The sequence below is a fragment of the Spea bombifrons genome, chromosome 4, assembly GCF_027358695.1.
Source record: "Spea bombifrons isolate aSpeBom1 chromosome 4, aSpeBom1.2.pri, whole genome shotgun sequence".
Taxonomy (NCBI): Eukaryota; Metazoa; Chordata; class Amphibia; order Anura; family Pelobatidae; genus Spea; species Spea bombifrons.
This window is the reverse complement of record NC_071090.1, coordinates 100,630,444-100,702,532: the sequence shown is the minus strand read 5'-3', so window position 1 is coordinate 100,702,532 and position 72,089 is coordinate 100,630,444. Positions and strand designations below refer to the sequence as shown.

Genomic DNA, 72,089 nt, shown 5'->3' with positions numbered 1-72,089 from the left:
CACTACATATATCTATTCTCTAGGTTACAACATTAAAAACATGCTGGGATAATTTCTCAGTCTAATCTATTTATCCTGCCTGGTAGTAGGTTACACTGAGAGATTGTGTATTACGGACATATGGCCAATTACATCAAAATAATGCAAGAACTGGTTAGATACAGTTTGCATGGGGTGACTTCTGCTGCATCCACAGGACTTTTTTCCAAGGCGGGGGGAATATCCCCCCCAACCTTTCCCCTCCCCTACACCAATACCTTCTTACTTCCTCCCCATCGCCTACCTTTGTTGGCTCAGTAGAGGGGTTTCCTGGTGGGAGGCAAATATTAGTTGCCCATTAAAAGGAACAATGATATGACCTTGGTAGTAGTAGCTAACTGTGTCTCTGCCCAAGCAGGGACTCTTCTGTCAATTCTGACAGCAGGGGGTGTACATAATTAAATTAAAGCTTTCTTGCTCCAATCCCCTAACTACCTGTTTTTTCTGCTCTCCATGCCCAGTTAACCTACTCAAAACAGCCTACTGTTTCTCCCTCTCTCCACTGCTGCTCCAGTAGACCCCTTTGAATTTCCAGGGGTGCATGTGCCCCTTCTTGCCCTCCCTGGATGTCCATGTGTCTATTCAATGTATTTATATATTTCTTTTTTGTAGATATTGTTTCATTTAGAGTTCTATGGGCAATAAAGATAAAAGGATTTGTATCTGGTATAAAATCCAGATGTTTTGCTTTCACAATGTGCTCTGCATAGAGAATAATAAAAGTCTGTTCCAAAACCACCCATTACTTTTCTTCTTATCATAGAATAGCCAAAAGTACAAGCAAATACATTCAGGCTCTCATGAAACCTGCCATTTGGATTGTGATTAAGAGAAATATGAATAACTCTACCAAAACACTAATTCTAAAAGCTAAGAGCTTTTTCTAACAGGCACAATATGACAAACAGTATGTGGACGCATGGCCATCATACCTATATGAGCTTGTTGGGCATCCCATTCCATAAATTATGGGTATTAATTTTGAGTTGGTCCACTCTTTGCCGCTAGAAGAGCCTCCACTCTTTTGAAAAGACTTTTCACAAGATTTTGGAATGTGTCTGTGGGACCTTGTGCCCATTGAGCCAAAAGAGCATTTGTGTGGTTTGGCACTGATGTTGGATGAAAAGGGCTGGCTCACTCCTGGCATTCAAAGACATCTCAAATGTGTCCAATGGAGTTAAGGTCAGGGATCTGCGGAGGCCACTTGTGTTCCTCCACAAAACATGTCTTTTAGGGCCTTGTGTTGTCCAGGAAAGGGCCTTCTCTAAATTGTTGCCACAAAGTTGGAAGCATGGTATTTCTTAGCTACCCCAAGCCTCAACTATTAAGCCAGTATCACAACCTCATGCTGACGAGTCCCATGAAGGACGAAACAGCTGTCCATGAGTGGTGATCTGGCTATTGTACCTCTTCCCGAGTATTGTCTAAAGGCTGTCTTGTACAGCGGGCAATTACTTTCAAGGGATCCATGTATAAAGTGGATATAGAGGCAAAGGTGATAATTGTTAACCTTATTTGCATGCACCTACCCAGAATGCCTTGTGGCAGCACCATGAGATTTCTGAGGGAAAAACAAGCCTTCTGGCTTGTCTGGTGTCTGTAGATGAGTGTTCAATAATACTTCTACTACCCCTTCAATTTAAGTGGAAGGGTTTCCATCACCTTTTACCCACCATAACTTATGTAATGGTATGCTGTAGTATTACCATTAGGCTTCACTGGAGCTAAAGGGCGTAGCCTAAACCCTGAAAAACAGCCCCAGACCATTATCCCTCCTCCACCAAACTTTACCATAAGCACTATGCCTTCTGGTAGATAGCGTTCTCTTGTCATCCACCAAACCCAGATTTGCCCATCAGACATACTTTTGGTTGTATAGTATAATTCTGATCTTATTTGACAAACTTGTCACCCAGCACAGCGTATATGGATGAAATTTGTTGATTAGACAGCATGGATCTGACCTAAAAATGAACAGATTTAATATCAGCTCATAGTGGAAAACAAAACAATTTCCTATGAAAAAAATACATTATCCTTAATAAACATGTCAGTACGTATATACTCTATCTTGTAAGGGCTACTGATTTTAGAAGGTCATCTTGTCTTTTCCTCTCATCCCCTTGCCCTTTGTGCTAATAAACTTATCACCTATAACTGTACACTCAGGTGTGCTGCATGACACCTGGTGCCGTATTTAATTTAAATAGAAACATATAATTTGACCACAGATTATAACAATTTGGTTAATCTTCTCTGACGATTTTTCCTGCTGTAAAGACTCAAACTCTTATCGGTCTTTAGTTTTATCTTATCGTACTGACGCATAAATTCTCATCCTGTGTTAGATTTATTTAGATACTTTTATATATAAAAATACTTTTGTGATAACCAACACCAAACACTACTGTTAAAATACATAAAGAAATTGCTTTTATATTTGACATCTACTAGTTTAACATGACGTTGGATCTATTATACAGTCTTGTAAGGCTTTGCCAGCTACATCATGATTTATGGCAGAGGTTCAGAAAAACCAAATGATTTAATGCTTCTAAAATTATTTGTCTAGCTGGAAAGAAAGACAAACAGTATTGAAAAAGAAAAATTACTATTTTATTTTTTGCAATAAATAACCTACAAATATGCCGTTATATTCTTGTAGATGTACAGTGTAACTCCAATCATATGTGAGTCTATTGATGTTGATGGTCCATGGTCAAGGGAAACATTGGCCCATCTAGGTCTGCTCATCTATCCCATTGGAATTTATGGGGAACTTTGCAAAGAGATTGATATTCCCTAAATTGGTCAGCACCAATGTCCTTCAATTTACTGCTCCAACAGAACAAAGACTCACAAAAATAGAGAGCAGCCTGGACTTTAGTGGTGGTCTAAAGGAAGAGGTGTGCATGGAGAGGGTTAAAAATAATCCCATGACACGTCTTTTAAAAACATACACAGTATTAAATGCAGGAAACTCGTTCAAATGTAATTTTGTTCTTATATGGTCCGAGGAAAACATTTTTTGTCGATATGTAGAAGGGAAAACGGCAAAGAGTCGTGTCAGCAGTGGCGTAATACACATTGCTGGGACCCCCTGCAAGCTGTATCTTGTTTTAAATCGGTATGGTTGCATCTTTGTACACATTATTGAATCTGTACAATTAGTGCTCACTAGAGCAAGAAAACATATCTTTGCTGAAATGTGATATAATGGTATGTTACCAAACACCTTGTGTATGCTCAGTAAAAAAAAAATAATAATAAAAATATATACAGATGTCATTATGAGCAGATTAGGAGAATAGGTCCAGTTTCAAAGGGTCCATTTCTGGACCAAGATGCCTTGTTATGCCACTGCCGGTCAGAGACAAGCCTAACGCTGAACCCCTTCTCTTCTGAAGATCCTTCCAGGATTCTGATTGAGTAATGCCGCCTGGGGCGAAGTTTAAAATGCCGCCCCCCCTCGCCGACGCCGGGGGGGCAGCATTTTAAACTTCGCCGACGCCATTATCTACCCTAACCCCCCCCCCTGTTTAAAGGTACTTACCTTTAAACAGTCCTGCGGCGAGTCTCCCTGCTCTGCCACGGTGCCGGCTTGTAATGCTGAGCGCCGGAAATTGACGTCACTTCCGGCGCTCGGCATTACAAACCGGCACCGGGACCGAACAGGGAGACTCGCCGCAGAGGAGAGAGAGAGAGGGGCGCCGAGCGGGTAAGCGAAAACCACTCGGCGCCCCTCTCTCTCCTCCGCTTAAAAAAAAAAACGATAAAGCGCTTGGGGCGGCAAAGTGCCGCCCCTTCAAAAGTGCCGCCTGGGGCAATTGCCCCAGTCGGCTCCATTGTAGGGCCGGCCCTGATTGCCGCATTCACTTACGTAATAACCACTGCCTTGATGCATTAAGACAACTCAAGTACTCTATTACTCTATATTTATATCAACTGTTTTTGCCTCTTAAACATATTTTGTTTAAATATCTCGTTTTTGTTTTAAAAATAGTTTGTTTTAGACATAAGTGATGGTCCATCTCACACATTTAAGCAATTTATCAATTTATACTTTTAAATCACTTGCTCTTAAAAGGCTACAAGAAATGTTTACCAACTATAAATGAAGACTTCTTCTTTCAGACCTCCCTCCTTTTGCTTTCTCTTGCTCTTTCGTTAACAGATTCCAGTGGTTGGAATTCACCATGGTAGATCCATTGTTGCTTTACATCTGGGTAGGTTTTCTCAGGGCAAGGACATTCTAAAAATGTACTTAGCTTTCAGTAACTTGGTTGCACACCCAATAGTAAATTCATCAAACCACCCCCATTCTGCTACTTGCCAGTTAAATGCAAGCATAGAAGAGACTAAACTCTGGGTTTAATGAACTGACCCCAGACAGTTCCAGCTTTTAATATCAAAGACATCTTTCTCAGAAACCAAAACCACGGCTTGTTTTCTTTTTAAACAATTAGTGTTCCTTGAAACTGGAAATGTAATCAGATGCTGCACTATGGAGCTAATTTTAAAGTACATCAAATAAAATAAAAAATGCAACAATGTGTTTCACCAAAAAGAATGATAATATCTGTGTCATTGGTCCCATATTTCTAGCAGACGCTCACTTGGTGGATGTTGTTAAATATATTTCCAATACAATCTATGAAAACTATAGCTTATTGCACCTGTTCTTAGACAGCTACATATGGAAATCTAATTCCTCTTACATTCGACTTACCCTGTTTATTTACGTTGTTTCTGTGTGACGTCTTTTTATACTCACTATTGTTAGGACTTGTCTTGTATGGAATTTACTGGACCATGACTTGGTGTTCACTGTTCTTACTTGTGGCCAGATATGCTGTTTTCTGTATTCCAAACCGTTTTATCTGACCTCGCTGGAATTCTCTTTTGCATTCATAGTCCAAAGTCCATCAAGTTCAGCAAGTTCACAAAGGTATGTTTACCAGCTTTAGGCCACTGTGTGATTTCCACCTATACCTGGGTTCATTTGAAAGATTACATCCAGGTGATCAGCATAACTTGGTGACTTAACCTCTGGGAGGGGGTAGTTCATATTCAAAGAAGACTTCTGTGTTCGCTCCGGCTGCTGGAATCTGCTTACACCTGTAAGGTAACTAATAGGTAAAGTGTCCATATGTGGTCAGCGATGTCTGTAAAAAGGAATCCTTGGTGTCATCCTTGGTGGCATGTCAGTCAGGCCCAGACTGGCCATCAGACGCACTGGATAAATGTGCCTGATTACTTTCCAAAACAAAATATCTTCACGTTATTGGGGATTCTTCCTCTAGTTTCTAATTTCCTTGTACCACTTTATATAAGAATAGTAAACCATACCACTACACTGTCTCATTTTGACTTGTGAAGCAGACACTGCTGACTTATTAAGATAAGTTGTGGTACATTTTTTATTTACTACTGAATCTTTGTGAACCAGATAGCTATTGTAGGTGAAGGTGAGCGTGATCAAACAATTACTCACTCAATGTGATATCTCAAATGTTGAGTGGTCTAGGGTCTACGTACCTACCTGACAAAGGGGATGCTGACAGTCAGCGAAGCTTGCATCGAATGCATCTAAGGGCCCACGTGGTATTTTGGACTGCTGTTTACCTGCATACTCATTTCTGAACTTCAATGAGACCCATCATCCCATCTTCCAGATTTAAACTGCGGTTGTATGTTGATCTCGGTTTTAACTAGTGGAAATTACTGCCAATGATAAATCCGAGTATATTAGGCATTAGAAATATCTATTTTTGCCACTAGCATTAGTTTCTAAGTTTTTAAATCCATTCTCTTGAAACTTTTTTCTAGTTTATTATTCCCCTACTATTATTCCCTTGATTTTTAACGCTTTTTTGCAACCATTTTGTATAGAAATTGTGTAAAAAAATGTGTCATTTTATAGAATTTTACTCCTCAATGATAAGGGAACGTCACTCGGTGGTTTTTATAACACAACTTGATGTACCAAAAAGAACTATTTCGTAAGATATTTTCACAATTTTGTCCACAGGTTTATTTGTATTAATTCCTTCCACTAAGCATACGCGTAGTTTTGGTGCTTTTTCCCAGAAAGAAAATTAACCAGAATTTTTATTGTGCTGATCAAAAAAAAGATTGTTTCCAAAACTTTCCAATAATAAAGTAAATTATTTAAATGTTTGCTTTTATCAGTCTTTGTTTTCAGATGCCATGTTTGGTCCACTGCCTCCTCAACGGCCTCAGTGATATGCTAATTTTCTTAAAAATGTGTACTGTATAACTGCATTAGCCTCAGTAAAAATAATTCATCATAATAGCTAAAAATAGAACATGTCATATTGTGAGCTTGTTACAAAACTGGAGAGTTCTCATTTATGGATTCGTGGTAATTGCTTTCCTTGCACTATATGGGGCATTCCTATTGTTCATTCTTGGGATATGCTCATTCTTGTCTAATATCCCTTTATCAGTCCTTATCTTATAAAATGCTGATTGAGAATCATACTAGTTGCTATTCAACAACGATTGAAATGCTACTTGTAACTTACCACTATTGTGATCACATCTTTCCCTTTTCTGCAGCCAGCAACGCAACATAAGGGAAACAAAGTACCATAAGTGGCCGAAACAAAGTACCATAAGTGGCCACCTATAACCCCCCAACTTGTTGTTCAATTCAAAATATCAACCTACATTACACATGGAGAAAATATTCTGGAAAAGGTACCAATGAGTTCTACTACTTTCTTACAAACAACCTCCTAACCTAAAGTAACTGTTATTAAGCGTAAGAAACTCTTACACTAAACAGAAATCTGCAACATGTGAGATGTGGAATTTAAGAACATTTGTGTGTGTTAGATTATTTAATTATCTCAATGAAAATAGTATAGCATATAAATACAGCGCCCTAATATGTGTCTGGACAAAGGGACACAGGCATTAACAGATAAGAAAAGATTAAAAAAACAATTAGCTAAAATATGTATTTTTAATTTGTGGGAGCTTGTTAATATTTCACTTGTGGTACCAACTGTCTGTAAAGCATATGGCTAAGCATAACAAAATGTTTATGTCACTGCAGAGTCTGTCTACCACTTAAGCTGAACATGCTTAATGAAAATGTTGGCCACAGCAGTTATAGTGACAGAGGCAGGCCTACAAATACCATCAAGCTCATTTTAAGCCTTATATTATTTGTAACCCACCATAGTCACCGTGGTCATAGTGTAAAACATACCATGGATTACCAACAACTCTAGCTGACGTAGTTTACAGCTTTAGCATGTTCTCCCAGCTCATCAGCTTATGGGTGGTAGAAGACAATGCATAAAAATATGTCCGATAAATGGCACCTCTTCCACAGTCAACAAAATCCTCTCCCTCCAATGTGTTTGCCTCACAGGAGAGGGCTCAATAACCCCTGTTTGTTTATAGAAGGAAATGGAGGTTGGGGTTGTGCACAGACATCCATATTACAGCTCCCATACAGTACACAGTCATGTGGGATGGTTGGAGGGAGACTTCTGTCTTCTATACTTTCTCTGCTCTGCTGCTCGCCACCTAGTGGCCCCTGGATGCAATGCACCCACTATGTGTGCTACCTGCTGATGTGGCACTTCTCCACTTTAATGCTGCTTTTTAATTTATTTCCAGCAGTGAGTGCTGAGAACAAGACTTGTACATGAGCTTCCATAGGGGGGGACAGACAATGTACACTGTCTGGGGGGGATGGCCCTGTGAGGTAATTTCCTGGAGGAAGCAACTGCCCCCTCTTGCTCCCTTCTGCGGATCCCCATTAGAGCATTTTTAGTCTCTTGTTTCCTAGTCCATGCTCCATTATTCCTGTTATGCATTCTATTTTACATGAATGTTTCACACATGTTGTTTCTTTGGAAGCTGTTTTGTCACAAAAATAATGATTTGTGTTAATTTTTCCTCAATCATATTCAAAGGAGCACTGAATGTTCTCTGCATCCTTCTTGAAGCCAGATGGTTAACTATGGCATTAGCATGCGCATGTCTTGGCTCTTGAAGCATTGATTTTATAAATTGGGTCTCTGTAGTAAAACAAACTCAATTCATGTTCAGCTTACCCATTACGCTTTGAATATGCTACTGTTTGTAGCTGTCATTGCTTGATGAGTCCTAAATCAGTAGGTTAAATAGCCAATTCACAACTTTTCAGAGGATACATTTTAGGGAATAGCGTAAAGAACTGACCACTTGTTCCTAAGGTCTTCAACCCCCCTCGGTGTATTTGTCTTAAGTTCAATTTTATAGGATAAGTGTATATATTTAGCGAGTGTCATACACAATATGCGCTGATTCCAATTCTTAAGTCTCTTCAAATTTGACAAATTCAGTTCATTTCAGTTAAATAAGCGGTAAAAAATGTGTAGAGGTCCTCAATCAATTAGTCTTCTTAGAACCACACTCCATAAAGCTGTGATCTATACTAAAAAATAACATACCATTTGTTAAACAGTAGACCAGGGTTGGACTGGATTTTATTTTAATAATTTAAATACACTTACACTAAAAGGGTTAACCTTGAAAATATATTTTACTGTTAATAACTCGGTAATTTATTTTTTCATCCCTTGATTCTGTTAACAAATAGAGTTTTGATACAAGTCTGGGCATGAAAATATATTTTTTCAACTAAAATAACATTATTTAATTGAACTGCTTGCTACACATATAGAAGTTTTAGAAGCTAATGCATATTTTATTTTTGTTTATCTATCTATCTATACAGTATATATATATATATATATATATATATATATCTTTTAAAGTTATAGAGAATTTCAGTAAATTAATTTAAGCTAAAAGCTGTAGAAGGTTAAGTTGCCCATTAATCTATGCATGCTGCTGAAAATAAAATAGTGTCTTAGTGCTGCCATACTTAGTGAGGGCAAAATGACAGGGCTTTAGGTGATGTCCTCTCCTCCGATTGGAGGATGGGGATGAGGACATGGGGAAGAGATGAGGAAGAAGATTAAAGGTAGAATATAGAAGTGACGAGAGAAGAGAAGGGAGATAGAAGACAGAAAATTATGAAGAAGCTGCGGAAGTGGTCAGCAGAAATGGTCGGCAGAGAAGGTAGGGAAGCACTCGTGAGAAAGAATGAATGAGAGTGTGAGTTAATGTATGCAAAGGGGCAACAAATTTCATCCCCAAATAAAAAAATGCCCCCAAATTTTTGGACTAACTGAATGGGCGGGGAATGAAATTCTTTCCCAGAAGACAAATGGACCAAAAACGAATGGAAAAATTTGCCCAAATTGTTTTTTGGCCCTTTTGCAAATGTCTATTAGTTAATCAGGTGGCGCTATATGAATAAATGCAATGTAATATTCCAGCTGTTGAGACCACATTTATCATGACTCTCAGTCAGTGCTCAACAACAGGAGTGCCATAGGTCATCATTATGGATTGGTACTGCGGCACCTGTGGGATGCACATCTCAGTCTTCAATAAAGAGAGGACATCACCTAAAGTGCTGTCGTTTTGCCCTCACTAAGTATGGCAGCACTTAGACACTATTTTATTTTCAGCAGCATGCCTCAAATTGGCTGAACATCATGAGAAATGTAATAACAGCACTTTGAATGCCAAATGTTTCCACAACTGCTCCATGTCCCTACATCCCTTTTTTGCTCCCTTCTAACTACCCTCTTATTTTAAATACCTCAGAATATTTGCTGTGCATCACAGAGCTACTCTCCACTACATAAAATTAACCTTTCTTGACCGCAACTCTCATGATGTGGAGCAACAACATTGCTAGTTGATTATTATGGGAATAGTAGCTAGTAATTGTAGATTGGGCTTCGTGGGGGGGGGGAGGGGGCTACACTAGGTCTACAGTACAAACACTAACTTTTGTTGACTGCATCAACCATTATTCAGCCAGCCATAATGTTAACCCAACTAGTTGGGAATTTTAGTTATAGATGATAATGTTTAGAATCCATGAACTGTTGGCCCCATAAAGGAACTGTTTTTTTACTGCGCATAATCTTTAGTTTGCGAAAATAAGAGTGACAGTGAAAACTTCTCCTGCTGCTAAATCAATACGTTTGATACCAAAACTTCTGTGAATACCTCCATTTGTTTGCCGTTCCCAAGCAATAAATCATCTATGTCAATCCATGTCATTTACAGGTGATCACCAATTTCCTCATTCTATTAAAAATTTACCACGTCATCTGCATTCCTTGAGAGTTTCTACCTATAATATTTAATAAAAAGGAGACTGACTCATATATATATATATATACCGTATTGGCTCGAATATAGGCCGCACTTTTTTTCCCCCACTTTAAGTCTTTAAATCGGGGGTGCGGCTATATTCGGGGTCTAGCGCCCGACACCCGGGACATGTAGTTCCGGGCAGGCAGCGGGGTTAGGATACAGATCCCCCGCAGCGGTGCAGGGGACCCGTATCCTACTCTCCGATACGCTCAGACAGCCTCCCCTGCCAGCACTTTCCACGGGGGGGGGTGCCAGCACGGGAGGTTCTCTAAGCGCATCGTGCGGACGGTCACCGGCTGCAGCGATGCGGGTAAACAACCTCCTCTGCCGGGACATCTGCACAATGTACTTTAACAATTGTTAAAGCACATCGTGCTGATGTCCCGGCAGCGGAGGTTGTTTACCCGCATCGCCGCAGCCGGTGACCGTCCGCACGATGCATTTTACCTCTGCCCCCAAGACTTACCAGAGCAGACTCCCGGGTGTCTTGCGGGGCCGGCGGGGGACATCTACGCAATACGCGTATACAACTTCCGGTGCCAGCACATCTATAATTGTATACGCGTATTGCGTATATGTCCCCCGCCGGCCCCGCAAGACACCCGGGAGTCTGCTCTGGTAAGTCGGGGGGGGGCAGAGTGGCAGCATATCTCGAGGGGGGGGACAGTGGCAGCATATCTCGGGGGGGGACAGTGGCAGCATGTTTTTTTGGTGCTTTTTTAAAGAAAAAAACTTTTTCTTTAAAAAAGCACCAAACTTTTAGGGTGCGGCCTATATACGGGGGCGGCCTATATCCGAGCCAATACGGTATATATATATATATATATATATATATATATATATATATATATATAAAAATACATTTTTATTTATTTTTTCATGGTTATAGTTAGTATGCAATGTTGAATTATGAGCCCCAAGAAAATCAGTTAATTCATAGGGATTTGAGAAATCATACAATTTTGGTAGGGTTTGTCTAGCTTGGGTATCATTAGTAGACACCAATAAGGATCCAGCCTCTAAATTCAGTTCCAGCTTCCCCCCATTTTGTAGTCCACGGCACTTTTAAACTGCAAATAATAGGGTGGCGTTAAGACAGCGCATGCGACAGTGCTTTGCTTGCTGATAACTCAATGCTTTAACATTGTTCAGATTTGATTGTTATTTCACACAGGAAATTCTAAGCCCTCTGTGAAACGGGCTAATTGCTTTCATGTTATGATAAAAATCTCCCAGGCTCTGTGATGGATCAAGATCCCGCTCTATAGCGACGGAAAACATGTTATTTTGGGTCACTTTCTCTAGACTTCTTGGTGACCATAACCACTCTTAGAAATGTCATCACCTATCATAAAAGCCATTCTATTCTCAGCACCAACAACACTCCAAATGTTCAGGCTATTTAAAGAATTCCAACCACCGCTTTAACATGCAAGCTTAACATTTGAGTTGCAAAGGGTACTACTAACGAACCTGTGTTGTGTTACTAATCTGAAAAAAAAATATTTGCCAGCATTTATGTTCAATCGAGTATACGGAATAACCAAAGATGTTCTCCAAGGTCTTCAAAATAAAATCAAATATGTAAGCTTGAGTTTGTTCTAAGACACATAATAATCAGCTTTTTGTGGACAGATGTCCAAGTGCCTCCTTAAATACCATCTGTTCCTACCCTGCAATGTTGTCATGAAGCCAGGTACTTGACCTTTCTTTTCAGTAGTCTAGCCAAATGAGACCAGTAATTTGGATACAAAAGCCAAAGGTAAGGACGCAACTCAACTACAACGCGGTGCCTACAGCCGCCTTTATTTAAAAATGTATGTTCAAATAGTAGAAGAGGCACTAGTAGGTTTTTACACCCAGGTTTGCTTGGAATATACATCCAACCCTGTTTTAAGTTCTCTTCGTAGGTTATAATGCTACCATTCTTCTTCTGACAATAATGAAATCTAGACACCTGACACTGGCCTCTAAGTATCTACTAACATCCATCCATCACCAATTACATTTAGAACCCTTGGAAAAGTATTTTAAATTGTTTTAATCCAGGAAATTTACCATGAATAAATTATGGCTTCATAAAGTACTGTTTCTTGACAAGGTTGTTATGTTCCGGGAAAAGTAAAAAAAAATACATTCATGTACATAAACTGCCGTTTTGATTGCCTTCTCAAGAAAACATGGTATTATTTGGGCGTTTGATCTGTGTTGTCCTTTGGTTCAGTTTTCCACTATAGCACTCATTTCAAAAATACCCCACTGCTTGTTTTATTGAAACAGATGTGCTGGAAAACAGATCATAACTATAAACCGGTCCAGAAATGATTTCAATAAAGGCACCTGAAAAAAACACCTGACTCCCCAGGGCCAAAAGGCTTATCAGCTTGGTACCTGCTGCACTTCTGTGATGCAGACCCCAGGGGCATCGATAGGTCTCCAAAAGACGTGGGGGTAGAGCCCACAGCAGATTTGATAGCAGTGGAGTCCACTTTGGGAGTGGTCTCTGTACACACTGCACAAATATACACGGATGCACACATACACACACATAAATATTAAAAACCTTTTACAAATTAACAAAATTCTGATTTCTTTATTTCCAGCAGCCTCCGTGAAATATGCAACCAAGTCTGCTTTAGACATCCCGTTTTAACTATATAATAATATGTACATAAAGTGCTTGCCCAGACACCCAGATTACACCCACAGGATTTGACCCACACCCAGATTGCACCCACAGTGATCTCCTCTAAGAATCCCAGGTCTCCTTTCAGTCAGGGATCTTCTTAGTCTAGCTCAGGTGCACACTGTATTCATTCCATACCCTCAAAAAGGAATAGACTGTCAAAATAGACAAATATACTTTCCTCTTACAAATCCCTGCCCATAAACACATACATACACATACATATTTACACTTGCCCTTGCCTCTTCTTTCTCTTTCATTTTTCTCTTTATAACTTCTCCTCGCATCTCATTACCTCTCCCTTTTCCCTTTAATCTCTCCTCCTTTCTTTGATTATTGAACCTACACAATGCTTAACTGGCCTGAAAATATACCAGCTTTTAATTATCTTCATATGACCAATCAATTTTTCCTGAAATTTTCAACTTTTCTTGGAATTCTGGTCACATTTTAACTGTCTATGGTTCTATTTGTGCATTTCCCTTTTAAGGAAGAGTTACGCACCTAGTCTTGAACTCCAGTCCAGAAGAACCTTCGTTATTATTGAAACCAACAACCTAGAGCTATCCTGATCTAGAACCTCTTCTCCAAATCCTATTTCTTAGTTCTTATGCCCACACAGGCCCAGGTGTTCTGTGATGCAGTTCCACTAACTTTTTGGACATGTCTAGTTTTAGGTATGTCCTGGCTAAGGCTTAATGACTGTAAGGTGGCTGAGCGTACTTTACAGAAGGATATAGAGAAAGCTAATCATAATGAGTCCCAATCTTTAATTTTCATATTAAGGTTTTAATACAATAAACTTCTCTCATCTTATTTCACTTAGCTCAAATACAAAGTGACTATTAGCGCAGCAAGGGCGGTGATACCTCTTTTCTGGAAGCAAAAGGACACGCCTTCTATACAAATATGGCTTAATAAGGTGCAATTTATTTCGCAAATGGAGGAATTGGTGTGGACCTCCCGTGGGAAGGAATTCCAATTCAATAGAAGGTGGTTTTGGTGGAGGGAATTTATTGCCTCTCCTCGGTTTCCGGAGATACTGCACCTTGCGGGTTAGTTTTCCTTTTAGCTCTACCTGCTGGGTCCCCTCTGAGTGTTCGACGCTGGGACCTGCGTCGGCGCTCCTGTTCAGGTCTCACTGTTCAGGTACTATTTCTGACACCGATTCACGCATCGTTTTATGTTTTTCGTTTCTGTTTCTTTTTGTTTTTATGTTCACGGGTTACATTGTGTTCTTTGCTCTAAGAAATGATTCTCCGGCTCCTACGTCTCGGCTGAGATGTGTGTTATCCCTGCGCATGTACATTCTGGGCACTCTGGGCGTCTCTTGCCCAATACGGGCCCTGGATTTCTGCCCGGTCCAGTACCTGGCCTTATGCATTTCGTTCTGTATTATTATGGCGCATACCTTTACCATTGTATTACGGCTCCAATGTCCTGGCCGATTTTACATGTTTTATCAGGCATGTTGTTTTTCGTGGATGGGCTTTGGGGTACCGTTCTAATCACAATTGTTTTTTTTGTTTTTTTCTGAATATGCTGTACCACTATGCATTATTGTATGCTGTCTTCCTACAATGTGCTGTACTGTGTTGTTTGCCTTTATACGCCTTGCAATAAACGGAGAATTTATAAAAAAAAAAAAAAAAAAAATACAAAGTGACAAGTAAATACTGAACCCAAATAAGTGCACATCTGGTTATTGTTATATAAAGAACATATCTGTCATTTTACAAGGCATTCCAGAAAAACAGTTACGGACCCAAATTATGGAAAAGAAACCTGGCATAAAAATGTTCCTGACCTCCAATTATTTTCCAGTGCTGCAGAATATAAAATTATTGGTTTTGTGTGAAGGAATTCATGGTTTTTGTGATAATATATGGGATGTGAAAAGATGATGAGTGTGAAATGCACAGACCAGACTCAAACTACAAAAGAGGAATGTTGCATCATTTTGGACATAAAAAAAAAGAACACAATATTTTTTATTTTGCCTAGGAGAGTAATCCACTTTGTGGAAAAATATAACAATTTAATCACCGTTTAACAATACTTCTACTACCTAAAAGGTTACTGTTCCAAGTATCACGTATATTCACAGCTCTTCCAAACTATTCTCATTCCTAGTGCAAGATGCATGATCAAGGCACTAGATACATTTGTGGGCCATGTTAAAAGTGTAATAATATAAATAACGACAGACACCGATTGGATTTTGAAAGGCCACAGTTTTATTTATGGTAAGTATTGTGACAGGTAAAACTTTATTTAAACTTTAAAACATACATTTGTTGAAACTTGTGTAACCTCCAATCTTAATGTATAAACCGCCAGATTTAACCCCTTTTAAAACCAAGGAGGTTACAACCACCGACCGTGCGACAACTACGTACATAACATCGATACCTCATCACAGGTAACTCACACTAACATGTTGCCGCGTACACCAACCACGAGCCGTAAAACCGCACTAGCTCGTGGTGTAAACACGAAGGCCCCCCTTTCCCATGGCACCCTGCCCGTGGAAAAAAGGCCCACCAGAGCTTCCAATACCCACAGATTCCATACCTTGGATGAAAAACGCGACAATTTTACCACGTACCATGGATAAACCAACCATAAACAACCTGACGGGAACCTCAGTTCCCCGCCACACCAAATACTGGCAGAAAAAACACAGGGAGGGTGGGAGGGAAAAAACTTATTTCTGCCTCTCCTTCTTGCTTTATAAAAAAAGGTAGAGGACCATAGAAAAACGTCCTTATTTAAGGACCTCTTAACCCCACCCCACCATGACCCTGACCTATAAGGAACTGGCCACAGGGTGATCATGCCCCACTAGCATGATCCAGGCCTGATCATGAGGCCCCTTCTTTTATTGTTGTGTATCCGGGGCCCACATTATGATGGACTCTTTTCTCCCATAAGACTTCTACTTTCATCCTACATTTTGTACTGTATCAGCACATCATTTCTGAAGTAGACCATGATAAGGATCTGTAAGGATCTGAGCATTTTTGACAAGGGCCAGATTGTGATGGCTAGATGACTTGGTCAGAGAATCTTCAAAACCGCAACTTTTGTGGGGTTCTGGTTGTGATAGAAAGGCGTCAGAACACACAGTGCATCGCAGTTTGTTGCATATGGGGCTGAGTAACCGCACGCCAGTCAGGATGCCCATGCTGACCCCTGTCCACTGCCGAAAGCACCTATCATGGGCACGTGAGCATAAGAACTGGATTTCCGTGTGTTGTTTATTTGATCTATACTAGGGAGGAAAGAGTAGTGTGGGACAGCGAAGGAGTCATGGAGAGGCATGCAAAGGGCACCTGAGCAGCTGAGGCCGACCCTGATTGCAACTTGCATGTCCATTTCGGGTCACTGGCCAGACCTGCACCATTTATTTACTGTGCGATCAGCATTTAGTAAGGACGTCTCCCAAGGGTCATAATGAGGGGGGTTTGCTCGGGGTCCAATCGACATAAAAGACAGCCATGTAGTAAACCGAGACATCTTGGAAATTACCGTATTTGCGCAATTATAAGACGAGGATTTTTTCAGAGCAAATGCTCTGAAAAATACCCCTCGTCTTCTAATCGGGGTCGTCTTATAATCAGACCTCAAATAGAGGTCCGACTATGAGACTAAGATCCAGATCCCCCGCAGCGCTGCAGGGGACCTGGATCCTCCTGTCTCCCCCCCATTTAACACTCCCCCCCACCCCACACACACCGGGAGGAGGTGCGGTTAGCAGCGGGGGTTGTCTGCCTCCATCGCACAGAGCTTCCCCGGCTGTCAGAGATCAGCACGGGGAACTCTGATCTCTGACAGCCGGGAAAGGTCTGCGCGATGGACGCAGACAAACCCCCGCTGCATTCAGATTCAGATTTTGGAGGGTCGTCTTATAATCAGGGTTGTCTTATAATCGAGCAAATACGGTACATATTCATGTTAAAGGCTAATACTGTGGATGTAAAGATGTTTAACCAATATAAAAGTGATAAAACTATTATCTATGCAGAATTCAAGACATTCCGCCTCTTACCAAAGTAACCAAAGTAAACAAACAAAGTACACAAGTAAAGTAGCAAAGAAACAAAATTATGACAGTGAACAACTGTTATTTGAGATCAATGGTTTGTTTAGCAGGGATGTTACAGTGAACTGAGCACATGTGGATGGTACACCCTGTTCTTATCTATCCACATGTCCTACATGTTGCATGAAATTGAATCTGTTTGTAATAAAACTCTGACTCTTTTACTGTATTATTTTCCCATTGCAGAATTTCTCATCTCGACGTGCATCCCATCACTCACTTGGATGCTATCTGTCCAGAATAAGCCATTAAAATGTAAGTCGAGCCAAGAAACCATTTGTAGGCTCAATCTTCTGATCTGACCTTCCTAAATGATACATTGCTAGGTTCACTGAGTTCATAGAACATTGACAATGTAAAGCAAAATGCAGCAATGTAGAAAGCAATGTCCACCCCAACAAAACGAGCAATAATATCCATGATGCTAAGCTACTTCAAAATGGTTTCAGCATCCTGGGAATTGTTGTCCATCCCAAACGATTTGACCCTGCTAGAAGTCAGCATTGCTATTAGCCATGGATAGCTGCTTTGCAGGTCAGCACTAATTAGGCAGGAGAGATTGTTTATTGTGGCATATTCCACCAGCTACATAGTAGTTAAATGGATCCTATATATATAGATTGACTTTTTAACTAACAACAGTTCATGTCCCTTTGGAAAACCAATAGAGATTATGGGTTTGAAACTCTAAAGTTTTCTGTAATCAACAGGAACTTCCTGGTTTGAGATTAGTACCCTAAAACATTCACAAGAGCAACAACTGTATTCAGATGAAACATTTTAACAACCAGCCTCACTGTGTATCATGCAGGGCCAACCATATGAGATTCTCCCGGAAGAAGAGATGAGATGGTCCTTCATAATTCATGGTTAAACATGTGTGATGTGTAACAATAAATAAAAATATAACATAGCAGAGGAAGGATGGCAAAATTTGCATGTGGGGAATTACTCCTTAACCCCTTAATGACAAAGTCTGTACATGTACGGGCTCAAAATGCATTGTTTTCAATGGGTTTTGGGACCGCCCATTGTCCTTAAGGGGTTAATCTACCCTAAAAATCAGTTCCACTAATGCTGCTTTCCAAAACAAATCCATCAGATATTATGCGGCGTTCAATCTTGCCCAAAGTGCTATTCTTCATTGAGATCTGTCTAGAGAGCACATGAAAGGACAACCGATGGATACAGCCACTGTACAGATGGCTAAAGCGCGTGTCATTCTAAACACTTCAGGGGCCATATTTGGAATTCCGAATAGAACACACCTAAAAAAAATTTAGTATTTAGTATCTAGTATTTTTGGATCTGGGAACCATTACCAGCCCTTCCTTGCTGTCATGGGAGTCGGTGTGGCCAAGTAGGTCTATGAAGCAAGATGTATAGCTTGGCATAGATTCCTGTCTGGTATCCTGAATATATCTGCGCGCTACTGTGCTGAATCACTCCTTGTCTGCATAATGCCCACGTGCAATGGAATCGGAACGATACGGAATCTGCTGGCGCTATATAAATAAATGTATCACGGTCCCGCTCCAAACTAAATCACCATAGGCAGCAACTATGAACTGTGATAGTAACCTGCCTTCCAATTTGAAACAGACTGTATAACGTATAGATTTATAAATAACATATGTTTCTTTCTTAGTATTAGTCACTTTTACTACATTTATTTTGCACTATATCATGAAATCTTAAAGTCTGTACAACATCCATGAAATATGTTCTCAGTGATTTGGATCATGTCCAGATGTAATGTGAGCCAAATGTTAACAAGTGGGACAAGTTCTGACTCAGCTTAACTGCTGTAAACAACATTCATTGACATTTAAGACATATATATTTTAATCATATACTGTTATTGATCCTAATAAAGTCATATTATTTTAAATACACTTTTATAATGTTTTTTTATCATGATACTTACAAACTTATAAGATTGCAGGAGGAGAGCCCTTGTCTTCATCCAGTATGACTTATATGTGTGCTTATTTTATTTTTATATTGTTCATTTTAATGTTATCATTAACTTTATAATATATATATATATATGAAATTGCATGGGATGTTAATGTATATAAAATAAAAATAAAACAATGAATGTATCCATTTTACTATTTACTTTTCTAAAGTGGGTTATAAATATACCTTAGTGGTGATGTAATTGGGTGATGTCATATTTCTACACCACCCAGGGGAGGGCTTTACTTTAAGGAAAAGCTTCTGAAACTGTCCAGCATTTGACAAATGATATTGTGCTGAGTGATCTATTATATTTATATGGTGATAAACATTCCAAAACCACAAAACTAGTATTTGTCTGTAGCAAAAAAAAAGTCCCATCTGCCACACAGGTGCCTCATTAATGGTGTTCCGAGAAGCCTTTAACTTGCTTGAGAGTCTGTTTTGGGTTAAAATGTGGTACTTTGGGTACTTTGACCTAGTGGGCGGCTAAGCAATATATATGGCCAAATAATACGATGGAGTCCCCAATATTTACGCCTTAGAATGGTGCTTTTTAAATATTATTCTCTGGGTATGCGTTGAATTATTGGTTTGCTTTCTGTATAGCCAGTCAAAGTATCCAACTGGTTTGACATTTTAAAGATGGTGGAGCTTCTGAGTGAAACCCACAGAGCTCTCAGGTAATTAAAAGGAATATGTGATGCAAATACCTATAGTATGTAGCATTTTTGGCCTATTAAATAAAATACATTCTATTGTTAATTTTATTGGCTTCAGTTGCATCTATACTCCTACCTTCTTCACACTAGCTATAAGTCAATAAGAACATTGAGCTATTGGAGTTATTCTTACATAAAAACGGAGAAGCATCAGCTGGGTTTACTACCTACCACACGGAGTTGGGTAAGTCATCCTATAATAAAGTTGCCATCAATCAAAAAATGTACCCCCACCTCACTGAAAAAAACAAAAAACAGATGAAGTTTTGGATTTCTGAAGAGGACCTTTTTCAAGTTGCTACGTTGTGTTAATGCCTATACACATATCTAGGATTCAAGATGTCTCTGCTGTTTGGTTTGGTTTTTAACCCCTTAATGACAAAATGCATTGTTTTCAATGGGTTTTGGGACTGCCCATTGTCCTTAAGGGGTTAAACATTGTTTAAAGGAACAAAAAAAACAAGAGAAACATGGAAAAAAAAGTGGTGTGTGGATGAGATTGATTGTTCCCTGATATTCCCCAGACAAAATCATCATGGTCCCCAGTTCATGATGGTTTGCCATCTGCCACGAAGCCTCAAAATAAATATTACAATGGATGTGATTTCAGAGATAAAATTAGGTATAAGAAATTGTTTCTTGGTATCTCAGGTATAGAGTTAGAGATGGAGGTATCTCCATGTACAAGGAGAAAGCAGATAACAACACATTCCAGTTTAGGCAATGGTTATTTTGACAAAGCTTTACCAACGTTCCACCTAATTCCCAATACATAAAACCATTTTTAAACCATGGGTGACACGTCATCTTTATGCCTGGATTGTAAATGTCGGTTTGTCTAGAATGAAGCATTACACCGGTTGTTAAACAAGCAAGATGTTCCCTATTACATTACCGGCCACCATAGCAAAATCACAATGAAATTTCATTCAAAAAATCTCAATGAGGAACAGTAAACCAGTGGATTTTATTATTGGTTATGTTGGATTTTTGTTCAGACCCAATTAGGCCAATTAGGCAAAGATTTCTATATAAGCAGCCACATATGTGCGTGATAACATCTGCTTTTCTGTGGCCGTCATATGTAGAGGAAGGGAACCATGCGGAATAGATTCTGACGTTGAGTGTTTCATAATTATCTTAAAAATCTGGGGCACAAGGTCATCCTCAGACTCAGTCACGAGTATTATTTTTGACCATCCCAGTTTGGTTGTATGAGTGTATGTATATTTTTATTTATATAGGTCAAACAGATATACTTTACAGTATAATAAAAGGGGTGCACTAAGTATAACTGTATACAAAATACAGTAATTATACAGACATTGTAATCGGTGCAGTAGATATTCATACATTTCTCTTCTCCACCTGTGCTATGCATTTTTACCTACCTGGCCGCCGTGATTCTTTTCGCAACCATTGCTGGGAAAATATGATGTTGAGTACGAGTTAATATTATGTATATGATAAATTAGAACGCTTTAACTTGTGTTCAATGTTGTTACGCATCACAGGCCAGTGGAATGATGGAAGGACCTTCTGAAAAGAGCACTGAGCATAGATAGAGAGGCAAATGCCAGGGGGCTAAGACATGTGTGTGGCGGGCTTTTGCTTGTTGTCCCTCATCCGTGTTATTTTTTGCCATGCTGGCAAATATGTGGGCATTGAAATATTATGTGCGCCACGCTCTCATACAAAGGTTTAACATTCACGGAATGAGACACGCTTTCCCTAGCTGCTGAACGTTTATCTGTAGAAAGTTTCTGTGTTTCGGCCTCGTCTGTTGCCTGATAAGATGAAACTTTTGGCAGCATTTGGATACAGACTAGTCAAGGCGATAAGGTATGACTGTATCCTCCAGGGCTATATATCAGCTGCCGACAGATACAAATGTCAGTACAAAGTGCTGCTGAGTAAGTGAACTGACGTAACCCTTCAAGGATTACGTCAGATAAACACCTTGTTTGTTTGTAAATAAATTTAGGTCCAAAAAACTAATAGAATAATATGTGTATAACATATCTCGTTTAAGAAGGAAATACAGACTAATCATTTAGAAACATTCTTGATCTCCAAAATTAATATTTTCTGACCCATTGCATTATCGGTACGATTTCTTTACTCCTTAGTAAATATATATATATTTTTTTACGCACAAGAATTTTGAATATGTCTTTCTCCAACAGTCATTTTTCTTTAGGGTATCTACCTACCATAAATATTTTTTTTCAGGGCTAGTATGGCTTTTTTTAAAAAAAAAAAAAACATACACGAATAGTTGCCACGGCTTTAAATTCCATTTTTTATTCAGGAACATCATCTGAATACAGTAATACCCCTCACGTGTACTGTTGATAAATGTTTTGGAAGGCAATAAAGGGCCAATATACTCCCTAATACATTAAATATTATATAAATATATATATATATATATATATCTACATATATATATATATATATATATATATATATATATATATATATATATATATATATATAGGATTAGTTTAGCTATAGGCAATTTTGCTGTCCATTTATAAGACATTGTTAAACCTTTAACTAATTAAATAACAATGGTCCTATTGCTTATTGTATCCCAGGGCCGTCCAACCTGTGGCCCTCCAGCTGCTGCAGGACTACATATCCCATAATGCTAAGGGGCTGGCTGAGGAGGATGGGAGATGTATGTAGCCCTGTAGCAGCCGGAGGGCAGCAGGTTGGACCCCCTGTTGTATCATAATAACCAGAGGACAAATTCCGAACTATAGTAAATGCCCACCATGTGTGTGAATGGCCTCTACACCATTTACTTGCTAAATGTCGCAAATAGTTTTGGAATGAACAAAATAATTGCTTGAATTCTGTAGAATTTTATCTTTATAAACAATCCAAAACATCTATATTCTGATTTGGAATACATCTCGGGGTTTGTGGTACCATTGCTTGAGTAAGGGAAAGTGTGTGTGTGTGGGGTGGTAAGGAGGTCATTTTAAGAGGCTAAGTGAGGTTGTTAAAGGTAAAGACGCAGTCCTTATAGTATTAGTGAGGCATTAGATCAATTTACTGTTTTCCGTTTTACCCCTTTTTTTGGCCTCTAAATATGTTAATCTTGCTGACACCTGGAAGTTATCACCAATCAGCTCTCAACGCACCTCAGCAGTATAGTATGATATGATAGACCGGCATGGACTACATGGCCAAATGGCCAAATGAGGCACTTTGATTTTAAGAGGTTGCGATCCGAAGTGTGGCAAGCTTTAGTCAGACTTTTAGTGTTATTTTGTAAATTGACTGGAGCAGAAATCTATAAGAACAATGACTGCGACATACCTTTCATGGACTTTAAAGCAAAATATCAATGTCAGTTTTAAATATACTTTGTGTTCAGGCTTAACAGGGATTAAAGGACACTTCGAAGGACAACCAGGAATTAGCTACAGAACTCTCAACGAGGATCAACTGTTGGTCACCCTACAGGCATTTTTGTTACTCAACCCCTCCAAACTCTTTAAGTTGATCCTCAGGTGGCTTTATCATCAAAGACTTCATATTAAAGAAAAACAACCCAAAAGCCACCTATCTGTTATGTTATACATTTCAACATAGCATGTTTTCAAGACATTTTTAATAAAGGACATCTAATACTTTTCATCTCTTCTGCTGAGAAGATAACGTAGCCCAACGTAGAACCGACCAAAATCACTATTTGACTGAATTCTTATTTAAGAGCTTTTTAAATCTTTGCGCAATGTTCTGTAACCGATGTAGGAAAACAGGAAACACAAGGAGGTTCAGCTAAATCCCCGCTGTGTCCAAAGGAAATTCATTTTCACAGCCATAGTTTGAAATTTGCTTCACACTGTTTATTATTTTGATGCTCCTCTTGAAACTGAAACTTACTTTTCGTGACATAATAATAATAATAATACACTAACTTATAACAGAATTAGAAGATATAATCTAATTTAACAATCTGTGTATCATTATAATGAGCTTTAGGAATTTACACATCTGAGGACGTCCCCATTATCCTCACAATATATTTACAATCACAAGCTTATGTGTCTGCCGGAAGGGGCAAGAGGGGGCACGCCTTCTCCAAGGAGTTTTACCCCCAAAAACCTGCAAGACAATTTGACAATGGAGAAGCATAGTAGGTAGGGATGTTTTTGCAATTGGCCGATCTGAACTGTAAGAAGAAGTGAACAAGGTTATAATGAGGGGAACTGGTGAAAATAACCAAGGGGGGGGGCAAAAAGACATAATATATTCCAAGGCCCCCCTCCGATACGTGCTATAGAAGCAGAGATATCGCTTCTAGACTGGCACGTACAGACAAAGGCATAATGCATATACATGCTTACACATGTATACACGGATGTGCAACCACATAACCCCATACATTTATACAGAGACATTCCCACACAAATGCATACAAACGTTCATTCATGCACACTGGCTTCCATGCACATGGATCCAAGCACAGATTATCTCTGCACCAGTGACTCTAGGCTGCTGGCTGGGTGATCCAGACACAGTAACTCTGTTACAAGCAGAGTCACCCACTCTTAATGACTGTAGTATGTGATATAAATGGAGATTGTTACTGATCCTGTCACACAACGCTCATGAAACTTACTCTGCCCCCACTGATCATAAGCCCACAATGGAGACTGTGTCTCGGCAAACCCCCCCCCGCTGCAGGGACTACATGGACTAAGTGAGACCTCACATGAGCCGGCACTGTTCCTCCTGTGAAGTGCAGGCACAAAGCAGAACAAGTGAGTTGGGGGCCTCTTGCCACCAGCAGCCTTGGGCCAAATGCCCCTTTTGCCCCATAGATAATTTGCCCTTGCATCTTGGGTTTGCCACCGCCAAGAATGTATGTACATGCTGATTTCTGCTAACTCTGCATCTACATAGTTCTATAATGATACAAAAATATATATATAGAAACAGCTGGGAAAAATGTTGAGAAATTATTTATAGTTTGTGTAAATATAAAACATTATTTACATTATACGTGTTGATCTTCTTAATTCTTCCTGGTCGATTTTTGATATGCTCACAAATTACCACCATAAATAGTATGGGATCGTACTACACTTTTGCCTTGATTTTTCAGAAAAAATATTATGTAATATTCTAGGAAATAGTTTAAGATCTAGATAAACTCTGTTATTCATTCTCACCAAATGCATTCTGTCAATGAGTGTATCGTCTACAATTACATTATATCTTTTCATAAGAGTGTCTCGTATTTCGTTTATCTGATTGTACCGCTTTTCCATTGATATCTGGAGTTTAAATCCTGTAGCAGGGTCTGATGGGAACAATATAATTTACACAGGCACCAGGAACACTGCTTATGATATTAGACGACACCATCTTTATCAAATTATTATTATTATCATCATTTTGTTATGCCAGAATTATATAGTCTGACGTTCTTACAATTCTAAATACACAGAGCTAGATGCAAATTTATAGGAGTGTTGAAAAAATAGACTTTCTGCAGCAAAAAGTGTTCATAGAGGTTCTCTGAGCATGCACAACCTGGCTGTGTCCGGTAATACCCTGCAGGCACACGGTAGCTTCACAAAAGAAGCATTTGGGGTTTTTCATGTTGCTGTACCTGGAAACTTCCCATAGTGGGCTACCTGGAGCTCTCTTTCTTCTGGAGAAGTGTCTTTGTGAAGGGTCTGTATTATCTGCACATGGCGGTGACTGTAGATAGACTTTAGTTGAAGGGATGTGGGTAGGTGGTAGGGTGGGGAGTGATCATGACCAAACACCTCTCCCCTGCCTTTAGAAAGAAGGAACCCACCTTGGGAGACCTGGGGAATCAGGACTTCACCCGAAGACTCTGGGTTAAACTGAGAGTTCCCAGATATGCATGTTAATGGTGCCTAACCTTCAGGACCTTGTTTCTAGATACATTAAAATGGTCAATAAAGACTCATGACGTGTTACCTTAAATAAATTAGACTATATTTCTGATATGTGAACAAAGTACAATTGGAAGCAAAATATTCTCCCACTCACATTTTTCAATAATTCTGAGGTCCAGAAGGCACCAATATGTAACATTTGGGTTTTTTCCCCCAATCCACTCAGGCAAGCATGAAAGCATTTGTAGTGAAGGATCTTCATGAAATAAGAAACAGACACAGATACCAGAGAAAATAACTTAAAATCCATGACAAGAGATTTAACCTTCGTACAAATTCATACATGTATTTTTTTCAAGACAGCCTGGACGTGTGCGGACGAGCCAATTCTAGGGGCCTTTTAAAGCAAAGTCAACTCATGCACCCCATGGCGGTCAACCCATCCCCACCAATGCCCTGACATTGTTTAAGCATTCAACAGCTGTTTTGGTTTATGACCTGTGCTCCATTACAAATCCTTTTAAATAATCTTTTGAAAATCTTTTTTTTCCTGAACTTAGAGGGGACAGGGATTTGTGTGCCTAAAACACCTGTAATGTAAACTCATGCTGCTGCTGATATGATGCACAAACATATACAGAGCCAGGGGAGTAACTAGAAACCACGGGGCCTGGTGTGAAAATTCCCCCCTGGGATCCCCAACTTCAACAGCTAGACTGTGCCATCATTGCCCACCAGAGAACTGGGCTGTGCCTTCTTTGCCCCTTGCATACAACATATGTAAACACACAAATTACACACACATTCATACTCACTAAAACACACTCCATCTCACCCCACTTACATATCCATGCTCACACGCACACAGAAACATCCATGCTCACGCACAAGTACACATCCAAGCTCACGCATACAAAAGTACACATCCATGCTCACATACAACACATGTACATACCTCTCACCGCTCCAGCTTGCTATCCGGCTGCTCACACACTGTGTGATACGCTCCTGCCTCCCTGTGCCGGTTCAAAATTGTTTAGAAAGGGCCCTTCCAACCAGGTACGAGGAGACAGGAAGAAGGGGTCACACTGCGACCACTGCAACCCCTGTAGTTACGCCAGTGTGTATGATGTGAGGGCAAAGCCATATCCCTCCCCTCCCGCCAGACCACATCAACCATTTTTTTCCAATGTACGTACATATACATTTCCCATGTTCCTCACGTGTAAAGTGCTGTCTCACAGTATATAGAATGTATAAACTCACACATAGGAACTAGTTAACCACTTATATACCCGTTGCAGCCTCTTACATGAGTTGTCAGCAACATGTGAACTGTATATTTGTCCTGGAAAAAATGGCTGATATAGTCACCCTAGCTGGACAGCATGATCTAGATGTTATGATACCCCCCCCCAAAGTCCAGAAGAGTAGTTCTGTCTCTAATGTCGTGGCTTAAGTAGGTTGAACAATTCTGTGGTCACTTAATAACCTCATTGCTCCCTTCCACGTCGCTACACCTGGTGGCAGCTGCATCCCCTGAAACCCCTGTACGCAGGTCACCGATTAATGAATTAATGAAGCTGGAATCCCCTTATCTGCGATACAACACTATGGAATATAATTGTTGCCAGATAAAGCAGTCTTTTCACATTGCCAATATGAGTCACTCTGAGGAATATTTCCTTAATTCAAAGGTTCTCCATCAAGCACTAGGGTCATTTAAGGCTACAACAGATCACTTACAGGGAATGTGTGTGAGGGAAGCTACTCAACATTTTCAGTTTCTTTTTTTCCATAGCATTACATTAAATAGAACAAGTTACAGAACTGTGTAACTGTGTTACATTGTCTAATAAGATATTACAGGGGGGAATAAAACAACTATGTGTTCTAAAGAGGTATGCAGAGTTAAGAATAAGGCTCACTGCTGACATCTAGAAATGCTAGATTGTTGGAGTAGGACAGAGAGAAAACTTTTTTTTTGTAAAGTGGGCAATGGGTTGGGTCCCTCGGGGCTGGCATCAGAAGAATATAACTACATATATCACCCACAGGCCCCTAGCACCAGCTCCACCAACCCCAACCCTCCGGAGATACTGCTAGGCCCAACAGAATATGATATCATTTCATGTGTGTAATTATATTGCTGTATGTGTGTATGTTAGTGTGAGTATGTGTAAGTAAGGATGTTAGTCTGTGTAAGTATGTTACTGTATATGGGTGTATGTTAGTATATGTGTGTAACTATGTTGCTGTGGGTGTGTAATATTGCTGGATAGGGTGCGCATGTATATAAGAGTGTGGTGTTAGTGTGTGTGTGCGTATGGAGTTGCGTGTGTTGCAGTATGGCAGCAGCATGTGTTTTTTTTCATAATAAAGAATAATAAAATGTTTCAAGCTTGTATATGTATTTGCAAGCTAGCCAACACCAATGCCAACTTATTGAAAAGAAGGAGTTGATATTCTTAAGGTTAATATGTTGGAGAGCCTTTACTCCAAAAGATGCACCACCATTTATATCAAGGGAAAAAAAGTTAAAAGTGAATCATAAATATATTTGGCCAGGCTTTGGTTTGAAAATACAGAACTGGCTTACTAGGAATCAAGTGCTTGGGTGGCCTTTGGCAAAACTGGCACTTGACATAGAGTTGACTTGGTCACCGTAAAAGAAACTATAGCTTTTATCATTTTACTGCACATCTCAATCATTTTGGCTCCAGGTGTAACTTTCTCATATTTGCATTCCATCTGAAAATGGTTTTGTGTTTTTTGTTGTCTTTTTTTTTACAGATATTAGTACTTTCATAAAATGCAGACATAACTTATCTCAGTATTGAATATGTACATTTTATTCAGACTATATTATTGTAATAAAATTTAACCAAAATAAGCCTTTAGAAAGGACCCATCAGAAAATTTCAATGGTGTAAAAAAAAAACATATAATCAGAAACATTACAGTTTCTCAAGATTCAAAACCACTGTGTGTTCTCTTATTTAATGTAAAACACGTGCAGTATGCGTGGAGTCATATCAGTAGTATGTAATTAGTCACTGACAAATGCACGGTTCTAATGCTATAACGATGCTTTTTAATCGGTATCCACAAGGTAAAGTTTGTACGTTTGTTGGATCTTTCTTGCACAAAAGCAAATAAATAATAATAAAACAATAAATAACAATAAAAAAGTGTTGTTCTCCTGAGACAATAATTAACTGATTCTATGCATCACAGAAGGAACTCCTAAGACTCCTTATGTCACCTTTTGTGAGCCAAGTGATAAACACAGAATAGTTAATCCAAACTTTTATTATTCAAATCCACAAAAGTAGCCGATGATATTCCGATGGAACGTAGCAAAGATCAGCAGCATCGGGTCGTGGTGTTTATATTTGAGAACTGTCTGAGCACTCAGTGGGATAAAGCCAAGGAAATCTAAACGCAAAGAACTTTTGTCATACTCTCTGTCATACATACAGTATGTGGCTCCATTGCCCATAGTCAACCAAGCAATCGCCAAGACAGTTTTCTTCATCTGGGGCTCCAAAGTGGATAGAGGAAAGAGCACAGACATCGCCTGGTGTTCTAGGACCTCTGTACCTACTGTGGCTTCTTCACTGTAAAATTCATGCTTGTCACTCCGCACACCACCTTCCTGGCTCACACACTCAAACACCATATACTGACACACACTCTAACACACCATACATTGTACACTAACACACACGCTAACACTGTACACTGATACCCTCTCCCACACATACTTAGTCTAGCCTTGTACACTGTCGCACATACACTTATTTAAACCCTGTACGCTGTGGGGATACCATGGTCAGTAAAATCACAGAATCACATAGAATACCTTTTAAGCCAAACCTCTGACCATATCTCCTAAAGAGTATCCCTTGTGACTTTAAATCGCTTTGTTTTTTTCAGAGGGAACTATATATGAGTTATGATTTGTCAGTCACCAATTCCCTTTGCTTCAATATTAGACTGACCTTTACTCTATTAAACATGTCATTGTCATTAAGTCACCTAGGTAAAAATAATCCTTTAACCAATTAAACACGTGACTGCCATTAGGTCTTTGTGTTGTTATGTAGATAGGACCTTTAACTCTTTAAACATAACACTTTAGCTCTGTTATGGTGTTATAACTATTTCACACAATTAACTCGCTGCTACCATTTTTAAAAGTGCTCTATCACAGCAATATGATTTCTTAACCCCTTAATCACTGCATTTCAAAAGCACACTTAAATTGTCACTAAACAAGAGAAAATTAATCAATGAGGGAGAATTCTATCACTCAGATTTATCACTGTAGTTGCGCACTGATGATACTTCATTTGCCTGTCAAATACGCAATATAAGTGTCTTCATGAAGAGCATTATTATCTTGCAAAGACGTGAAAATGTAATATAAATGCAAATGACTGTCTTCCTCATTGGACCCTGATTGGAAATGGCATGAGAGGATCAGATATTTGAAGAACCTTTAAACCGCTTATTAAGCCCCTGCAGCAAATGTATACACTGAGACGCACATCTCCCACACAGATACACACATGACAGTGTATTATTTGTATTATTGTTTTTATTATTATCATCTTTCTTACAGTACATATATTCAAAAGATATGACAAAACTAGAATTAAAAGTGAATTTTAGGGAATTCCAATAGTTCGTTTTTAGATTTAAATGCTCTGTACAGGTTAGTTGGTTACAAATTCTGTGTATATGTACCGTACACAGCCATTGTGACAATAGCCTTCTTCAGGACCTATTCAGTACAAAGCGAAGGATTATATGTGTTCAGGAATGGGTAGTCAAGCGCTTAGTTACTTTTGTGTTGCCCCACTTTCTGCTTTCTCCCCTATATCCATAGTTGTCCAAAATGGAATAGATAATCTAGTATCTAGATTTACAGCATATAGTAGTATAGTATAGTAGGTTCAAAAAAAGGACTTCAGTCCATCAAGTTCAACCTTTTACACATACCTACCACCAAAGTTCTAAAGTTCTAAAGAAAGTATCCGTGTCTCCAGATGAACATATCTTATTCCCTCTGTTCTCCGTCTCTGTGATCGAGTGCATAGAGATATGACATTGTTGTAAGACTAAGGGCTACTTTGCCTGCAGTGATGAATCTGAAGTCATCACATTTCCATCGGTAGGACAGGAGAATGAGCCCTTTGGGGCTTGGGACTGATGTCCTATCATTTCAATTCAATTAAAAATTGAAATTGCAAATTAAAGAAAATTACAAAAAAAAAATGTATTGCTGCCCACATTGCAGAGGGGACCTGCGGTAAATGTGAAAGTAGAATCAAGATTCCCCAATGTTTAAATACAATTTGTTTCATATCCTTGCATTTTGATTAACGTGAGTAATGAATAGAAATTGGAAGTGGTTTATGTGTGTGTGACATGGGTACTGCATCTGATCCGTAATCATGACATTTCTATCCAGCTTCCTGACTCTGTCTTTCTAAAAATTTTGATTTATAACCTTTATTTAAAAAACTGGGTCTCAAATATATCATCATCTATACAGTTTCTCTGGATTCTCCTGAACTGATCATACGGAATGTTATCAAACCTGGGAGAATGGTGATGGCTATTAACTGGTAAACAGCTGTTACAGTTTACGGCCTTAGTAAAAGTTTTTTTTTTTGGTTCAAAATCTAAAAGCAGCTAAAGGCTTGAAGGAATTATTTTAATTTGGAACGGCCTTCTTGATGTTCTGGACAAATTTATTCAATTCTTAAATCTGAACCCATTTAATTTGAAATTCTCTCATAAAAGATTTTGACAAAAGCTTAGAATTTTGTTCTGGTTGAAACGTTTACAGTGTGGGTTGAAAAAAGTATGCAAACTCTTAGGCTAAGGTTCCTTTTTAACCTCATTGAGTATTCTGCGTTGTACCCAGACTCATCTTTGCTCACTTCTAGGGAGAGTAGCCACAGTACGAAGTTGTCTTCATTTATAAACAATTTGTCTAACTGTGGACTTATGAATAAGTAAAGTCTTTGAGATTACATTGTAACCAGGCCCGGACTGGCCATCGGGCACACTGGGCATTTGCCCGGTGGGCCGGGCCACGGCAGGGCCGCATTGACTTAGGGGCTGATGGAGCTGCAGCTCCAGGCCCCTACCCTACCTACGACCGCATTAACGCAGGGCATAAGGGGCACCTGCCCCTTAAGCCCGCCGCAACTGCGACCGGCCCCGACTCTAAGGGGCCGGGAAGTCCCCATCAAGGCCGGCCTTACGGGTCTGCGGCCGCACAGGGTTTAAATTAAAACATCGGGGGTTTTTTTTTTTAACTTTATTTAACATCCTCCTTGTTAAATAAAGTTTTTTTTAACTTTATTTAACATCCTACTTGTTAAATAAAGTTTTTTAACTTTATTTAACATGGAGGATATTAAATAAAGTTGAAAAAAAAACCCCCGATGTTTTAATTTAAACCCTGTGCGGCCGCAGACCCCTAAGGCCGGCCCTGGTGGGGCTTCCCGGCCCCTTAGCACAGGGCGCCACACTCCAGGGGGCGGCGGCGGTCCGCACCGGGTGCCGCTCATCAGGGGGGTGCCAACTTGCGGCACCCGGCACCCCTCCAGAGACGGACAGTAATGTCCGCCGCTGGAGGAGCAGGCTCGCAAGGGAGCGGTATCGGAGGTCTTTAACAGACCTCCGGTTCCCTTGAGTGATTTTAAGCCGGGTTCAACCCGATTTAAAATCACTCAAGGGAGCCGGAGGTCTGTTAAAGACCTCCGATACCGCTCCCTTGTGATCCGCCCGGCAACAGCTGCTGTGCGCCGGGGTTTGTTGTCAGATCCCGGCGCACAGCACTGAAGCCGCGCCCACCGCTGTCCGTGCCCTCTGACCCGGAAGAAGACAGAAGAATTGAAGAAGCTGAAAGAAGAAAGGAAAGGTAGGAAAGCATTAAGTGAGAGTGGATTAGTATATATGTGTGTGGATTAGTATATATGTGTGTGGATTGGTATATATGTGTGTGGATTGGTATATATGTGTGTGGATTGGTATATATGTGTGTGGATTGGTATATATGTGTGTGGATTGGTATGTGTGTGGATTGGTATATATGTGTGTGGATTGGTATATATGTGTGTGGATTGGTATATATGTGTGGATTGGTATATATGTGTGGATTGGTATATGTGTGGATTAGTATATGTGTGTGGATTGGTATATATGTGTGGATTAGTATATATGTGTGGATTAGTATATATGTGTGGATTAGTATATATGTGTGGATTGGTATATATGTGTGTGGATTAGTATATATGTGTGGATTGGTATATATGTGTGGATTGGTATATATGTGGATTAGTATATATGTGTGGATTGGTATATGTGTGTGGATTGGTATATGTGTGGATTAGTATATATGTGTGGATTGGTATATATGTGGATTGGTATATATGTGTGGATTGGTATATATGTGTGGATTAGTATATATGTGTGGATTGGTATATGTGTGTGGATTGGTATATGTGTGTGGATTGGTATACGTGTGTGGATTGGTATACGTGTGGATTGGTATGCGTGTGGATTGGTATACGTGTGCTTCCCGGCCCCTTAGCACAGGGCGCCACACTCCAGGGGGCGGGGGCGGTCCGCACCGGGTGCCGCTCATCAGGGGGGTGCCAACTTGTGGCACCCGGCACCCCTCCAGAGACGGACAGTAATGTCCGCCGCTGGAGGAGCAGGCTCGCAAGGGAGCGGTATCGGAGGTCTTTAACAGACCTCCGGTTCCCTTGAGTGATTTTAAGCCGGGTTCAACCCGACTTAAAATCACTCAAGGGAGCCGGAGGTCTGTTAAAGACCTCCGATACCGCTCCCTTGTGATCCGCCCGGCAACAGCTGCTGTGCGCCGGGGTTTGTTGTCAGATCCCGGCGCACAGCACTGAAGCCGCGCCCACCGCTGTCCGTGCCCTCTGACCCGGAAGAAGACAGAAGAATTGAAGAAGCTGAAAGAAGAAAGGAAAGGTAGGAAAGCATTAAGTGAGAGTGGATTAGTATATATGTGTGTGGATTAGTATATAAGTGTGTGGATTGGTATATATGTGTGTGGATTGGTATATATGTGTGTGGATTGGTATGTGTGTGGATTGGTATATATGTGTGTGGATTGGTATATATGTGTGTGGATTGGTATATATGTGTGGATTGGTATATATGTGTGGATTGGTATATGTGTGGATTAGTATATGTGTGTGGATTGGTATATATGTGTGGATTAGTATATATGTGTGGATTAGTATATATGTGTGGATTAGTATATATGTGTGGATTGGTATATATGTGTGTGGATTAGTATATATGTGTGGATTGGTATATATGTGTGGATTGGTATATATGTGGATTAGTATATATGTGTGGATTGGTATATGTGTGTGGATTGGTATATGTGTGGATTAGTATATATGTGTGGATTGGTATATATGTGGATTGGTATATATGTGTGGATTGGTATATACGTGTGGATTGGTATATATGTGTGGATTAGTATATATGTGTGGATTGGTATATGTGTGTGGATTGGTATATGTGTGTGGATTGGTATACGTGTGTGGATTGGTATACGTGTGGATTGGTATGCGTGTGGATTGGTATACGTGTGGATTGGTAAGTGTGTGAGAGTGATGGGTGTTATGCTGTACCATTTCCAATGTCTTTTTCATGATCTAATTATGCTCTAAAAGTACATCATAACTCCCATCACTCTATACTGTTCCATACAGTGGCAGAGCTGGGAGGCAGAGGCCTTGAACCCCGACCGCAGGACTCCTGAAAGGTAAGTGAACTTCAAAGAGGGAGAGGGTAGATAGTTAGGAGGGGGTAGTTGCGGCGGGCTTAAGGGGCTCTGCGTTAATGCGGCCATATAGGACCAGTCAGTCCGGTCCTGACTGGGCCTATTTTAAGGTGGGGGCCTGGAGCTGCAGCTCCATCAGCCCCTAAGTCAATCCTGCCCTGCCACAGGCGCGGTCGCAGTTGCTTCTTGCTCCGGCAACAAGGTAAGTAGGGTGAGGGAAGGGGGTGCAGTGAGAAGGGGCAGAGGGGGGTTAGATAGTGAGAATTGGGGAGAGGGGATAGATAGAGGCGGTACATATTGAGAAGTGGGGAAGGGGGTTACATAGTGAAAAGGGGGAACATAGTGAGAAGGGGCAGATAAGATGAAGAGAGGGGGTAGTGTGAATGTGTATGAGAATGAATGAATGTGTGGATGAATTGTGTGAATGCGTATGACAATTAATGAATTCACGTGAGGATGAATTGCTTGAATGATTTGTGAGACTGCATTAATGAATGTGTTAATGATTTGTGTGAATGATTAAATGCAAAGATGGTACATGAAGGGTGGGCTTTAACAATAAATAAATAAATAAATAAGGGCTGCTCAGGCTTAAATGCCCGGGCCTATTTTTTGTCCCAGTCCGGGCCTGATTGTAACCCTTTCCAGCTTTATGCAAATCAACAATTGGTTCACATCAGTGGATGCTTCTTGAGAATAGCAAGCTCAAAATGTTTGATCATATCATATCTTAGGACAAATTTATATACAAATGCTGGTAATTACTTTTTCTTGCCATTATATATATATGTATATATATATATATATATATACGCATACAGGGTTGTAAGAAGGGTGAGGCGAGATCGCCTCGGGTGCAGCGGCAAGGGGGCACACAGCTGACCAGTCAACAACTACAGGACTGGTTGGGGGGATCACGGGCCCTGCATTCCAGTGGCCCCGTGGAGAATCACATTGCTGCCAGCAATATGTAAAGGCAGGTTGTGTGGGTAGTCGTGTGTAAGGGCAGTGTAAATAAAATAACCTATGTAAAAAAATAACTGGGGGGGCACAATTTTCCATTCTTGCCTCAAGTGCAAAAAGAGCTAGCTACGGCTCTGTATACAGTGCATACTGTATATATAAATATTCAGAACAAGAGTAACCTGTTCATAGGTATGTAGTTTAGCAAAGTGGTCCCCAGGAGCGAACCTTGTATCCTGTACATCGTGGCACTGAAGGGTTCCATCTCCGCAATCACTTGTAGTATTTCTGTAATGCAAAGATTGGCTCCTGGGGCAACCGGCAGGTCTCAGCAGACCCTCCATGTTTCCAGGTACAGTACCCTCAGCAAAGAACGGGTTAAAGGAGAACCATCAATTTTTATTACTAGTATCATATTAAAAACATGTTTTTTTCTTAAAAACCACTTCTAGTTTTTGCACAATGTAATGTTTTCATACATATCTTAGCCCAATCTCCTAGAAAAACATCCAGACAAACTCTCAACTTGGCGTATGTTGAAGTCAGTGAATTAAAACACTTCACCGAATGGCAGACGTCAGTCCTTATACCTGTTTGTGTGGGTGAGAGTCTGTGCATGTGTGGATAAACGGATGTCAGAAGTCAAACAGCAACAAAACAAGAAGACGTGTTTTTTTTTTTAATTTCTAGAAAAGAGGAAGTGTTTGACAAGACGGTGTTATAAAATTGATGGAGATAATATAGGGAATGAATATTACGGGCTATGCTTCAAACTAGCAGTTCTGGTACAAAGTACTAAATAGGACGCCACATTAGACAGTGTAGAGTGCACAGTTATGTAGAAGGACCTTTCCAAGGGGGCAAAAGAGTGCCAGACAAACCAGCTTTGCTGTGCAACTTTGTGCACGGGACCAGGATAAGGCAAAGTGTCTGTACAAGGACACCTGGCAAGGTTTGTGATGGTCCATAGAACATCATTAAATTGTTCTCCAGTGAACTGCAGGGAACTGCATGCCCAACTTTTTACAGTGGACTCATGAAGCAACATTACAGCAGAGCTGGTACATGTTAAAAACAGCCTGGACTGGACTGCAAATCAGAAACAATAAAACGCATATTCAGTAAATTATCCATCATGGATCACAGAAGGCAGTTTTTTTTGTTTATCTGTTTGTTTTTTTTTAGTTAGTTCAGTGGTGGGAATGGGGAATTGTTTTATTTTTCAGCTACATTATTATTATTATTATTATTATTAATTGTATTATATAGTAGTAATGAGTAATTTCTTCCAGATTTGTTACCTTTTTGCCATTACTATATTCCTAATTCTAAAATCTGGGTAAACAAATATTATAAATATATACAATCTAAATAATATATATAAATAAGGTAATTTAATATAATATTAAATAATATGAGCTATAACATATATATATATATATATATATATATATATATATATATATATATATATATATATATATATATATAAAGTAATGTGCGCAAAACCCTTGGATAAAAGAGGGTTAAAATGCAACTAACATATATTCTAGCCACTAGAATACTAATACTATATATATAATGTATTTATGTGCATATCTATTATATAAGGGTGTGTGTATGTTTGTATATACATACATGTGATAAATATTAGGATAATATGATAATGTACAATAATCTAATTTTAAGCATACGTAATTAACACTGTAGATTAACCCATACAGTGCTGACTGTACACAGATACAGTAGGAGGAACCCCTGTTGCTGGTTATGCATGCACTTTTTTTTATAAATCGCTGTCGTGTAACGGCATATGTATTAGCAGTAATGTTGCTCAGCTCCTATTAAGTGTTTCTTCCCCCTGCCCGGCGGGTTCTTCCAGTCTCCAGCGCAGCTCCGTGTAAAATTGGACTCTGTCTCTTTAAAAGGAGCGGCTCCTCCCAGAGAGTGAAGTGAGCAGCAGTCCGGGGCTCCGGCTTCTTCAGTGCTCTCCGCTCTGCGGGACATGGCACACGCTCCTTCCCTATCAATGGGGCTGAGGCTTCCACTCACCCCGAAGTCCACAACCCAGGACTGAGCTGGAAGCGATCTCCTTCACTATGGCTTCTTGCCAGTTTATTAACTCAAGTTTGACGGACAGTAACAGCAGCGACACTGGACTCAGCCTGTCCCAAAAATGGATGATGGGAGCAGGCTTGACCTTCATCATCCTGGTTATTGTATTTGGGAACATGCTGGTCATCATTGCCATAGCCAGGACCCCAAGATTACAAACCATGACCAATGTCTTTATTACCTCCTTGGCTTGTGCGGACTTGATAATGGGACTTCTGGTGGTGCCACCTGGTGCTACCATTCTGGTGAGTGGGGTCTGGATGTTTGAGACTACAGTATGTGAACTTTGGACCTCTGTGGATGTCCTTTGTGTGACAGCCAGCATAGAGACCTTGTGTGTGATAGCAGTAGACAGATACATTGCTATCACCTCACCTTTGAAGTATGAGATGCTGGTCACTAAGGTAAGAGCAAGGTTGGTGGTCTGTTTTGTATGGGCTATATCAGCTTTGATCTCTTTCCTACCAATTATGAACCACTGGTGGAGAGACACACAGAATGAAGAAGCCAGGAGATGCTATGACAACCCCCAGTGCTGTGATTTTGTCACTAACATGTCATATGCCATCATTTCTTCAACTATGTCCTTCTATGTTCCTCTGGTCATCATGATCTTTGTTTACGCTAAAGTATTTATAGTGGCCACCAGACAGGTCAACTTGATAGAAAAGGACAAAGTGAGGTTTAATGGAACGCCAGTGCCCTCATCTAAGAACGGGAGGACTTCCAAAAGAAGGCCATCAGGGCTACTAGCCATCAAGGAACATAAAGCACTCAAGACTCTGGGCATCATCATGGGCATCTTCACTCTTTGCTGGTTACCATTCTTTGTGGCCAATATCATCAAAGTGTTTTGTAGGGCGCTGATCAATGACAGTGTGTTCCTGTTTTTGAACTGGTTGGGTTATATCAACTCTGGACTTAACCCAATCATATATTGCAGGAGCCCAGATTTTAGGAAGGCCTTCAAAAAGCTTCTGTGCTGTCCTAGGACTGCAGACCACAGCAGGCTACACACCATAACGAAGGACCCAAAGAGGTGTCAGTATCCCTCCAGCAACCAGCTGGACTATGAGGGTATGAGACATGTGACAGATGGACAAGAGGGTAATGGAAGCCTCAGTAGCAGCAGTCGGTGTAGTAGCAGGACTGAGGAAACGGGTCTGAAGACCAGCAATGGGAACCACCACCACCATGATCGATCTGACATGTAAGCTGCATCCTGATGAAGTCCTAATTTCCAGTAGAGCTCCTGGTGTTGAATAGCAACCTAGGCAAATAGTGTTCATAATGTGATGACATGAGTTTCATTGAGTGATGTAGTGTGAGATTCAGCACATGATCTAAGAAAGGGACCAGGTGCTTCTTCTATAAATCAAGAAGCACCTTGTCTTTAAAAACATATATATATTTTTATATATGACTTATCATGTAGAAGAAAACAAGCCATAGTAGCATTCTATATGTTTACACGTTGATTGTTAAATGTCCATACAAACACATAATAGAAGCTGAAATCTCACATAAAATAAAAATGAAAATGTATTTACTAGCAAAATAACAGTCTACAAGACCCCTGAATGCGTTCTCCTGGATTTTAGTTAGCATTTTGCAGCCTTGCTATGGACATATGTAAATATTATTGTATATTTCAATAATTGTGCTTTAATAACTCATATTACTAAAATAATGTAAAATAATTACTGAATATATTGGAGCAGAAGATTACTTTTTTACCTATAGAAAAGTCCCTATAGAAAAACCACCTGGATAGTTTGACTCTTTAAATTGGGTGTACTATTTTTTAACTTACCTCATTGGAAATCAGAAATCGGTAAACAGCAGAGTTAACCCCTTCAACATTAGGGATGGGCACTATATAGCAACAGGCGTAGTTTTACATAGTGGGAACCTGTGGGAAGTTGGTATTGTTGTAGTTGAGTAGGGCTGACCCTATTTGTCAGAGGGTGTCAATATTAGTTTCTAAACTGATATTAAGCATACAATATACACTTAACTAATGCTTAAATCCAAAGTTTCAAAGTGAGCGGCTGGTGGCGGGTCATTATGAGAATTTCGGGGTGATATTGTGACTATTGCTTACTGTTCGTGATATAAAGTATTTTGGAACAGAGTCAAACATGTTTAATTAAACATACCAATTTATATACACGTTCCAAGACATTTCCAGCAGTGTATATTTCTGAACGTTATATTACGGAGTTAATTAAGCCTGCGTATGCAGGGCCACCTCTGCCAGCTGCTTCTTGGAGGTTGACACATAATTAAGACATAATGAAGTCGCGGAGTTAAAGCATATCAATTATCACAACTTACGCAGACAGTTATGGTTTCAGCTGCATCTTAGTCATTTTTATTGCTATTATATATGAAAACCAACATACACATCACACATGAATTAGTGCATACAAAGTGTAGACACCGGAGAAAGAGAGGATTTTGGTTCTAACAAGAAATTGTCCATTTAAAGCGACAGAGTGGCAGATATTTACAGTTTTTGCAAGGATAAACCTTACATAATATTTAATATAAAACAAAACAAAGATGTTTTAGACTATAATATATTACATATTACAGCGCTATGGAATTTGATGGCGCTATATAAAACAATAAATAATAATAGTAATAGTAATGGTAAATAGTAATAATAAACAATCTCATAAAATCATTTTATGCTACAATACGTTTTGTATTAACCTCCGCCACTTCTGCTGGGAAGCTGTTCCACTTATCTAACACCCTCTCAATTAAGTAAAACGTCCTTATGTTACATCTAAAGATATAGACTTTAGTTGTAGTTTATACCTTTTATTGGGTAAACAGAAAAAAGGTAAAAATAAAATCACTCAAAGTCAAAGTAATAGTATTTAAATTAAACTCCAGTTATTTCAATAGGCTATAGAAAATCATTTATACACCACATTTTTGAGTGCTTTAACAAGTAGGATTATTTTGGGCACAATTTTTTTTATACATTATTGTTATTATTATTATTATCTATATATTTTTTATTTTAATATGTGCTCCTATTTACAAACCATTCTTTATTTGTGTTAATATTACTATTTATTATTTTCTTATAAAAAAATATATGAAAATGTTGTGTCCCTGAAGCATTAATTAGTAATAATAATAATAAACGTTATAAACCTCTCACTTTACTGTGGTAGCTGGAGGGTGAACTTCAATAAGCTGCCGGTTCCCCATACAGGGTTAAACCTGTTTCTTATATCACTTTTGTCAAAAGTACCGCTTTTAATTGGCCAATGTAAACAAAAATGTAAAAGTTGAGGATGTTTTCATGACCTCAGAGGTCTCATCTTCAGGTGGCATTTCTTCATACATCTCTTCCCATGGTAGCCTAATAAAACTTAAAATATGGACTGTATCCATTTTTCTTATTATATCATCATGGACAGCATTATGCCCGGGCATCGAGGGCATCGGGTAATTATTCATAGTTATTCTTTAGAGCCTCCAGATCAGAAAACATTCATAAAGTTAACATATAGCTTCCTTTATTTAAGATTCTTTATTGTTTTTATTTTATATTTTTAGAAAAGTATACAGTGCAGTATGGGTTGTGCATGTCTTTATCAGCGACCAACTCCAATATGGTAATTAACCCCTTAATGACAGAGCCCGTACATGTACAGGCTCAAAATGCATTGTTTTCAATGGGTTTAGGGACCACCCATTGTCCTTAAGGGGTTAAAGTAGATACATTAAAAATATTTGTCTAAGATATATGAAGAATTAGTTAGATTGTGTACAGGGTTACATACACAGACGCGACATTTCAGTCCTAGCCTGGGAACTTGTAAGTAATACACTGCCGTTTAAAAGTTTGGGGTCACTCAGCTGTTTTGATGGAAAACAAGGACATTTCTAGCTGTAATATTTTTTTGCAAAAGTGTTTTCTAACGATCATTTAGCCTTTTAAACGTAAACTTGGATCAGCGAACACAACGTGCCATTGGAACACAAGAGTGATGGGAGTGATAAAGGAGTGATGGGAGTGATAAAAGCCCTTTTGTACGCCTATGAAGATATTCCATTGAAAATAGTTGTTTACAACATTAACACCGTCTGCGCTGGGTTTCTGTTCTGCATTTCATGTTATTTTAACGGACAAGATCTTTCAAAAAATATTTCTGAATGGCTTCAAACTTTTGAACGCTAGTATATATATATATATATATATATATATATATATATATATATATATGTATATATATATATATATATATATATATATATACTTAACTCTTCATAAATTTAAATCTCTCAGGGGTTAAATATATATCTGAAGTAATAAAAAACATCTGTGGAATGGTATATTTTAGATAAACCTCCCCTAACACTTCTTCCGCTGTCAGTATTTTAAAGTATTTTGGAAATTTTAAGAATTCCAAAGAATTTTTTTTTAAATATATATATATATGTATACATACAATAATTCTTTGGTAAAGTGTTAAGAGTTAAGAAAAAGTTCTGAAATGACACTGAGCAGGTGTGCAGATTTTCAATGCACTCCAGCTGCTCGGAGAAGACAGCTAATTTAGAACAAAAATAGTTTTCCATATCAATGTGGGATTATTTCCTGATCCTTTAAAGCCTTTACTGCAAAAGAAAAACATTCAGGGAAAGGTAATGAAAAAGCGGCAACAATAGCGACATAGGTTAGTATTTTATTTACGTGGTCTGTGAGATATGACGTGCCTGCATGAGGATGATTGAGACACAAAATATTTTTTACATATGCTCTAATATGTCTTAACGTATATTTCATGCCATGTCAGTACTTGGAAATAATGATTCATCGACAGGTAAGAGATGGATGGCTGGTTGACCTTAAATCGTATGTCATATACACTGTGTAGTATTAGATAGATAGATGATAGATAGATAGATAGATAGATAGATAGATAGATAGATAGATAGATAGATAGATAGATAGATAGATAGATAGATAGACAGACAGATAGATATGGATAGATAGATAGATAGATAGATAGATAGATAGATAGATAGATAGATAGATAGATAGATAGATAGATAGATAGATAGAGATAGATAGATAGATAGATAGATAGATAGATAGATAGATAGATAGATAGATAGATAGATAGATAGATAGATGGTAGATAGATAGAGATAGATAGATAGATAGATAGATAGATAGATAGATAGATAGATAGATAGATAGATAGATAGATAGATAGATAGATAGATGGTAGATAGATAGAGATAGATAGATAGATAGATAGATAGATAGATAGATAGATAGATAGATAGATAGATAAGTAGATAGATAGATAAGTAGATAGATGGATAGATAGATAATAGATAGATAGATATGGATAGATAGATAGATAGATAGATAGATAGATAAGTAGATAGATAGATAGATAGATAGATAAGTAGATAGATAAGTAGATAGATGGATAGATAGATAATAGATAGATAGATATGGATAGATAGATAGATGATATATTAGAATACAACAGCTGCAGTGTCTCCTATCAGAGCAGATATGCATCCATGACATGTGCCATTCTTCAGGAGGAACAGTCCCGCTTAGCAACTCAAGTCTTAAAATTTGCAGTGATACAGCTTCTCGTGACTCTGCAGCTCCTGCTGTTTTCGGAGAGAATGTGTTGAGCCCTGCAATATGGAAACTACAGAAAACGTTACATTGAAATGTGATAAATTGTTTAAATAATGTACATTATTATTCTTCTCCTAAATTTCAAGCTCAGTTTCATAAATCACTAAAAATGCCCCCTAGTGACTCCTATGACTCCCTCTCAAACAAGCGCCTGTCTTTGGCCGTTAGAGATGCTGGGAAGCAAGGTGTGGCAGACTTGGTTGAGTTCTATCCATCCTATGGCTCCCCAGTGTGCCTGTTTGAAATTGTGGTGTGTAGGTTAATAACAATTTATGAGACAGATATGGGTTTAAGATAGAAATCCGTAATCTAAATATATCGGCTCCAGCACTTATTTTCTACAGGCCGGAACCACTTTCTTCATGCGGTTTGTCCACCTGCACGTGTTCTTGTAGTTTGAGAAACTGCTTGTCACACGTCCGTGATTGAATTAAGTCGTCTTGGTCTTTGAAGCATGCCTTTTTAATAATATTTTATACAGGAGTACAGGTTGATACCAAAGTATTCTTATTCTGACACTTCATTGCCCAGTAACCACCTATTGTACCATGTTTGACCTTAATCATTTTTATATTTGATGTTTGTTACAACGCTTGTTTCCACTCACATAAAAATCATGGCCTTGTCATTTGTTTTAAGCGCTATTTAACTACCTACAATAATATTTTTTACATGTCACCCCAGATATCTATTAAAATACAGAATTCACTGGACCCGCACCTGTACCATTACCTTTTAAGCATATTCTATTACCTATTACCTCAGATTAGTTCTGTTGATAATTACATTGCTTATTTATGGAAGGAGCAGGATATGGCCAAATTTCATGGCATTTGTGCCAAAGAAAATGATAGATAGACGCTAGCCAAAAGCCCAGGATATTTAAAGTTTAAATATTTAACGAAAAAGAATGTCCTGCCCCCTGGTGTGTTTTAGAAACAAGATTGTTTCAATCGCCACAAAATGCCGCCTTATAAGTATATTATCGTTTACGTTAAATTGCTCTATTTGTTGATGTCTCCCTTGGTTACTGGCTTTTAATTGGCTGTCTCTTTAGGTCCAACCAATAGGAAGATACCACTTGATTTTTTGGGAGCAAAATCTGATAAAAGCATTATTTCACTATAATTGCTTTGAATATGGATTTGTATAGACATCCAAAAATACTATATATATAAAAACATAGTCAAGTATTGTAAGTACAAAGAAAATTGGTGGATTAGATGGGTCATATCTTGCTCAAATTCTTTGTATTAGTACAATGTTTTTGGCGTTTAAACCAATGTAACTTGTTGTTTTTTTTTTTTTTTTATAAAATTAGTACAAAAATGTAAATAATATATATATATGAGAGAGATAATTTTGTTTAAAAATGATTGCATCATTTTTATTATATTAAAATCATTTTTAAATGTAATGTTTTATTTCATTGTGAAATATTGCATTGCCAGAGAAGCGAAAGAATTAGAGCAATATTCATCTACTTTCTTGGAATTCTTTCTTTCTAAACCTTCAAAAAAGTTTGCGCATTCCCACATTCACAGTGTGTGTACCCAACACAACAAGTATTCTGGACCCTATTGTTCAATGTGTGAGCCATCTTTAGGCATGTTGGGTCATGTTGTTGAATAGTAAACGTGTGTGGCATGCCTTGCTGGCAAAAAAAATTCTCCGTCCCAAAGTGTGAACATTAAGTACAGTGTCGGAGTTGCACAAGCTGTTTGTGTTACATTTGTGTATTTTTAGAGATGATGTTAACTTTAATAGATGTGATGGTCTGTTTTGATGTTAGACATTAAATCTGGTCAGATAGCAGAGAGTGCTAATATTTTGATAAGGGGCTAAAACAATATGGATTTAGGGGGTTAAAAAGGAGCTTAACAAAATTTAAAAGGGTCTCTCGGGTTGGCCAAGTTAGATCATGAACTAGGATACAGGGAAAAAGCAGAATGAAGCCAAGAACCAGCGCTCATATAGAAGACGAGAGATTAGGAAATAAGGACTTTACAGTTTGTCTTGTGGGCACAGAGTAACATTGTTTGGGTTAGAGTCTCTTCTGCCCTCAAAAGTAGATTTCACATTCTATGTAACCAAGTAACATCCCCCACTCGTAATAAATGGGATTGCCTCTGATGTCAACCATTTAAATTGTCACCGTGTATCCCGTCTGCTCTTTATGTGCTCACACACAGCATCTCATTCAAGAGTAGCCAGCAAAACCCACCACGCGTGACCAAACTCTTTGCACCTAAAACAGCTAAAGAAAAGATCTGATCTGATTTGCAAACAAATCCCAATGTTTCAACAAGGTAATAAAACATTATATTGTCCTAAACAGAGAGGTTATATTTTATGTTGAAGTCTTTACATGTTTTAAAGAAGGAAACACTCATATAAAGGCTTTAAGCTTTATTGTTAATTTCTTGGCAGAGTTTTCTGCAAATTATCGCTTATTAACTTTACGTATTTGAGAAAACAATGGAAATGAGCAGTCCCCGTCCTCTAGCGCCACCAACAGGCCATATACTATAGCGGCATAGAATATTTTGATATCCTCACGTTTTGATTCTTTAGACGTGTGTTGGTTATAAGCGCTTCTTTGCGTTCTTTGTTTAGAAGAGCCAACAAATTGGTAGTCCTTCAACTTTAGACAATGGCCACTTAAATTCTGAACTCCATTGTTGAACTCCGTTGGTTCTTAACTACCATCAGACTCTGTTTCTATGTAATACGGCCAGCGACAGGGCACGTTTTGATATTGTTTGAGCTTCTGGAGGAGATGTTATGAACATGGTCTAATCTGATGGGTAGGAGCCGTGCCGGTCTGTAATTATCTCCTGCTAACAACTAAGCTGTTGACTTGTAGGCTTTGGGCAATGTGACAGCAGACAGACAACGAGGGTTGCGTGACTGAAGATAGCCGATAACAGTAAGAAATCCACTTTTTCTGTTTCCTATGGAGAGGAAACACGTGTATCAGGTTACAGGGCTACCTCTATTGTCACTGAGCTGACTTATGCACCGTGCGACCTGTTGACAGTTCCCATTTTCCAAAGCCCGTTATTAACCTTTTGAGTGGATGAAAAGTATGTGCAGCACATATTTGCAATACATTAGTAGTTTAGTATTCTGACTATTTGAAGCAGTCACGATGTACCCGGCTCTGTTACATTGTAGTCCGGGAATCTTGTTTTTTTTACATAATCACATTAAATTTTTTTGATTTTTGCCCTCAGTATCTTGCATCTCCTTTTCTTTCCTGAAACGTAATAATTCCGCAAGGAAGACCTTTCATTAAGAAATGTTTCCAACTAACCAAAATATTGTACGGCCTCTGTTTTTTTTTTTAATTTGCTGTCGGGGGGGGGAAAAAAATAAAGAATGACCAAAAGCCCAGCTTGATCTGTTGAGAGAACTTTGTAGTCATGTCAAGTACGATGTAAACCCATCACAGACAAAAGAGCACATTAAGCACCTGAATACTAACTATCCGGGAAAGAATGCCTTTCTTGGAAGCCTTGCACATTAAAATGGGAGTTCTCTCATTAAAAAAAAAATAAATAAATAATAATAATAAAAAAAAAAAAAAAAAAAAAATATATATATATATATATATATATATATGAAGTGACATAGCATAATTCATTTTAATATTGTGTTGCATTTTTATAATGGTTAGGTGTTTTTTTATTTATTTTTATTTATTTATTTTAAATGGCCAGCAACGTCAAAGAGACCTGTGTTCACCGGGGTTCACATCATGCGCTCTGATGGGAACCCCGTCCCATTGGTTCACAGACTAAAATATGCAATATGTATTTATTCAGAATGAACCAAATACGTATACCAAGGGGAAAGGAATCACACACGCTTTCTCTTAGGATGCTTATTCCTCCCGATTACGTTAACCTTCACCTTGCATTAAGTTGTTGATTGTTGCGGATTGGTTCAGGCAGCCTTTGTAAGGACGGAATAAGGCGTCAGATAACATCGGGAGAGGAAATTGGTGAGATAATGCTGGAAATGTCACATTAGCTGCTATGCTTTGAACTTTTATTCTGGGGATCTCGAAGGCAAGTAACAAAAACACAAGCTCTGGGTAGTTTCAGTTTATGAATTTAGTTATGTCAAAAGCCCATTACTACCAAGATGATTCTCTCCTTTGTCCTAAGGCAATCTCTTGGTTAGTGCCAATTCTTTAAAGCTTTACATAGTATACAGTACATTTATACCAAGACTTTATTGGAACGCGTTGCATGCAGTAAGACTAAATTTGTAGTTGTATTAAATTAAGTTCAGACTCATCTTTAACGTTCTAAAATAAAACAAATTCTTCTTTATGCAAGAAGAAATGTTTTTATGCAGAGAGGCGCCCTTCGGAGGATAAAATCTCATATATGAATGCTCACTTTGTTCCAGATATAGATGCTTATTTCATAATATACTGGTTATTGCATGCTCTTAGCAATCCTTAGAAAAATATAGAAATATAGATCAGTAGCCTATAAAATCTATTGATTATAATATAAGAAGCGTGGGCATGTGATTCTATTATAAATCATTACTAGTATGAGTATGAGCTTGTCATGTTTATGTTAATATATTACTTTTTTTGTGATTTAGACATGAACCGTATGGGGTAATACTTCAGAAAGTGATCTGCAGCCTCATGGTATAAAGTCTGTGATATCCTTGACATTATTTGAATTCTTGGTTACTGGAACAACCGTCAAGGGTCTATGTTTGTTTGCAGAGATCGCATTTGGCTAATTGAAAACACATTAAGGCTTCAGTGTACGGTTTTTGACCCCAAGGTACAATCTTGCTCTCTGGTGAAAACCGTTGAAATTCTTGAAATATGCGTGTTTTGTATTCTGTATGTTTTTACTCCAGAAGTACAATTGAAAAAAGGGTCTGCATCTTGGATCCTTGTTTCTTTATTTTTTTCTGTTGCAGTATTGGCTTTATTTTTGTTTGTGTTCCTCTATACGGACCTTATGGATATCTGCGTTTAAATCCAGGTGTGTTGGTTTTCTGCCTTTGCTGATCTATAAACGTAAGCATTTAGTGTGCAAATCAGCTGTTTGTTTTCTTGGATAAGGAATGCTCTTTTTTTATTGGAAGTGATTCCTATAAGCTTTGTCTAAGCCATTGCTGTTATTGTACACAATGTCCCTTTTATGGCCTCATAAATTCACTTTCACAAAAAAGCCATCTGTCTCCTGCAATATGAAGTGCTTTGAAACTGATAACCCCTGTCCAGAAAGTTTCCACATCTTGAGTCCTGCTGCTTGTTCCCATTTCCTTCAAGTCACCTGGCAGTAAAATACATCCTCTGCTGGATATTATGTATACATAATGCTTTTTGTGCTTAAAATCTAATTTTAGTGTACATGACAGGATGATGGACTTCTACCTATCCTTCCAGCTTTTGATCTAAAAGAATGCTTAAAAACCCTCCAATTACCAAATTACCGTATTGGCTCGAATATAGGCCGCACTTTTTTCCCCCACTTTAAGTTTTTAAAGTGGGGGTGCGGCCTATATTCGGGGTCTAGCGCCCGACGCCCGGGACATGCAGTCCCGGGCGCCGGGCAGGCAGCGGGGTTAAGATACAGATCCCCCGCAGCGGTGCAGGGGACCTGCATCCTACTCCCCGATACGCTCAGACAGCCTCCCCTGCCAGCACTTCCCACGGGGGGGGGGTGCCGGCACGGGAGGTTATCTAAGCGTTTTACCTCTGCCCACCCCCGACTTACCGGAGCAGACTCCCGGGTGTCTTGCGGGGCCGGCGGGAGACATTTACGCAATACGCAAATGCAACTTCCGGTAACGGTACCGGAAGTTGCATACGCGTATTGCGTAGATGTCCCTCGCCGGCCCTGAAGACACCCGGGAGTCTGCTCCGGTAAGTCGAGGAGGGGGGGCAGAGGAGGACAGCGGCAGCGTATCGCGGGGAGGGAGGACAGCGGCAGCGTATCGCGGGGAGGGAGGACAGCGGCAGCGTATCGCGGGGAGGAAGGACAGCGGCAGCGTATCGCGGGGAGGGAGGGCAGCGGATCTCGGGGAGGGAGGGCAGCGGATCTCGGGGAGGGAGGGCAGCGGATCTCGGGGAGGGAGGGCAGCGGATCTCGGGGAGGGAGGGCAGCGGATCGCGGGGAGGGAGGACAGCGGCAGCGTATCGCGGGGAGGGAGGACAGTGGCAGCGTATCGCGGGGAGGGAGGACAGTGGCAGCATATCTCGGGGAGGGAGGACAGTGGCAGCATATCTCGGGGGGGAGGACAGTGGTAGCATATCTCGGGGGGGAGGACAGTGGCAGCATGTTTTTTTTGGTGCTTTTTTAAAGAAAAAAAACTTTTTCTTTAAAAAAGCACCAAACTTTTAGGGTGCGGCCTATATACGGGGGCGGCCTATATCCGAGCCAATACGGTATTTTTTTTCGGATTTTTGCATTTAGAGGGAAAGAAAATCCTTCTTCACTCCAAAAGCAATCAGATTTCTCCTCGGATCAAGAAGCTCTAAAATGTTAATGCTTATTTTGTTATAAATATCCTTATATCTTTTTCTTTTCCTGATATAAAAAACTTATATATACAGTCATTTTTTGAAGGCATCCATTGTATTGGATAGAATCCTTCTCTCTTGGCAGTGAACGCCATACATTTATAGCCCTTACTGAAAAGAATCCCTTCCTTTGTTGTGTAAGAAATGTTTGGACTTCCAGTCTCGGAGGGTGACATCTTTTCTAGTTCCATAATGTCCTTTGGCCTTTGCAGCTCCTGACTGGCATTGTCTGTTTTTGTTGCATTGTTATTATTTTTCCCACAATGCATAACTTTACATTTATCTGTATTGAACTTCATTTGCCACTTGCCTGCCCACTCCCCCTCTCGTTCTAAATCATCCTGCAGAGACGCTACCTCAAGGTTAGAATAAATTATCCCACCTAATTCTGTGTCATCAGCAAACACTGAGACCTGGCCCTCAATGGAACACGGGAGATCATTAATAAACAAATTAAAAAAAGAAGACGACCCAGGACAGACCCCTGAGGTTTTAGTATTCACTTAATATCTCAGTTCCATTTATAAACACTCTTTACATTCTAATTTTTAGCCAATTTCCAAAGTACATACATTTGCCCCTTTTGTGTGAAGCCTTATGAAACGTCTTCGCATTCTGCCACTCCTAGGTCTATATTTTTACTGAATTCATAAAATATTAGGTTGGTTTGACAAGTTGTTTTCTTCTACTTATTATATTCTGATCCAAGATATATTCTTGAATGTATGCCTTTAGCAACCCATCAAATAATTCCCCCACTGTGGATGTTAATCTTACTAGCCTGTAGTTGCCCGGCTGAAATTTTGATGCCTTTTTAAATATGGGCATCACATCCGCCTTACACCGAACTAAAAGAATCCCTAAAGAAAGTCTGGCCAGAATTAGGCTTAGCTCCTTAAGTCCCCTTGGGTGTATACCATCCGGCCCAGGGGCTTTGTCTACCTTAACAGTGTTAGATTGCTTAAGCACTTTTTCTTGCGTCAGCCAATCCCATGTTTGTTGTAACGGTTCAGTTTTCTCTATTTCGCTAACACATTTCCGATTTCAGACAGTAACTTACCATTCGTGGGGGGGGGGTAGCTTTTCCCCATACAAGATTTTGTGGGATTAGTTTCAACTCTCCTTGGCAATGGGTGTCTCATTTTCCAATTTAGCCTTTTTTGCAGGCTTTGTTGCCATCTTTGTACTATAAATTATGTTGATCCCTTGCTTGAATGCCGTTGTCTGGTTTATAATTTCCTGTCTTACGTTAACCACAGTGGTTTTAATTTCGATCTTTTGTTTCCCAAAGGTATACATACAGGTATAAAATAATAATTAGCGTGCAGAACAAAGTTACGATGTGACCATATATGTAAATATATATGCTTAATATTTTATAGACTAACGTGCTGAGCCCTGCACTTTTTAAGTGTTTAGGAACGTCTATACTTTGCATATATGGCATTATATTAAATTCTGACATATTAGAGTATACATTTACAAGGGTAGCTTACAATCTATAGCTTTTTATATAACTAATGTCATTTGAAACAGTTTTTAAAAATATTGAGTAGTTTTTGTGTTTTAAAAGTAACTATAATAAAATGACTACTGCTTAGAAATACTTGAATTGTTGTCTTTTTAATATTAGCCCATTCTACTTCACAGATTTCTTATCATATTGCATTGCAGTAAATAATAGAATATCTCAGTCTTATCCACCCGGAGGGACCCTCTCACTGTCGGGACATATCCAGGACTTCACTAGCAGTGCCATACATTTGCCAGATGGCCAGTCCGGGCCTCACATTAGTACCTTAAATGAGGTACTGCAGGTCTGCAGATAAAAGCAGGTTATCGGGCAAAAAAAAAAAAAAACACACAACTTGTCATTCTCTTCATTCTTAGGATACTTGAAATGTATAATTTACAATATCCTTAAAAAAAGAATGAATAGAATCAACAATTAGGAAAACAAAAGTAAACATACTGGGGAAATGGCCCTTTAATCCTCTGTTCTTCTTATCAGAAAGGGAAACTCATAAGTAGCTATTGAAGTAGGAGGGTAAACTTGTTAACAATTCTATTACCTCTTTTTGTTTCTTGAGGAAAAGCATGTGGATCGCAAATTGCTGGGTATGCGAAATCTTTGCTGTGAAAGAATTGTTTGACCCCCTTGAGGGGAAAACTTTATTTCATTAGTAGAGAGGGGTGAGCCAGAGGCAAAAAACACTTATACACATCCAAGGAACCTGGTTAGATACTCTTGGAATTGAGCTAATCTTCAAATATTAACCCTTTAATACCACATTACAACCATAATGGTAGTTATGGAAACAGGATATTCTAAATGAAATAACCTGTGGTCCCTCAGCGTGGACCTCTATGACTGTTTTTGACAATGTCTTCTGACACTTTTTTGGAATTCCACGTCTTTTTTTTTTATAAAAAAAAAAAATGGGCCATCATTGATGAGACCTAAACTGGCAACATATCACAGCTAAGAATATTGCTGTCAGCTGCAATGTTTTATATCAGTGGATCCAAGCTTCACCTCCAAACTATTGTATGCATCAAGAATGGACTGGTTGGAACCCCTCATACACAACAGACCGCCGAGCATTTTAGATACCTGAGCTATTTAAAAGCTATCTCATAATATAGGAGCCGGATTGTAAATTCCTAATTGTAATTGTCCACTTGAATTTGGGAACACAGGGCTATGTCCTTTCTCATTACACAGTTACTTGTGAACTAAAAAATAAATCTCAAATGTCTTAATAGTTGACAGACTTTGAGACAAGCCATAAAAAGACTTTCTTACCGTTTCAAAAGAATGGTGTATTCTTAAAATGTAGGTGAGTTATGCCTAAAGACATATATCTTTATAGACACTGTTTTCTTATTAAGTATTATTGGGTTCAGTAAATTCAAGCATTGTTTTCCTGCCAATAAAAAAACGCACTAAGGAGATGTCAAGGATCCAGACATTTTTGGCAGGGTGTTTATTTTAGCTTTGTTATGTGCATTGCTTTACTTTAGATGTCTTGTGGATTCTTGACCAAGTTGTTCATGGTCTGGAATGTACTTGTAAATATTAATCCATTAAGTCATGCTAATACTCTGCTCACTTCATTGAATTGCTTAGTAGCAATTAGTATTGCTATCAATGTAGCTTTATCTGTGGTCGCAGTCAATCCATAATTGCAATTTGGAGTTAAGGTGTTTGGGGGTAAATAGTAAACCATGCATTTTTACAGACAAATCTATGTTTGACGGGTCATTGATTGGATCCACTTGTGTTAGCTGAATACCGCTGCTGGGTCTATCTTTTTTCAGGTCATTCCTCATCTGGTCATCCCTGCTGCAAAGCCGACCATTGGTTTCCCACTGCTTTAAGAACAAAAGAAATTCGGACATAATTCCCCCCCCCCATAGTCTGTCCTCAACACAAAATATTCTGCCACATGGACTGTAGCAACCTATCTTGATACAACCTGTCTTCTCCCATTGTGAGCAACCGCACTCACAATCCCTACCACCTCCTCTTATCTTGTGGTTCCTTTGTACCCCACTACATCTATGTCCTGGCAGGGCCCTTTCTGCATTGTGTGTTGTTTTGTCTTTGCCCAAGTTTGTCATACCCCACAACATTATATGAATAAATAATAATAAGAGGAGGACATCTGTTGAACTCATGCAAAATGTCTGCAGCGGAGATTGCTAAATAGTAGGATGTAGATGAACCGTGGGGACATATTTTAAGAATTGATACTAATTTGCTATACTTTTGCCAAATCAACTGACCTTGGAACTCACTGGGATGTCTCCAGTTATTGAAATGCAACATAGGGTATATTTAAAGCAGTACTTGACAAACTCAGTCTTTCTGTCACGATTATGACCAGGTATTACATCTTGGTGCCTAGAGTTTTACCTGCTGATCACACAAATCTCAGTGTGGAAGCTTAGTAGGGTCATGCAATCCCACCATAGTAGCGTGGCAGCTCGTGGCTCATGCATTTTGTATGTGGCTCTTGTGTGTGCAGGAAATCTAAGCCCTGCTTTAGTAATCTACAGCCGGTCTGTCATTTTAGATTCCTTGGGGGCAGGGGGGCAATTGACCCCAGGCCGCCCTGAATCTAAATTAAATGCCATTGCAGCCGATGTGTGTTTGGTGTGGCAGAGTCTGTCCTGGTGTGTGTGTGTTTGGTGTGTCAGTGTGACAGAGCCTGTCCTGGTGTGTGTGTGTTTGGGTGTCGGTGTGGCAGAGCCTGTCCTGGTCTGTGTGTCGGTGTTGCAGAGCCTGTCCTGGTGTGTATATTTGGCTGTCAGTGTGGCAGATCCTGTCCTGGTGTGTGTGTTTGGCTGTCGGCGTGGCAGAGCCTGTCCTGGTGTGTTTGGGTCTCGCTGTGCCAGAGCCTGTCCTGGTGTGTATATTTGGCTGTCGGTGTGGCAGAGCCTGTCCTGGTGTGTTTGGGTCTCGCTGTGCCAGAACCTGTCCTGGTAGGTTTGAATGTCGATGTGGCAGAGCCTGTCCTGGTGTGTGTGTCTGGGTGTCGGTGTGGTAGAGCCTGTCCTGGTGTGTGTGTGTGTTTGGGTGTCCGTGTGGCAGAGCCTGTCCTGTTGTGTATTTGGTCATCTTTTCTGGCACTTACTGTAGGAATAAATTGAGCTATTAAATTTTTACTTATCCAGAGATAAAACACCCTCCTGAATTTGTAGTCACTTCAGAGGACAAAATTTTCTAAGCCCAGAAATCAATGAGAGGAAAAGTAAAGGTTTTGTGTTTTTTACTCTGTTTCAATCTGCATATATTATTATAAAGGATTAGTGGCACTAAATTGTGGCTTCAGGCATCCCGTGTATGATGACTTTTTTTGGACTGATGTACTCCCAATCCCATCACATCAACATGAGTTAGAAAGTCAGGAAAAGATGAGCATGGATGTTGGGCCGATTCGGTGGCGCAATGGGCTACTTGACTAGACTTGCCCCCAGGCTATAGGCTGCCAGTCCTCCCCTGACATTCGGCACAAAGACGCGTTCGTCTGAAAAAGAATGTGGAAGTCTATAATGTATTGCCCGGGCTAGACTGTTGATGATGAGGTGGCCCTGGCACTTTAGGGCCAGCAGCTGATGTAAGTGTGGCCCTTGGCTGGATATGCACAGCCACATACTAAATGAGCATAACAACGTAGCGTGCGGCCCTGCATATCCAGCCACTGGCCACATGCTCCACCACTCGATCTGTGGCTGGAGCATTTTCCTGGCTGGTGTGCCAGATGGCCAGCCTGGGCCTGTATGTTGCTGTGCAATTGATATACATATAAACAGTAAATATATACAGTATATTTACTGCATGTGGCCTCTGTTGCATATGTTACAGCTTTATATATGTTTATTTGATATATCGCACCTTGGATAAGCTGTAGCTTTCTATTGCCTACTGATGTTATGCTTGGCAGGCATGGTTAGGATCTTTATGTACTGAACAGAAGAGGTGAAAGTTCACCAGAGGGTATGCATGGCACAGGACGTGTTGAGAAATCATCACAAGCAGAATATATTCTCTGTGGTCTTGAAAGAATAGTAGCACAATTTACGCCTCTGAACATAGTTTTATTTTGGTAACTAAACACTCGTGAAGCAATATTCAGGCTCACGTCTCTCTCCTGTGTCAGCATGTGTACTATATTAAGAAACTTGTCACGGCAGATAACATTTGCTGGGACTTAAGTACATGGGGGGGGGTTTGAAAAACTTTCTTTGAAGTAGAGACCATAAACATTGTAGCAAACTGTATGGCAGTTTAATGGCAAAGCCCTGTCCGCAGGACATACAATAATTCATTGTGGTCCCTTGTGAATATGAATTATGTATATCTTTTGTTTAATGGTAGAGCAAAATATTAAATATTTTTACTTCCCACTATGTCAAACATTCTAAATGTTACGCAGCTTGGCCACAGAACAATGTGTGTATAGTTCAAGGCCTCGGATTCATACACTAGGTAGAAAAATAATAATAAATGTATTATTTAGAATTCTTTATGTATAGGCCAACCATCTGTGTCGTGCGTGATATAATATTACAGATATCCAAGATGACAAATAATAAAATAATAATAATAGTGCCATAGGGGAAGATCAGAAGGCATTTTCAGTTGGACTGCTATTCACTAGGGTTATTACTGAGTTTTCGTCCAATGAGTTGTAATTGATTTCAGAGACAGGGAGGGCTGGAGGTTAAGTGCGCATGTTTACTACTATTTTGGCTGCATTTTCCTGGTTCTTTCTGGCAGTGCTCATCAAGTCCGTTCCTATATATATATTTTCATTGGTCAGAGTGGTTCCTGAGCATGTTCTTCTCACTATTTCCAAGCCAGGTCTTGTCAAGCCCCCACCATCTCACCCATTCTTTCAAGCTGTGCACCTGTTTCACGGCCGCAGAACCATCAACAGCAACCACAAATACATTTGGAATGAGGAAATCCCAAGGCAATGTGGTTGAAAGTGATAAAAATCCCATTTTAATTAGCTGGGGGGTTTTTTGTTTACGATTAGGTCATTCTAATAATACTGTCACAGTGTGTGCTAACTACTTATTTCTATTTTTTTCTCTTCCTTGTTCGCCTTCGATCTGGAATATTTTGGGGCCCTCAAGAAGATGTTACACCAGGGATTATAAAGACGATCCTATTGCATGCTAACATGCAAAGCTCAGGAAAATGAGTGAGTATCCCCTTTCATAACATGCCAGTAACGTCAGACGGAAGCAGAGTTATTTATACAGGAATGTAGGATTGTTTCTACGCGGGGCACCAGTTTGCCTTCACACATTTTTGTTAAAAAGCAAAGATCCCGCCGCTGTTAAAATGGAATATAACCTAGGAACAAATAGTTTTATAGTAATCGTAATAATGGAACATAGATGTCGCGCAGCACATTTAGCTTTACTCTTAACATCAGTGATGTATTTTATTGCCTAAATATTTGAGTTTGAAAGAGAGGTGAAAAGAAAGAGAGTGAAAAACTCAACCAGGTCTCTAGAGAGAATAAAATGTTAACATAACAACTTCAGTATGCAACGAGAAGGGCCACACTCAGCAAGATTTAAGAAACCATGACTTAACCCTATATAATCCTATATAATGTATAGTTTTATAACTGAGATGACATTTGAGATATCAACTATACATTAGACGGGGCCATCTCAACCCTTCTTGAAGTCGGCCTTTATAATGTATATCGAAGTCAAAGAGCTGAAATGTTAAATATCCTGTAGATTACCTAACAATGGAACTTAATGAAGTTGTCAGGGTGATAGAGCAGGACCTAAATTGGCCCCTAATGATTTAATGGATAAAGTAAATATGTTGATGATTGCATACAGTTATCGATCTGTGTGCCAAACGATTACATAGGATTATATGGCCCATCGAGTAAAAAGGCTGTAAACCTTTGGTTTATTCAAGGAGTAAAGTTCTGCAAGGCGATTGTAGTGTTATCAGCCCAGTATGGCTGTAGCGCATGACTGCAGAGGGCAAGGCAAGGGCTCTGCCTCACCCACAGAAATCCACAATGTTGAAACATAGTAACATGACAACGTAGTAATTTAGATTGAAAAAAGACCTAAGTTCAGCCAGTTCCTTCTACCTATGCTTTCTGCGACAGAGGGAAAAAACAAACAAACAATCTATTTTTCAGATTTTGCCACTTAGGGGAAATACAAAAGGCCATTGAATTTCTCCTTGGACCGAGATGCTCTAAAATATTAATGTTTATTACATCATTTTTAATATATATATATATATCCAGACCCTTTTTGAAGGCATCCGGTGAATTTGATAGAACTACCACTCTTGGCAGTAAATGCCATACCTTTTTTATTATTATTATTATCATTATTATTTATTGTTTTCTAAAGCGCCATGAAATTCCATAGCGCTGTACAATGGGTTATTGTCCTTATTATAGACTTTGTCGTCTATGAAATCTTCGCTCTTCCAGTCTCAGAGGATGACCTCTTGTTCTTTGTACATTTCTGACAAGAAACAGGTCACTGGCGAGCTCTTTATATCGGCCCCGGACATATTTATACAATGTTATAATACCCCATCTAAAAAGCCAGATGTCTCTCTTCATAACTAACATCTTCCAATTCCCTTATTAAAAATTGTAAAGAAGCCTTTTAGTTTAGCTTCATAAAAGCCCTTATTATTATGCTAAATTACGAAATAAAAAAGCCATAAACAGGAAAATCAGGTGAGGAAATCTGCCTCCCCATATGTTTTTGTTGGGTGGGGAGCAGGTGACTTAGTGGATTTAAACTGACCCAGGAAAAAAACTACAACCTCTGGGGCATTTGTAGTTATAAAACATTGTTAACCAGATTTTCTAGAGCAGATCCAGAAAGTTCCCATGTGTTTTGTTCAAAGAGTAATACTTTCCGTATTGACTTTCATAATATACAGTATTTTATTAACGCAAATAATAATAATATTGTTCTGTTACATAAACAGAAACCCCATCTGTTAACTTATGACATCATTTTTAATGAGCAGGAAGGGCAGGAAAACAGGACACCAACATATGTGTAAGGAATGGGTGAAGTTGAAAGGTTGCTCTCTTCTGTGACCCTGAAAGAGGACAACTCCCATACAAATTCCCCAATAAAGGATGGAGAACAATTAGAAATGCTGCACCTAGATGGAAAAATAATTATCTCTTATTTATATAGCAATTTCCGCAGTTCTTCTTACAATACATGTGTTCAAGGGGTATGGCAAAACTAGAACAGACAAAGACAAACCGATACATTAACCCCTTAATGACAAAGCCCATACATGTACGGGCTCAAAATGCATTGTTTTAAATGGGTTTAGGGACCGCCCATTGTCCTTAAGGGGTTAAGTGGATAGGGCCCTGCCCGCAAGCTTACAATGTAGAGGTTCAATCTCATCGCTGGAAAATTGTCATGTTTTCTGCTGTATGTAAGGAAACCAACGATCTTTTGCAATATTTTTTTTTATGGCAGATAAAATGTACACCTCACCTATTTTCTCTGTATATAAGAAACATCACAAAAAATGCGGTGCGTTACTCAACCCAGCTGGAAGCAGATGTGCTGAAATGTGTATTAAGCACAATGTGTGTTTTTTTCCCTAAAATCTGTTTTTCTAATGTATTAGTAGTACACATATAAGAGCGTTATTGTGTTATTATTTCTAATTTAACACTTGATACAAATACAAAACTTCATTCTATGAATATTTCTCCTGCTTCTCCTTTTTTGTGCTACGAGAAAAGGGTACTTACGAGGAAAAGTTTACATTCTGAGCTCATAAAAATAGGGACATCAGGGAAGAAAAGAGGGATTTGTGTCAAAAGGGGAGACTTCATCGACCTAAGAGGGTCACTAATGAGTTATGTAAAAAATTAACTAGTCACGTTCTGGTGCGTTTGTCCTGGTACTGCAAAGGCGTCCTTCACTGCCGTCTTCTTTGACTGTTTCAAGCATTCTAGATTCAAATAAAAAACAGCTATTGTCTGTATATTTGCCCTTGAACTTTTGAAATACTTTAAACATGTCAGACATTTGAAAAACACATGGAAATCATCAATATTTTCTCAATGCATAGGTTTTACATGTATATACATGTGATGATAGTCAAAAGATACAAGGCACAGTGAGATTCGGTTAAGCAAGACAGGACAGATTCCAGAAAATTAAGCCTTTCTTTTCATAACCTTCAAAATGCACACAAAGACGTGACAGGATTATCCGACACTGCAGCCATGGTAAATTGTGTTGTGTTTTTATCTATACGCAGATGGGGTCTTACACTTTATTATTTTATTCTCTAAACATTAAGTTGGAGTAGTGTTGCATTGTAAAGTATTTCTTCAGAGCTGTTTTTATATGTAATGAGACCTGGGGCAAGCTTCCCCTGGGTTCAACCCCCCCATATCTGAGTGTGAGTGGGTGCAGGAACCTTTCATTGTTTAGTTCTACCATCATCCACCATGATGTCATATCCCAGGGCTAGCTCAGTACTAGCCATACTAGTATACCCATGAGGGAGATTTTGTGCAGAGGCCTGTGCCAGCGGTTGCACAGACCTCCAGTCCATAGTCTCCAAGTTTTGCCCAGAGACTCTGGGTACAGCGTTGCTTCTCTGGGTCTCTGGATCACAGCTGGAAATTCCAACATGCCCCCGCTCCCTGCACATAGCCAAAACCATACAGATACAAAGTGGTTGGGGTAGCCCAGCCTGGCCCAGCCCACTGATGTTGGCCCTGCTCACCTAGACTTACTTTAGGGGGCTATGTCAGCTATCCCTTGGACCCTTTAACAGCATTCATCGTGAGCCTGAAAATTCCCAAGAATGCTGTTAAGGGGTCCAAAGAAAAGCTGTCATGGGCCCCTAAAGTAAGTCTAGGCACAGGGCAGCTGCCCATCTTGCTATGTGTTTTGCCTACACTTAACATTCCACAGTATCAGAAAAAAATAGGCCAATAGATTAGGCCAGAGTAATGTTGGTTACCGTTGCATGATGGGATTTTTACTAACAGTGATGTGAAAGCATTTTGATGGACAAAGGTTATCAGAGGATAACGTTGATTTCACTTTCACAACATCTGGAAACCACCTTACTGGAGACCGCTGAGGAAGTTAGGGACAGCTGACAAGAGGATAAATTGCATGGAGATTACTTTGGTCCTGTATCTGTCCCTATAAACTCACCACTTATAGACATAACCCTTATATGGGTCAACAACAAGCTTATATGTAACATAATATATATCATTCACCTAATATATGAAACTAAGCCTGTGTAAAAGGGTTAGGCATACTATTTGGGTTTTACAGTTTGTCCATAAAATACATAGTTACATAGTTACATAGGCTGAAAAAAGACATGCGTCCATCAAGTTCAGCCTTTCCTATATCTGTTAATTTGTTGCTGTTTGATCCAAAAGAAGGCAAAAAACCCCGGCTTCGCGCTTTCCAATTTTGCACTAACCAGGGAAAAAAATTCCTTCTTGACCCCAAAACGGCAGTCAGATTCCTCCTTGGATCAATAAGCTGTTTCCCCATAATTAAAGATTATATCCCCGAATATTATGTTTTTCCAGGTATCCATCCAGTTTCTGTTTAAACGTCTGTACAGACTCTGATAAAACTACCTCTGCAGGCAGAGAATTCCACATCCTTATTGTCCTTACTGTAAAAAACCCTTTCCTCTGCTTTAGTCTAAATCTCCTTTCTTCCAGTCTAAACGCGTGACCACGTGTCCTATGCATAGTCCTGTTTATGAACAGATTTCCACACAATGGTTTGTATTGGCCCCGAATATATTTATATAATGCTATCATATCCCCTCTGAGGCGACGTTTTTCTAAACTAAACAGATTTAAATTAGTTAACCTTTCTTCATAACTATAGTGCTCCATTTCTTTTATTAATTTTGTAGCCCGCCTCTGCACCCTTTCTAGTGCTATGATATCCTTCGTTAGAAAAGGTGCCCAAAATTGCACAGCATACTCAAGGTGCGGCCTTACCATTGATTTATACAGAGGCAAAATTATATCTTTATTCCGCGACTTGATGCCCCTTTTTATACACGACAATACCTTACTGGCCTTAGCAACCGCAGACTGACACTGCACATTGTTACCTAGTTTGTTGTCTATAACAATTCCCAAATCCTTCTCATTTGTCATTACCCCTAATTCACTACCGTTTAGGGTGTAGGTTGCTTGTGCATTCGCTACCCCGAAGTGCATAACTTTACATTTATCTACATTGAATTTCATCTGCCATTTGTGTGCCCAGTCCCCCAGTCTATCTAGATCCCTCTGCAGCACAGTAATATCCTCCTCGCCCTGTATAACATTACCTAGTTTAGTGTCATCTGCAAACACAGAAACATGACTTTCAATGCCTACTGCCAGGTCATTTATACAACTATACAGATGCCTAAAATTCATTTATAACTGGAAAACATTCCAGATTGGTTTGTAAAATTAGCTCGGGGTCCTCTGATCAGTGTAAACTTTGAATTTATATGTAGTGCTATATAGAGGATGTATTAAAACCAATTAAGAGCCAGAGGATCCTAAAATGTTAATTGGCAAGTCACATATTGCCATGTAGAATGTGAATGTGCTACCATTGTATATACTGTAGTTGCAATGTTATTGAAAGAGAAGTGAAATAAACAAAACTGCCAAATATTTTTCCAAGAGTCAACATTCTACTAATACTCGTGTAAAGGTTTAATTATAGAAAAACATTTTTTCCCGTTTCAGTGACTGCTGTCTATCAGTCGCTGCTTTTTTGTCACATGACATGCCAATTAATTGTTTATTATAAAAAAGGTAAACATTTTATATAATTAAAGAATGGTTTGGGGGCACTTAGAAATAAGGATGCTGTTTATAATCATGCATTTAGTTACAATTATGTTGAAATAGTCATCAGAGAGGTGGAACAGCACCTTTAAAGTAGACTTCACTTAGAAAAGGAATTTGAGAAGACATAAGAATCATTCGGCCTGTCCATTCTGTCCATTTTACCTGATGTAAAGACTTAGATGTTAATCAGTCCTTGGTCAAGACTGTTTTTTTTTCTTCCTTAAAATAGTCATTTTACTGGGGCTGATTTGTGGTTTATGACACATCTCTGATAAAAAAATAAAATAAAAAAACATGAAACATCATATTTAACCTTGTGAACTTATGTACTCTACATCAAGAACTGTCATAGAAACATAGAATTTGACGGCAGATAAGAGCCATTCGGCACATCTAGTCCGCCCATTTTTCCTGATGTAAAGGCTTAATCAGCCCTTGGTCTTGTCTTAGATTCAGGATAGAGCTGTCGTTCTTGACACATCTAAATTCACTTTGCAGGAAATTCCAGAAGGTTTCACAACATATTTCTTTAAAATTATTTAGGTGAAAATAAAACTAAATGTAGCTAAACTGTAAAAAAAAATCAAAACCTATTAAGCATGACTGCTTTTAATCCATCGTACATATTACCCAGAGATTTCTTATTCTGGTTACGCATTGCCTGAGCACTCCCAGAATTCCCTAGGAACCACTTTTTGACTATGGCCAGAACACAGGTCAGCTATTTCACGCAGCCTGTATTGCAAGTTTCCCAGCATGCTTTGAGTGAAAAGCCCAAGACGACATCATGAGACCAGCTAATGAAAACAAAGATTTCCCCCATTATCTGAGAATGCCTTAAAGCACAAGCAAATTACATCATCCAAAGTTATTTTTTTTTTCAAACCAGTCCTCAAATACTCTCAACAAGCCTGGTGTCCGTCATATACTGAGGAGAGTGGGTCATTACCGAATTTCAGCAGGACTGAGCTTAAAATTTGACTTGTTTGGGTTAATTGAGGAAAGCGCTGAAAAATGCTGATTGGTGAAAATCTTTTTACATGTAATACGTCAAATGCTCTCACTGCATTACTTAGAATGTCTAAGACGCTGGTGGCATTTCCATTAGGGCATGACCTGGTTGACCTATGTGGTGTGCAACTGGGCCCATCCTGCTGGTTTACTCCCTTAACTGAGTCTTTTATAAATACAAAGTCCTTTGTCCTCAATATATAACGGTATTCCAGTGGGTCCTTATATACATTGGTTTTTCCAAGGACCATTGAACCCACCCTCGGTGCAATTTATAGGCAAACAGTACCTTAAAGAAGATCACCAATGGTTCTGCTGGGGAAACAGAAACTTATATAATTTCTTGAAATAGAATAAGACCCATCTAGCTTCTAGGTGACCCCCATGACCAACTTGCTTGTTATTGTATACATAATGCTAAACTAGACAGGGAGACAGGCCCATGCCCATCTCGTAAGTGGAAGCATTACTGATATTTATCAAGATGCTGGGAGTCAAAACATTGGTAATTATCAGCATGGAAATAATAAGATCCGGTTTCTATGCGGGCATTTATTTGCGGCCCAGCCCAAAGCACAACAACGTTTTTCTACTAGTATCTCACCTTAAGACCTTTGTCTACCCAAGATATATGTTTTGTATTTTGTTTATGGGCTCTCTCTTATGTTACTTCTTTATCAGTAACCACTGTCTTTTAATCAAGTTGTGATCAAACAGAACCCAGGGCTTGTTATCAATGGGATCAAGTCATGTCTTCCAATAATTATATCGACACATAAACACATACCAGGCGGGTGTTCAATATTTTTTATACAACACATGTCTTAGTTCTACCATTGCAATTAGTTATGAAGTACATGACAGGGCATAAAGCAGCATTCAATACAAATATATACAGCTATCATACATCAACATCATCCCCAGGGACATGCATAGTAAATAAGTGCATGAACATCAGTACAAATTATTGTTTATCATTTTATTTATTTTTTCTGTTGCAGGTGGAAAAGAAATCTACAAATCTAGACGTCTTAACAATACCAACTCACGTTGCTGTTACATTCATTTACTCTGACATACAAGCCTACTCAGGTATTACAGTCTTGCACCGAGATATGGAACCCCCTGCCTTCCCCGGTGTTCTTCACTCCAAGTTTCCCAAGCCATAGGACTGCGTGTACAAAACTGAATCGTCTTGAGATGCCTTTCATGCCAAAATATATCTGTTTTAGCCAACTCTCTGTGTTTCCTTCCTGTGTTTAACATAAACAGATGCCACTGTTGGCGATTTCCATGATTGCCATTTGCAAATGATATTCTCAGGGCCGGATTAAAAGACTTGTGTTGTTACATAAACCACTGATTTATCTGTCCTCCATTGTGGTGTGCAGCGTTCTTCTATTTTATTCGAAGCTTCCTCTGCGGTCTGTATTTTTGGATAATTGTATTAGGATTTTAGTTGGGCTGGGTTAATATTAAATGGTAATTTTATTATACTTTCTTGCCTGCACTTTTGATATGCATTTCCTATTGTATTGTAATATAGAAAATTACTTAATGAATAATATAGTGACTATATATATATATATATATATATATATATATATAGGCCAAGGGCAGCGCTGAACATAGGTACACTGCTGGATATGGGGGTGTACCCACAAATTATCAATATCTGCAGAAGACCTAAATTATTATTATTATTGTTATCTTTTTTATTTATTAAGCGCCAAGAGAAGAATCTAAAGATAAAGTCCCAAAACAAATAGAATTCTGTGCTCCGTATTTCTGTCTATGTGTAAGGGTCTTCAGCTATCTTCTGTACGTCATTATATTATTTCTTCACTTGGGAAACTATATCATTAAACATTCTTTCAAAAGCTCTTCTTCTCCAAGGCATTTATGGATGCAGAGAAATAAAATCAGCAGTGGATCCCAGTTTCCTGAATGATAGATAATTTATTGGTAGCGATAACATCTTCAATAAGCAGTAATGGCGCATTATACATAATGTAGTATTGATGTGCATACAAAGAAGACTAGGCATAGCTGACGATTAAAAAAGTAAGTTTCTACAGTAAGTAGAAACATTCAAAATATTTGGCTATATCAATTCAACACTGAGGTATTGGTAACTGGGAACGTTTTGGACTTCTCTCATAGATACTGGATATAGGATTTTCAGGACCCGATCCCTTTTGCTCTGAAATGAGACATGTACAATGCAGTGGTTGTACGGCCTGTCCAGTCTCACCCATTTCTTCAAATTTATTTTTCACATCTAGCCTGCCTTCCTATGGACTTTTCCCCATCCTAAGAGCTTCTTGATGGAGAGGATTGGGAGGTCCTCTAGGGCAGCGTTCCTGACTCTTAATCACATATACTAAACTATCTGACAAAGGGCAGTATCTCTTCAATCTAATCCTTTTATGCAAGCATGATCCAACCCAGGATTCCCCACATTGGTCTCCAGAAACCCCCCAGCTTTACAGGTTTTCTGTTTCTGCTTAATGATTCAGTGTCATCTGGAGTGAGTCCTTGGTCCTTAGGGTGAAGGGACTACAGTTCTGTAAACAATTCTCCCTTTCGCCATTTCTTTTATTTTTGCTTATTTGTCACATTTAATGTTTCAGGTCATCAAACTGATATTATAAGACAATTTGAGTAAACAGAAAATTCTACTTTTAAATGATCATTTAATTTATTGAATGTAAACAGTTAATTGAAGCCTATATTACCTATGTGAAAAAGTAATTGCCCCCCCCTAAAATGTAATAACTGATTGTGCCACTCTTCTAACAACTACAACAATGATCCGAAAATGCTTCAGATCATTGTCCTGCTGCATAACCCAACTGTGTTTATGGTTTAGATCACAAACTGATGGCCAGATATTCTCTGGAAATTCTCAGTATTTTCTGGTAGGGAGCAGAACTGATGGTTCCACCAATTATGGCAAGCCGTCCAGGTCCTGAAGCAGCAAAGCAGCCCCGGACCATCGCACCATCACCGTGTTTGAATGTTGGTTTGAAGGTCTTTTTATGTAATACTGTATTACCTTCACACCAAATGTAATGGGACCCATGTCTCCCAAAAAGCTCAATTATTGACTCATCAGTCCGGAGCATATTTTCCCAAAAGTCTTAGTATTCATCAAGATGTTTTTTTAGACGAGCCCTTGTGTTCTTTTTGGTCATCAGTGGTTTTCCCCTTGCAACTCTTCCATGGATGTGAAAACTGACCTTAACTGAGGCAAGTGAGAACTGCAGTTCTTCATACATTAGTCTAGGAAGTTGAGGGACTTCCTGGATGAGTCGTCGATGCGCTCTTGGAGGAATTCTGGTAGGGTGGACAGTCCTGGGATGGTTCCAACGTCTACTGTTCCAAGTTTTCTCCATTTGTAGATAATGGCTCTCACAGAGGTTCCCTGGAGTCTTTTTGAGACCTTAATGCCTACTTCACTTTGCAATAAAGTTTCCAATCAATTGATGTTTAGATTCAAGAGGGCTGGCAGTAGCCATGACTGGTGTGTCTAGTGAAATTAAACCCAATTATCAATTAAATTTGATTGATTTAGTAACTAAAGGGACAATTAATTTTTCACAGGCCAGGTAGGGTTGGATTTTTGTTTCCTGCTATACATGAAATCATAACCGCATAAACTGCATTTTGTGTTTACTCTGCGTATCTTGGTCTAATATTAAAATGAGTGTCATAATCTGAAACAATTAGGTGTGATAAATATGCAAAATGGGAAGGGGAAAATACTTTTTCACAGCAGTGTACTGTATACTGCTAGATGTTAAAGTATTAGTTTATTTTGATCAACATGTCGACTATATTTTAATGAGCAAAGTTTGCATTCTGATCACTAATGTTGCTTCAAGTCAGTCAAACTCTCACACTAGAAATATTGCAAAACACTAAAGCCCCCCCCATTTTACATAGGCATCAAAAATGTACTTTCTTAACCCCTTAATGACAAAGCCCGTACATGTACGGGCTCCAAATTCATTGTTTTCAATGGGTTTAGGGACCGCCCATTGTCCTTAAGGGGTTAAATATGAATTATGTATGTTGTGCTTGACTTTCCAGTGACAGAGATAGTGACTTGATATGTAGAAGGGATAGCATAATGCATAATCTTACAGCACCTTGAGATGTTCTAAGGTGTTCCATATACATGAAACCTTTTTTACTTAACACATTCCAGATTTAAAAAAAAATAATAGCTTTCATTTTTTGGTTAAGTCATTTGGCTGGGTATGCAATTCTGGGGTTCTTCACAATCACACACAAATGTATACAGTGTATTATTATGATCTATGTGGCGTCACCAATTTACACAGCACTTTTTACAGTACATACATTTAAAGGGTATAGAAAAACTAAAACAAAAATGAATGTTTACCTTAGGTAAAGAAGGCCCCTGCCTTACAATCTAGAGGTGTGTGTATACACATTCATACACATATGTACGCATTCCGCATTCCACATTCCACAATACATAGTACACCTTCCAACACATCTGCTCTGGTAGTTGCCACAAGCTAAGGAATGAATGGAATTACCTGGTGTTTTGCCATGAAGATAATTAATCAGTATATTACATTAGAATAATATAGCACCATGGGTCCTTATGCACCAAGAGTAAGGACCCATCTCCTAACTTGAGAGGGGTTATACTATGTGAACATTATAAGTTTTTAAAATTAATATCTAGAATGGAGATTTTTGGTTCTTGTACACAAATCATGTGGCACTCAAACAGGACCAGCCCTAGGGTTTCTAGCTCACTGTGTAAACTATGATTTTGGTACCCTCTTAGCCTTAACATGGGAAGGATCTCTGTGGTGACGCCTCCTACTAGTACTGCGCCCTACTCAGTTCCTTAGTTTATCTCTGAAGTTACCCCACTCCACCTCTAAAGTGGTAAACCCACTTTTTATGGCCAGGGATACTTAGAAATATGTTTTTTCTTTCATGCATGTAGCCCCTTTAAATAAAAAAAAATGAGGGGTGTCCTCCTGCCAATGAACCATTATTATTATGATGGTGATAAGGCCACTTTTTAAAGTTTTCACCAAAAGCACTTTTTTAATACTACAGTTGACATCAATTTATGCTGACCTAGGAAAGCACATAACAAAAGACACTATGGGATCCCCAACCTGATCTCCCCAAGTGGCCCATTTACACCATGGTATACTGTGCCTAGCTGGCACATCCTTCATGGCACTCGACACCTGAACCGCATGAGCACAAGAGGTGGAGTGCTAGGATTTGACATCAAATACCGGTGCTCAGCATCAACGATGGCTGCGAAGAGGGTGACTGCCAACTGACACGTTTTTGAAGATAACAAAGAGATCTTTAATTGTATATTCTGCTGCAAAATATATATTTTTTTCTATATGCATCTATTTGCCACAAGTTTGTATCTAATCTTGTAACTAATGTAAGAAAGTAAAAGCATGTACCATAATGCTAACAACGTTACAATATTGTATCATCCTTTCACCAGTGTTGTAAATGCTGACTTTTCTTTCAGTCTGCATCCACTTTGTGTTAAAATGTTATATGCAAAATAGATGGGTTTATACGTTGTGACATATATACATACAGTGTATATAATTATATATGCGAATAATCCTTGGAATCATATTTATAATCGTGCGCATACATGCTAACAGGTTAACAAGCGTTCAAGGTTGTACATATTATATTGGAAATGTTTCATCTAAGAAACGCTTAATTTTTTATCGTGATGCCACCTGTCAGAAGAAAAAAAGAATATATATACTGTATATAGAAATGCGAGTATTGGTTTGTTTTTACAATCGTGTCACACTTGTGCCATATGCGTACCATTTCAGGGGAACTGGACAGATGCAGCGGACTGTCGGATGATAAGTTTTTACTGAATTTCTTTGTAGTGTATATTGTGCTGCGTCTGAGACCATACATGGAACGTTTCTTCATATGACCCAGAGTCTGGTTATTATGTATAATTCCTGGTTCTCGGGTTACACAGCGCTTAATGTCTGGTCTAAGGTCTTCAAATCAAGTCCTAACCATTTTAATGGGCCTCCGAGATTTAACCACACATTTCCAAGTACCCCTAAATTCTTAAATGGTTATAAAGGCAACCCCCAGTGAGCTTCTCCTATACGACAAAACAGGCCCACCATAACAAAGCGAAATTACTCCAGAATTACTCCATTTTTCAGGGACAGCCAAGTCCTTCTTATAGAAGATCATTGGCATTGATGACTTGTAACGGCTGTAATGAACACTTAAGAATAGCTATCAAACTCTCTGGAATTGGGTAAATGTAAACTGATTAAATTAGTAAAACAGTTACATAGGTTGGAGATATGATTTAAAGTCCTGCTCATTGTCTTTTTCCAATCATCTGTAAAGGATAGACACGTATCAGAGATTCCCAACAGCTTGACCGACATTGAGTTGCGGTTGTGTTGCTAATATCCACTTAGCTAAACATTATAAGATATGGTTTGTGCATTATATCTACTATATGATATACTTGTAGACAAACCAATCCATATACATAACGCTTGTTTTTTTAGTCTTATTTATTAAATATTTGATGGCTATAAGGTTGTGAAATAGAAAGGCACCTATACATTAAAAAAGGAAATATGCCACCCTTTAGATATTGTGGAAGTTTTCATTGAATATGTTGGCCCTTTTAATATCTATTAATGAGACATGAAGATATTTGAAAGTGTTAGATGGCTGATACCTTAACCATGTACCAACCACTACACTTTAAACTAAAAGTGTCCCAGATTAGCCTTTTAACAAAATTAGGACATTATTTTCTATACGGCCAATTAAGCTACAGCTTAAAGTAATACATGGATAAAGCAAAGCCATTCTTTCTTCAATACATGTTCTGAAATACATGAAATAAGCTATAAACATCTGACAATCATCTTAGGTCTTCAGTTTACCAAATGGGGTCACTGTGACAAATTACCTGGCTTTATTGCTTTCGAGGATCCAACTTGACTGGTTCTATTTGTGGTACATAATATGTGCAGTTCTTTGTTAATTCTATGGAAGCCTACAGTCCATCTGAGTGTAGTATGATTTGTAAGTTAAGAGACCACGTGAAGAAGAATTAATTCCTTAAGTCCCATTGATTTCAATAAAAAAAAACCTGAAGTAGAAACTAGCTAAAGCTTTGTTCCCCTCATCCACCACAGCGTTCTTCCTGATTTGAACCATGTTGAGTCCACAATAACATGCTCAATGAAACTAGAAGTGGGCAAGCTGGCCTGAGATGAGCTAGGGATACACATGCCTTGCCTCACCAAGCCACATGGGAGCTGAGCCAGACTTGTCCCCAACAAAAAGAAAGTCCAAACGGATGTTCATGAAAACAAAACACTAAATCCAATGAGGAGCTCACATTGGTTTGGTTCTGACTCACACTCTCATGGAGCTGGACTCAGTTTCGGTCAGGCTTGACCAAGCAATGGAGCCTGAGCCAGGTCCCATTCTACACCAATTTACGCACGTATTGTTAAAACTTAAGGCTTTATAAACTGGCTTGTACTCCTGTGAACTGGGAAAAAAAATATGTTTTATTATTTCGTACCAAGAACCTTCTCTTGTTCTTGGAAATCATAACAACCTCCTTGCACACAATTTAGTGCACGGTGAAGTTAAGCATAGTTCATGGTTGCACGGTGTTATCGCTCAGTATAGGTTTACTTCACAGATATGAGCTTTAAGCAAAATATTGGTATGTTTCCAAAAAAAGAAATGTAATCTGTTCTGAAATACATCAGATAATATGTGCCTGAGATGGGGCTAATTCCTCGTACATAATCGCATCAGGGCGCTGCTTTGATGTATTCCTTGGTTCTCATAACATTCTTTTCATTGACATAATATTCGAAATCACTGAATTGCGACTGACGCTGGGATTTTTTTTTTTACTTTTTTTTTTTTAGACATTTTTGTTATACCGTAATGGTTTTGGTTACGTAGTGAGGGTGACATCAAGTTCAACCTTGTTTTTTTGAATATTCTTTTTTTTGGTTTGATCCTTTCCTAGAAAGCTTTTAACAGTAAGAACTGCAAAAGAACTAAACTGCATTGAGATATATTTGGCAACCTTTTCTTAAAATTCAACCGGCTACTTCCCTACTGTTATAGTTGAAAATTTGTTTCACACACGGATATGTACGGGTATAAATAAGGAGTAATTGCTCCAGGGCCCTGGCATTTTGAGGGGCCTTCCAGCATTTGCACTGGCGTTATGACGGGTCCATATGTTGGGTTGGGTGCTGAGCAGAAGGACCATTTATGACATCTGTCCCATGGAGCGGTGATTTAATCTTGGTTCTCGATGTATGGCAATCATCCTCACTCACTGACACTGCACTCCGAGAAGTGATGTCATTTGCAGGCAGGCAGCACACAGAGGGAGCTACAGGCTACAAGGAATGTGCAGGAGGGAAGTGGAGGATGTGGTAAGTACTGTGTGTGTATCTATAATAAGACAGACTTGGGTAACTAAGTAAAGAGAGGCGGGGCCAAAGAAGGGGAAAGAATAATGTAAGATGAAAGTCATGGAAAGGGTAGGGACTCCACCATCACTGGCACTGTCCTGGAGGGATGAGCGAGAGGATTCACGGTGAGAGTGGCTTTCCTCCCCACCAACAGAGACCGGCCAGAGGTGAGTGTGGCCTGAGGGCCGGGCGGGCACACAGATGGGACCCCTGGGGGTCATGGTTCTTAGCAAGTGAGAAATGGATTGAGTCTGGCCATTTTATGGGGGTATCATAC

General features: G+C 39.1%; 1 protein-coding gene across 4 annotated transcripts; it reads left to right on the top strand.

The window, feature by feature from the left end:
* The first annotated feature begins 37,429 nt into the window (after positions 1-37,429).
* LOC128490789 (beta-4C adrenergic receptor-like) lies at positions 37,430-64,762 on the top strand. Of its 4 annotated transcripts, none has more exons than XM_053462853.1 (3): positions 37,430-38,804; positions 56,500-56,567; positions 64,268-64,762. In XM_053462853.1, exons 1-2 carry the CDS (start codon positions 37,579-37,581, stop codon positions 56,543-56,545), a joined length of 1,272 nt encoding a protein of 423 aa, XP_053318828.1. In that variant the 5' UTR covers positions 37,430-37,578; the 3' UTR covers positions 56,546-56,567; positions 64,268-64,762. The 4 variants fall into 4 exon arrangements, 3 of the variants coding, with proteins under 3 accessions (XP_053318828.1, XP_053318830.1, XP_053318829.1); XM_053462854.1 differs by having other exon boundaries at positions 37,432-38,804; positions 56,503-56,567; XM_053462855.1 differs by lacking the exon at positions 56,500-56,567 and having other exon boundaries at positions 37,431-38,804.
* The last annotated feature ends 7,327 nt before the right edge of the window (positions 64,763-72,089 follow it).

Coding starts and splice junctions, on each gene's coding strand:
- LOC128490789 (XM_053462853.1), top strand. CDS start 37,579: ATGGCTTCTTGCCAGTTTATTAACTCAAGTTTGACGGACAGTAACAGC. Junction 38,805..56,499: donor CACCATGATCGATCTGACAT/GTAAGCTGCATC, acceptor GGGGCCCTCAAG/AAGATGTTACACCAGGGATT.